Below are 72,089 nucleotides of genomic sequence, written 5' to 3' on the forward strand. Positions count from 1 at the left end.
GAGCACTAGGGTGGCCCCTTGTGTGCCACCTAAGGAGAGGAAATGCATCATCACCCTGAAGAGGACACACATTTGCATAAAACTTGCACATGGTGTGCATAGATACAAATCTAGGAAGAATTACTATATTTTATACATGGTTTTAAGCTTTCATATTTTATATTGTTTTATGCTGCCCTCTATGGTTTTAATTTTTGTGAACCGCCCAGAGAGCTTCAGCTATTGGGCGGTGTAGAAATGAAATAAATAAAATAAGTAAAATAAATACATATCCCCATGGGGGGAAGACTGACACCAAGTGACCTGTGTGCCTGCCTGCCTGTTCAGTCTGCTGTCCAGGTGCTAACTGGTGATGGTCAACGGTTCTTATGGTTCTTTATCTTTAAACCAGACTTTGATTGGACAACCCCTCAAACAGAGGACAACTTCAAATAGATGACTGTTCTTTGACAGCCCTTCAAATAGAGGACTGTCCTCTGCGAAGAATGACATATGACCACCCTAATGAGCAGTAAGACACCATGTAGTGCACAGCTTGGCATATATGTCACGTGCTGCCACAGGTAAAGTTTATTTGGGACTATTAATATATAACCAATATATTGTAGGATCACTTATTTCAGAACAAGTTAAACCATTGGCCCAGTATTGTCAATACTGACTGGTAGCAGCTTTCCAGGGTTTCGGGCAAGATTCTTTTCTAGCCCTCCCTGGAGATGCTGGGGATTGAACCTGGAACCTTCTGCATGCAAAGCAGGTGCTCCTACAACTGCTCTACAGCCCCTGTTTCACTTCTCACTTGGCACTCTGTGTCTCAGGCTTCAGCCCTCATCTGCAGTATTGGGATAATAGAGATTGGCAAAATCTCTTAGGAAAATCTGAGTTTTTTTCTTTTTACTCTACTAGAGAAAGAAGAATTTGCAGAATTTTCTCCCAATGTTCTCTACTATTTTTTGTGGCACTTGCCACGCCCCCCCCCCATGACAACAGTAGGTCTGGAACATTACGGGGAATGCAAAATGGTGGCTAGGCTTGCCAACGCAGTTGCTGTCACTTGCAGAGGCAGCCAAAAAGAAAAAGATCTTAGGGGGAAAAAGTCAGGGTGCTATGGCCACTGTTAATGGTGAACCCCAGTCAGAGAAACTGTTGAAGAATTTCTGCCCCGCGCCTGGAGAAATTGGATAAATCCTCCCTGCCTTCACATTTCTCTGCCCACTAATAGGGTGGAGAATTTTGAGAGGCCATTTCGTAGTTCTAGATAATTCCCACTTACCTGTTGAGGTTATTGCAAGAATCACTGAGATAATGTACGTGAAACACTTTGAACACTGCAAGTGTTATGTAAACATGGGAGCACTGAAACCAAAATGTTAGTTTCCCTCTAATATTATGCATGGAGAACTTTAAATCATAGGCAGTTTAATGTGAAACGGTATATAACCACCGTTTGCAAAAGCATGAAGCAGGCCGTCCTATGGAGGCAAAGGGAAGTTTAAGCAGAAGCAGAGAAGGGAGGAAAGGGTGATCATGGAATGAAAGAAATCAAAAAAGGGAAAGGGAGATGGCAAATGTTTTGTCTGAATGTATGGGAACTGAATGTATGTGATCTGAGAAACAGACTTGTCCAATTCAATATTTTGTCTTACATGTTAAGTATGCAAAACAGAAACCATGTTGAGGCTGTTGCTTATTGCGACTCCCTCCAGCAGCAAAACCATGTCTGTGGAGTAGCTTGCCAAGTGGACTGCTCACATTTCTCCATGCCATCACAATTTTCTACATTTGCTTACATTTGTTTGTTTATTTAAGATATTTATATCCTGCCTTTCCTACACAAAGGAGTGTAAGGTGGCTAAAAAATACCCACTGTATTTAAACCAATCTGAAACATAAAAATATACAGGACACCCAACCCCCCACCCATCAATGTTTTGTGATATCAGTTTTCTCATCATTTTTTTAAGAAAAAGGGAGTCATACAAAGGCATTTTCATGAATTTTAAAATGTATTTATTTGTTACATTCATATCCTGTCTTTCCTCCAAGGAGGCCAGGGTGGCATACATGATCCTTCTCCTCTCCACTTTATCCTCACAACAACCCTGTGAGGTAGGTTAGGCTGACAATCAGTGACTGGCCCAAAGCCACCCACTCTCCCGAGTACCAGTCCAACACTCTAGCCACTACACCATGCAATCCTACATGTCAACTGTTTGTTTGTTTATTTATTTATTTTATTGCATTTATATCCTGCCTTTTTTCCTCTTGCAAGGAACCCAAGGTGGCTTACATCGTCTTCCTCCTCTCCATTTTATCCTCACAACAAGAACCTTGTGAGGTAGGTTGGGCTGAGAGTCTGTGACCGGCCCAAAGTCACCCAGTGAGGTTCCATGACTCCCAGGTAAGTGAACATATGTTTGCAGCTTAAACCTTGTAGTTTAGTATCAGCTTGAGACTTGCTGTTGGCCACTGTCTGGTGATTTATTTGTTTTTTTATTGGTTTTAATTCTGTGGAGGCTCTCTACTTGCTACCATGTGTCAGATAATTTTGAGTGGAAAGTCTCTCAGCTTTTTCCTCTTTTTGCATGTTAATATTTCCTCCCAAACAAAATGTATCTCCTTGGGATACAAGATGTGCATATTGTGGAATCAGCTTGGAATTGCCAAATATGTGAAGAAGCTGCCGGTTTCCACGCTCCCCCCCCCCCATTGTTCGCTGCTGAATCAATTCAGTGTCAGCTGTTGTTATTCCAGAAGAGTATCACTTTTAGCATGCTGTAAGAAAAGCAAGAAAGAATTCTGTGAAATCTTAAAGACTAAAAAAAATGAACGTATTGTGCATGAGCTTTCGAGGCAGGAGCTGGCAGCCATGTGAAATCGACCATACAGGTGTTGGATGTGAATGCATCTTTTGCCTATGAAAGAAGCAGGCTTTTGCCTATGAAAGCTTATGCCAGAATACATCTTTTATTTGATGCATTATTTATTTAGAAAATGGTTTTTACATCACCTTTCAGGGCAAACTGCCTTCACAAGACAGCATACAAGGATTCCGTACAAAAACATGAATACTGTATGGACCCACACAATTAAAAACCCATTATGACCCCTTGAAATAAGCAGTAAAAAGAGCACAGCAAATTAAATAAAAAACAGATTGAAATAAAAACTTCTTAAGAGTTCTCCTAAAAAACAACAATTATGGAATTCCACAAATGTGGGGACATCACTGAAAAGGCCCTGGATCTGGTACCTGTCAATCTAACATCTCTTTTAATCTTTAAGGGCATAATTCTGTGGATGTTTAGACAGATAGAAGTCCTTCGTTTTGGCTGGCTGGGGCATGCTAGGAGCTGCAGGACTTTTTTCTGTCTAAACTTGGACAGGATTGCACCCTAAGGTGCCATAGTGACTTGGGTAGAGCAATCCTAAGGTTGTGGTGTGGGAGAAGAACTGCCACTTCATAAGCCCATCCAGCTGATACTGGCCAGGGCAGACACTGGGGTGCAACTCTTTTTTTCTTCCATAGCTTTTTTTCTTCCACAGGGAAGCCATGCTGGCGGAAAGTGTTGCCACCATCCAGGGAGGGCCTCTGTCATCAGATCTCCCTCTCTGTCCACAGAGGGGAGGTCCCCAGTGTCCTATGGCCTCTGGGGGTACCCACCCAGGAACCATAGGACTGTAGCCTTAGTTATTTGTTTGGCACTGCCCGCAATAACATGAGGTCGATCAGCTGAGTTCCGAGGTGTGTATTCCCTACTGGATATTATCCAGACCAAGGTCCAATAGCGTTTAACCACCTTTTTCTTAATCCCATTCTGTGTGATGAACGCTGTTTGTGATTCTGTACTCTTATATTATTGTATTCGTGTAATGTATATCAATCTAAAGATTTTATATCCCATCTTTCTAAAAACTAGCCAGAAATTTAGGGCACGTGACATAATGTGACATTTGCAATGTGGCTTTGATGTGTGCTTACCATGTCTGTAGTACCATGCCCATAGTTTCAGGTGATGTAAGTTCATCTTCAGAGCTGCCCCTGTTTATCTTCACAATACATTTTGAGGTAGCTCAATATTATTCGAATATCTCAGTCAGACAACTAGGACAAGTAGATTTGCCCAAGGCCACCCGGCTAGCGCACTGCTGCTGAGCTGGAATCTGAATCCATAACAGACACATCCCAAGTTAAACACAGGATGTCTTTGGAACCTAGTGGGACAATTTCCTCTTTCTCTTCATTCGCAGTTTCGCACAAATGCAACCTTCCTTTTTTCTGCAAATTATAGTCTGTTCCCTGCCCCCCCCCCCCCAGGCCTGGAGAGGGTGAGCATTTTGTAACATAGAGTGAAGCATCCAACTCAGCTTTTGATCACAGAAGTGCAAGGGCCTACTGGATTACATTATTTACGGATAAAGTTTTGTAGACATCTGTAGAAAATGCTTCAAATATTAATATTAATTACAGTGATCTAAATAACTTGATGTGGCACATTATGCTATGGTTATGAATATCCTGTGGATTTTATTTCTTTAGGTTTTTAGCCTTCCACATCCAGAAGGCGTATAACAAAAACACCCATTTCCCAGCATAATGGTATGAAATCAGTCAAATTCAACATTCATTGTAATGTCCCATGCTTTCCTGACTTAACCTGGAATCACAAAGACCAGCTCAAACAGATGGGTCATATAGTGCTTCTGAAAGATGCGCAGGCTCTGACTTTGCTGTGTGGTGTAGCAGAAAGGGTTAATCTTCTGTCCAGTTGGATGATATCATCAGGAACAGTGTTCCTGATCTGGAGCCAGGTCTGGCAGTGCAGTAACTTCTTCATTAGTAGAGATGATGGTGTCATCTGCACCCTCAGACTTCCCTGTTCCCTCTGAGCTTAGCTGCAGTCTGCACAGGAGGAGTGGGTGAGAGAGAGATGGATTTTCCATGCACCAATATGTAGTTCTACTAGGCTTCTTGGTGAAATGCAGCGTAGCTTGGGGTGGGGTGGTCTTGATTGGGCAGTTAAGACACATTGACTTTCCAAAAGACTTCCTGATGGAGAGAAAAACTGCTACAACTGGTTTCTTAAGTTTGAGATACAATGTTTCTTCCTACTGCTGGGAAAAGAAACTCCTAGAAAATCTTGAACTGGTGTCTTTTAATGCTTGCGGGAGATGGTTGACCTTCTCTGTTGGTTTCTCATACAATCTTCCTCCCCCAGTGGAGGAGCGGGGAAGTTCTTATATTCAGAGGAGGGCAACAAAGATGATCAGGGGACTGGAAACAAAGCCCTATGAAGAGAGACTGAAAGAACTGGGCATGTTTAGCCTTGAGGAGAGGGGAGATATGATAGCGCTCTTCAAGTACTTGAAAGGTTGTCACAGAGAGGAAGGCCAAGATCTCTTCTCGATCATCCCAGAGTGCAGGACACGGAATAATGGGCTCAAGTTACAGGAAGCCAAATTCCGGCTGAACTTCAGGAGAAACGTCCTGACTGTTAGAGCAATACGGCAATGGAACCAATTACCTAGGGAGGTCGTGGGCTCTCCCACACTGGAGGCATTCAAGACGAGGCTGGACAGCCACCTGTCAGGGATGCTCTGACTTGGATTCCTGCATTGAGCAGGGGGTTGGACTCAGTGGTCTTTTAGGCCCCTTCCAACCCTACTATTCTATGATTCTATGATTCCTCTGTGTATCTGTCTGCTTGCCCACCTGTCCCTCTTACACCCTTTTGGGTTGTACCATCTGAATTAAGCACTGTGTCTGTGTGTCTTTTCTGTCATTGTAGGCGAGTATGAGAGAGTTTCCAGTGCCATTTCTATGCTTCCTTTGTCTGGGTGCTGTCTGCTGCAAAGGAGGAAGTGATAAAAAGGAAGTTGTGCTTATATTTGAGTTCTCCACCATGGATTTTGCTGTATGTTGTATGTCTTTACCTGGCAATAGCCTTTCCTGTGCTTTCTATGTCGTTAAAAGACATGAAGGTGTCTTTTCTTTCTGTTAAAGGTTAGAAAGTAATATAATTATCCCACAGTCTAGTATTAACAGATGAGCCCTGGAAAGGAAAGGTTCCTCCTGTGCAAGCACCGGGTCATTACTGACCCCTAGAGGGATGCCGCTTGCACTAGTGTTTTTGTGGCAGACTGTAGCGGGGTGGTTTGCCATTGCCTTCCCCAGTCGTGACTACCTTTCCCCCAGCAAGCTGCTCTACCAGCATCATAAATGGCAGGGGTGCTTTAATGTCCCTGACATTTGTAGCCCACCCTTCCTCCACTGACCTCATGCCGGCATACATGGGTGTGGGTCCCCCCGCCACATACACACTGTTATGTTCATAAGAGCCCTGTGAGGTAGGCCAGTGACTTAATGGTGGATGTGAACCCAGGTCTCTCCATCCGAAATTCAACGCGCTTACGGCTACATAATCTTTGCCAGCTCAGTATTCTATGACTGTTAGTTGATCTAATAAATTGGGTATTATGCAACATACAGCTGCACACGTTTTCTCTCTCTCCGCGTATGTGCAGATACAATACACTCACACAAAGATATGGATCAGCACAGCTGCCTGCATTTTTTACTCCCCTTGGGGGGGTGGCTATGGGGATTGTCATGATGAGAGCCTGCACTTCACTCCATACAAGACTCAGTGTGTTGTAGTGGTTAGAGTGTCGGACTTGGGACTCGAGAGATCCAGGTTCTAGTCCCCACACAGCCATGACGTTCACTGAGTGACTGTGGGCTAGTCACTGACTCTCAGCCTAACATACTTCACAGGGTTCTTGTGAGGATAAAATGGAGGAGAGGAGGACCATGTAAGCCGCCTTGGGTTCCTTGCAAGAGGAAAAAGGGCAGGATATAAATGAAATAAATAAAATTTACCACTATACCACTGATCAGGAAAAGGCAACTTTGTGGGTTAGTCATAACAATGCACTTGGAAAGGTCAGATCTGTCTCCGCTTTCTTACACGGTGTCAGGATTCTACCACTAGCTACACAACAGGACCAGATTCTGCAAGTTAAAAGAAAGTGCAGTAGATCTTAAAACCCTCAGATGCTCAGAAAATAGAAGGAAGAGCATAATAGCAATTAGTGCAGACTGAGGCCTAGAGAAGGGATGTGTGTGTGTGTGGGTGTGTATTATAAAGTATTTTACAATATTGTAGTATTATAAAGAGACAATACTGGAATGACGGAGCAAGCTTCAGCACGCCCCAGCTCCACATCACAACACGCTTCAGCCCCAGGTAGCATGGATAGGGGTGCACGAAAGCCACTTACCTGGTCTCGCAGCTTGCTTCGCGGTGGGGGGGAGGCGCTTTGCTGCTCCCCCCGAAGTTCAGGCCGGGGGGGGGAGGCTTCCCGCCTCGCCCGGCCGAAATTCAGGCCGGGGAGGAGGTGCCTTGCCTCGCCCGGCCGCGAAGTAAAAAGTAAAAAAAAAAACAAAAAAAACGCCCCCGTGATAGGCTACGTGATGATTAATGTAGCCTATCACGGCTAGATCTGCAAAGTCAGCCGTGATAGGCTACGTAAATCGTCATGTAGCCTATCACGGGTGACTTAAAAAAAAAAAAAAAGCGCGTATGCAAATGGCGGCCCCCATAGGGAGCCGCCATTCGCGTTCCTTATTTGGTCGCTGTAGTCTACGTAAATCTTTACATAGACTACGGCGAAAATGAGGGCAACGCAAATAGCGTTGCCCTTATTTTCGCCGTAGTCTACGTAATCTTTATGTAGACTACAGCGACCGAATAAGGAACGCGAATGGCGGCTCCCTATGGGGGCTGCCATTAGCCGTACGCACTTTTTTTTTTTTTAAGTCACCCGTGATAGGCTACGTGACGATTTACGTAGCCTATCACGGCTGACTTTGCAAATCTAGCCATGATAGGCTACGTTAATCGTCATGTAGCCTATCACGGGGGCGTTTTTTTTTTTTTTTAACTTTTATTGGAATGGCGGCGGTGGCAGCCGGTCGAAAGAACGGCTGCCGCCTCTGCCCCTGTCGAAGACCTGACGAACCGCCGCCGGGACCCGCCGCCGGGAGGGACATTCGGGAAAAGTAAGTCCCGTCCCGGGGTGTGTGTGCGGGGGGCGGGGGGGTGCAGAGAATTTCTCCCCGAAACTTGGCACTCGGCCCCCTGAAGTTTCGGGGAGAAATTCTCCCCCATCCCTAAGCATGGAATCGTTGAAGATTGCTCTGCTACAGCAGTTTTGATTCCCAATCTCCTGGAATGTGGCCAGATTCTCTTTGATTCAGAGAAGGCTTCTGTTAACATATAAAACTTGAAGCTTACCAAGTAGCGCCTTATAATATCTGTTATGGAAAGGTAGGGGGCAGTCACCAAGTGTTCTTCTTCCAAAATTATAGGATGCAACCGCTTTTTAAGAGTGACACAAATATTGTCATAAACCGGTGGTGGTGGTAGTGAAGGACGACTATTTTTCTACCCTAAAAATCAATAAACCTCTTTTATTAAAGCCTCTCAGTCTGTTTTTTTTCTCCCCAAACTGTTGGTGTGCAGTCTCCGTAAGCCAGCTTTGTTTGCATGAGGCCCTGTAGGGAGGGAAGAAGCCGAATCTTAAGGGCAAGTCCAAATTGTGCCAGTGCCATGTGGGCACTGCGGTGTGAATTAGCGGAATGAAAAGTGTCCAAGCGAAATACGCAGTGGAGGCTGGTGGCTCTGATTTCGGTGGGGCTGTAAACCCATTCTGGGTTTCAGTCAGAACCACCCAGAACTCCAAAGGAGCTATCCAAAGCTGAGCTCTATCCCCAAAATGGGTTTGGCACCTTGGATAGCACCTTTAGAGTTCTGGCTGGTTCTGACGGACACCCAGAATGGATTCATGGCCCCACTGAAATTGGAGCCACCAGCCTCCACTGGAAATATGACTACCTTTCTGCATGAAATGGTAAGGCAGCCTTCTCCATTGTGGTGCCCTCCAGATGTGCTGAGCTGCTGGCTGGCCATTAAGGGAGTGTCAGTCCAACACGTTGGGAGGATACCAGGTTGGGGAAAGAAGCCCTGTCCCTTATTTATTTTTTTATTGCATTTATATCCCACCTTTTTTCCTCTTGCAAGGAACCCAAGGCAGCTTACATTATCCTCCTTCTCTCCATTTCATTCTCACAGCAACAACCCTGTGAGGTAGGTTGGGCTGAGAGTCTGTGACTGGCCCAAAGTCACCCAGTGAGCTTCCATGGCTGAGTGGGGACTAGAACCCGGATCTCCCAGCTCCCAGTCCAGCACTCTCGCCACTACGCCACACTGGCTGTCCCTCACCTTTGGCCTGGTGGGATTGGAAGCAGCCAAAACAGTGCTACCAGTTTCCCAAACAAGTGAAGTTTGGGTGCCTCTAAGGTTTTTTTTATCGAGGGAGACAAGGAGGACTAATGTAGATAATTGGCAGGCAGTTTTGCCATTGAAGAAGAAAGTTCTTTCACTAGGTAAAAGGGGAGCTAGGGTCATCGGGCACTTGAATCTCCTGAACATCGGGTTTGTTACAGAAAAAAGATATGTGAACCCTTGTCCTAATCTCCCCATATATGTGACTAAATCTGCTTGAGGAAACTGGTGTATCCCGCCCCCCGTGCCGTGTTTGAAAAGAATTCACATCCTTTCGTTTGATTTTTGTTTCCTTGAATTGTGCTATCACAGCTCTGTGTCTTTATTCATTAACATTAAAAGTGTTGTTCTAACAGTGACCTTGCCTTTAACACTGTTGGTGCCTTTTCTACAAAGGTTAGGAACTTACAGTGGTCTCTAGTGAAGTGGAAAGTGGCCAGACCTGAAGGTTGTTTTTTTTTACATCACTCCACCTGAAACAGTACAATGAGCCAGTATTGTTCTTTGCTTGCTCTGTCATGCACCGCTTCAACTCTTAAGGGAATATGCATATTTGTAGAACTTTTCTCCTCATACTCTTTGTTTTTTTTTGGATTTTGTAATCCAAACTGTTTAATTTCAGGTCAGTCTATTCTTCCTTCTAGCCCAGCATTGTCTAAAACAGGGGTAGGCAATGTGGTGCCCATCGGCACCAGTATGCCCCCAGACACCTTCCTTGTTGCCCACCAAGACACCATGCTCCTTCCAATTGTTATTTGCATAATATTTTTATATTTTCTTTTTGGCAGCTGGGATTGCTTCAAAGTGAAGTAGAAGCCTGTAGCTGGTGCCATCTTAATTTTCCATGAATGCCTCTGGGCAAGTTACCTGTTCTTTGTGACTAGCCATGCCCACTGATCAATGACCCAGAGGACAGAATTGGCTCTGATGGGCTTAAGTTACAGGAGGGTGGATTTTGGTTGAACATGAGGAGACATGTCTTAATGGTAAGAACAAATTACCTGGCACGGGGTGGAGGCTTTCCCTTACTGGAGGTCTTCAAGCAGAAGCTGGACAGCTGTATGTTGGGGATGCTCTAGCAAAGGAATCCTGTGTTAAGTGTGGGATGAACTAGATGGCCTGGAAGTCCCCTTCTGACTCTGTGGCCCTGTTCAGATGCACATTGGGGAAGGGTGGTGTCAGGGTGGAAACTGAGCCGATGGAACCTCCAGAGCAGTTCTGATTTTGAGGAGGGTCAGCAATCCGTGGGAGAGGAGCCAGCTCATCCCTCACAGGCACAGCAGCTGGCAGAGATTCCTCCTGCCAGCATTCCTGAGATAGATAGTGACCCTGGCAGTGAGAAAGTGCAGGAGGGGGGCTTGCTGGATGCTTGACGCAGACACAGGGAGTGACGAGCGATGGAGGGCGCGGAAAGGAGGCGTAGCGCCTGTTTGGCGCGCAAGCAACGGCCACCTCCCATGGACCCAAGGGAAAGAGGGAGGATCTCTCCCTAGCCCATAAGTTCAGGGTCTTCAAGTGACTCTCCTTCAAATGGAGATCAACTGCCTACTCAGCGCATAGGCTACTCTGCTGTTCCTTGCTTAGTCGCTGGTGATTAGCATCTGAAAGAGACATTAAGTTGTAAAAGGATTAAAGCCTTGAAAAGAAACCTTTCGTCTGTGTCTTGAGTTGGCTATTGGAGTCTACTGGAAGAGGCCGCCAGGGCGCTCCTGACAGGTGGTTAGCCTAACCATGTTGCATGGTAGTTACTGCTAATCACTGCTAGCGCTACTGCCACATATGCAGGTATCCATGTTTTGCTAAGTGGTTAGCGTAACCATTCTCTAACCACCCTCCCCCTCACAGAAACCTGCAGTTCTCTGGATGGGCCGCCATGCATCTCAGCAGCCTTTGCACTGTTGGCCATTTTGGTGATTGGTGCTTCTGGCCATTTCGGTGCTCAGCGGCCAGCCACTCCTTCTTTGGCCACTCTTGCCACAGAGCTCTATGGCAGCTGTCAATTAATCACAGAGGCTGTTCAGACATTATGCTAAGCCATGGTAGAGCCCACTAACCATCTTGCAGCAAGTGGTTAGTGAATGTGGTTAATAAACCACCATGGTTTGAACAGATGCCTGTTCAGTTGTTCAGTTGTTAAGTCGTGTCCGACTCTTTGTGACCCCATGGACCAAAGCACACCAGGCCCTCCTGTCCTCCTCTCTCTCCCGGAGTGTGCTCAGGTTCATATTAATTGCATTGGTGATGCTATCTAGCCATCTCATCCTCTGCCATCCCCTTCTCCTTTTGCCTTCAATCTTTCCCAGCATCAGGGTCTTTTCCAGTGAGTTTTCTCTTCGCATTAGGTGGCCAAAATATTTGAGCTTTAGCTTCAGTATCTGTCCTTCCAATGAGCAGTCAGGGTTGATTTCCTTTAGGACTGACTGATTTGACCTCCTTGCAGTCCAGGGGACTCGTAAGAGTCTTCTCCAGCACCACAGTTCGAAGGCATCAATTCTTTGGCGCTCAGCCTTCCTTATAGTCCAGCTCTCACAGCCATACATTACTACTGGGAAAACCATAGCTTTGATTATACGGACCTTTGTCGACAAGGTGATGTCTCTGCTTCTTACTATGCTGTCTAGGTTTGCCATAGCTTTCCTCCCAAGGAGTAAGCGCCTTTTAATTTCATAGCTACAGTCACCATCTGCAGTGATCTTGGAGCCCAAGAAAATAAAATCTGTCACTGCTTCCATTTCTTCCCCTTCCATATGCCAGGAAGTGATGGGGCCAGATGCCATGATCTTAGTTTTTTTAATGCTGAGTTTCAAACCAGCTTTTGCACTTTCCACTTTCACCCTCAACAAGAGGCTCTTTAGATCTTCTTCGCTTTCTGCCATTAGGGTGGTATTGTCTGCATATCTGAGGTTGTTGATAATTCTCCCAGCAATCCTAATTCCGACCTGTGATTCATCCAACCCGGCATTTCTCATGATGTACTCTGCATATAAGTTAAATAAGCAGGGCGACAATATGCAGCCTTGTTGTACTCCTTTCCCAATTTTGAACCAGTCGGTTGTTCCATGTCTGGTTCTTACTGTTGCTTCTTGGCCCTCGTACAGGTTTCTCAGGAGACAGGTAAGGTGGTCTAGTACTCCCATCTCTTTCAGAATTTTCCAGAGTTTGTTGTGATCCACGCAATCAAAGGCTTTAGCATAGTCAATGAAGCAGAAATAGATGTTTTTTTCTGGAATTCTCTTGCTTTCTCCATGATCCAGTGAATGTTGGCGATTTGATCTCTAGTTCCTCTGCCTCTTCGAAACCCAGCTTGTACTTCCAGTAGTTCTCGGTTCGCATACTGCTGAAGCCTAGCTTGTAGGATTTTGAGCATCACCTTGCTGGCATGTGAAATGAGCGCAATTGTACGGTAGTTTGAACACTCTTTGGCATTGCCCTTCTTTGGAATTGGAATGTAAACTGACCTTTTCCAGTCTTGTGGCCACTGTTGAGTGTTCCAAATGTGTTGGCATATTGAGTGCAGTACTTTAACAGCATCATCTTTTAGGATTTTAAATAGCTCAGCTGGAATACTGTCATCTCCGCTAGCTTTGTTGTTAGCAATGCTTCCTAAGGCCCACTTGACTTCACTGTCTAGGATGTCCAGCTCAAGTTCAGTGACCGCACTATCATGGCTATCGGGGACATTAAGATCTTTCCTGTATAGTTCTTCTGTGTATTCTTTCCACCTCTTCTTAATCGCATCTGCTTAATCTCACCTGCCTTTTTTGTCCTTTATCATGCCCATCTTTGCACAAAACGTTCCCTTGATATCTCTGATTTTCTTGAAGAGATCTCTAGTCTTTCCCATTCTGTTGTTTTCCTCGATTTCTTTGCATTGTTCATTTAAGAAGGCCTTCTTGTCTCTCCTTGCTATTCTCTGGAACTCTGCATTCAGTTGGATATATCTTCCCCTTTCTCCCTTGCTTTTCGCTTCCCTTCTTTCCTCAGCTACTTGTAAAGCCTCATCAGACAGCCACTTTGCTTTCTTGCATTTCTTTTTCTTTGGGATGGATTGAGTTGCTGCCTCCTGACCAATGTTATGGACCTCCGTCCATAGTTTCTCAGGCACTCTGTCTATCATGTCTAATCCCTTAAATCTATTCATCACCTCCGCCGTATATTCATAAGGGATATGATTTAGGTCATACCTGAATGGTTTAGTGGTTTTCCCTACGTTCTTCAATTTAAGCCAAAATTTTGCAAGAAGCAGCTCATGATCTGAGCCACAGTCAGCTCCAGGTCTTGTTTTTACTGACTGTATAGAGCTTTTCCATCTTTGGCTGCAAAGTACATAATCAATCTGATTTCGATATTGACCATCTGGTGAGGTCCATATGTAGAGTCCCCTCTTGTGCTGTTGGAAAAGCGTGTTTGCTATGATCAGCGTGTTCTCTTGGCAAAACTCTATTGGCTTTGTCACCACACTAAAGCCAACATGGTTAGCTCAAAACCCCTGACCATCATGGCTTAGCATGATGTCTGAACAGGGCCGCTGATTATATTCTGACTGGTGATGGGTCTCAGGAGGGGCTCTTTCCCATCACCTGTTAAATCAGATTCACAGTTTGGGGATGCTTCTGAAGTTAGTGTTGCACCTGGATGCTCAGGTACCGGCAGTAGGCAGGAGTGCCTTTGCCCAGCTCAGGCTGGTGCGCCAAATGCATGCATTCCTAATAAGGCTAGACGTGGCCATGGCAACACATGACTTAGTAATGCCTAGATGGGATTATTGCAAAGTGCTGTACATGGGGCTACCTTTGAAAAATCTTCAGAAACTGCAGTTGGTCCAGAATGTAGCAATGAGAATGGTGATGACTGACGGGATCATTTATTTATTTATTTATTTATTGCATTTATACCCCGCCTTTCTCCCTCTCGCAAGGAACTCAAGGCGGCTTACATTCTCCTACTCCTCACCGTTGTATCCTCACAACAACAACCCTGTGAGGTAGGTTGGGCTGAGAGTCTGTGACTGGCCCAAAGTCACCCAGTGAGCTTCCATGGCCAAGTGGGGACTAGAACCCGGATCTCCCGGCTCCCAGTCCGTCACTCTCACCACTACACTACACTGGCTCCTACACTACACTGGCTCATATTATACCTGTTCATATTATCATATTATCATATTATACCTGTTCTGCAAGGGCTGCACTGGTTACGATATGTTTCTGGGCATTGTTCAGAATGTTAGTGATGGCCTTTGATACCCTAAATGGCTTAGTTCTGGGATACCTTAAGGACTGCCTCCTCCCATACCAACCTGCCCAAGCCCTTAGATGTGAAGGAGAAGCCCTTCTCTATGTCCTAACTATGGTGGAGGCATGGTTGATGGGGGCAAGAGAACAGTCCTTCTCTGACCTCATTTAAAGTGTGGAATACTTTGCCCCAGGAGACTTGTTTGGCACCCTCTGTTACAGTGTTTCGCTATATGGTAAAACCCCTCTTTGTTTAGGCAGGCATTTCTTTTATCAGATGGATACGTTTCATCCAATGTCTCTGTTTTATCTGCTGCATCTGTCTGCTTTATGATATTGGGTTCTTCTCTTCTTTTGGGAAATTTTATTGTATTTTATGATTGATTTGAATTTTAAGCACCAGAAGGGAAGGATATATATTTTTATATAAAATAAATAAAGGTATTCTCTGAAGTTGGAAGACAGCTTGTCTTTGTATAAAAGCACTGAAAGCTCATGAATAGTAGAACTTCTCTATGGGCTTTATGTATATTTTAATAAGATAATGTAGTGTTTGGATGTACTGTCAAACTATGGTTTAGACTTCAAATCATAATTTGTGATCCAGACATACACGTTTGTGTGGTTTCCCCTCTTCTCTGAGTTTTCCTGGAAGCAGAGCTCAAACAGAGCTTCCAAGGGTGAACCAGTGTCCCAAACATGGTTTATTGTTGCTGATGTAGTGCTAGTCTGTGGTTTGCAAACCAGCTTCAAACCGTGAAGATCCTGATTTGGCAGACACTTGCAAGCCTTGCTTTATTGGATGGTGTTGGTTCACACTTTGTGACAAAGCATGCCTTAGCAATACATCTGAACTATCTCAATAAGTTAATGATTAAAGGGGAAGAAATAATTGAGATTGTTGTATTTCCCTCTTGCAGATTTGTTTCTCCATTTAAGCCTGAGATCTTCCCATCTTTCTGTGCAAAATCCAGGTCCTGTTATCTAATGAACAAGAGTTGATTCAGCCTAAAGCCTGCAGACACTTCCTTTGTTCTAAGAGCAGTGAACCTAGCCAGGTAGCCATCAGGTAACTATGTATTCACAGGAACTATATTTTTTGTAATATCAATAATGCCTAATGGGAAAAAAGTGTTATTGGAATATTGGCTCATTTTCAAATGACTAGTTTCCCCAATATCATTTACCCAATTCTCTCTCTCTTTTATTACCTGTGGAGAAAAATTAATTCCTGACCAGTGCAACAGTGTTTTAAAATCAATAGGCCACATTTTGCACAGGTTACCTACGCTTTAGTCATGTACATGAGAGAGAAGTATGTAGAATAGCTATTTCCTTCTTGGGTAAATTGTCATTGAAGAAAAGCAGTAGGGATAGTTGATAAGGTTGTTTTCTAATGAAGGAAAGTGTGTCTGTATTCATCATATGACACTTGAAGGACTTATCTGGTTCATCCATGTGAAACTGCATCACCCAGAAACCCGTAATCCTGCAATGTCAGTTAGATTTTGTATGATATACTAAATGTCAGACATTGTACACATCTGCTAGCTGGAAATGTTTATGTCCTAGACTTCTCTAATTTAAGACTCAGCTTATTTACCGGAATTATTTCTCTCTTTGAGTGCCTGATGCTTGCCTCATTATGCAAGCATATAACATTTTAGGAGGCAGAACCAAGCTGGATGCTGTTTGAACTGCACAGCAATATTCACTTTACATGAAGTAAACTGGGGCAGGGATATACTTTGCTCCTGTAGGCATTCTGATGCTAGCATTGTTCAAAGAGAAGATCCTAAGTCTCAAGGCAGCTTCTCATATTAAGCCACACCTGTGTCTGCAAAGGCCAACAAATGTCTTGCTCAAACGGGTAACTGCGGGACTGTGATGAACGTTCTTAATTATTTGGATTGGAACTGAGGACCAGAAAGTTCTGTCTCCAGACAGTATAAAATATCAGCGAGTGTAGCGTTGCTGTACCAGGGACAATGTAGAGCTATTGAACCCCTCCATACTTCAGTGGCTGTTCTAGTGGTGTGTGTAGCTTGTAAATTCATGTGATGATGATGGACACAGGAGTGACTTGCAGATATAATTTTAAGTACTACAGAGATCAGGTTTGTTATATCATCTGATAATCAACAAAAATGTACGTGTGTGTGTGTGTGTGTATGCACGCGCACGTGTGTGTGTAACAGTCCCTAGCTTTGCTTTAAGCAGCAAACTAAAAACTTTAAAAACAGGCCTGATCATTCAAAAGACTCTCAATAATTACAAATTATGTTTGAAGTACAAGTTGAGATCATAAAAATGAGGTTGATGAGACAAAGGTTTCTTCTGTTCATTCATTTTTGAACTGTTAAGACTTCATGTATGTCATATTTTCCATGTTTTCTTCTCCTTCATTATAACAGTTAAAAACTTGTTGCTGTAATGAAAACTCAATTTCTAGGCTGATTGGGTTAGCAGCAGAGTGGAGATATGGGCGGCCTCTTCCTAGGGTCTATAATCAGTAATAAGCACCACTGAAGAAGGAAACAGACTTAAGAATGGATGAACCTGTCAAGTTCAGTTTCTCTCCATGGGCTTATTCACACAGAGCTTTTATCCTGCTATTGAGATTGGTTACTCACGGAAGTTTGCGGGTCCTTTAGATGATGTCATCAACCTCCAGGGCATCTCTCGCACTAAATGACCTGTATTCCTTTGTAAAAAGATTGGAGATAATGAGCTGTCACATTACAGCGCTTGAGTTCCCTCCATGAAAAGAGGAAAGCCTGCAATAAGAGGAGCTAGACCACAGGGCCATCTAGCAGCTGTATATGGAAACATATAAAAGATTCAGATGAGGGGGAAAAGGAGGGGGGAAAGAAACACGTGTAAAGGGAGTCTGTTGTGATCCTGCATTTAAAATGGAAGCAGAAAGCCCTGTTTTAAATGCAGGATTTTAGGCCGGTGTAGAGATGCTCCATTCCTCAATTTTCAAAGCTTAGGTTTGGTTCATCTAAAATGTTGAGAATTTTTTCACTCCTAAATTGTTTGTCCTAAATGACTATAATTGAAAACAAAAATGTCCATGTGCATTTCTGAACATTATTTTCACAATTACACACATATTGGGTACACTTTTCCCTAATATAGGCATTTTCAGATATTTTGATTGGAGAGCTCAACTGCAAAATTCGGAGAAGTGTGAATTTCGAAGGACATCTAAGTTTTGGTTCCCGTATTGGTGCAAAAGTACAAGATTAGGTAAGTTCACATTCACATGCAAACTAAAGAAATTTCTTCCCCACCCTAAACAGACTCAAAGCCAGGGCTGAATGAGTAGGGGGGGCATGTCTCTTACTTTACATGGGACAGTCTTCTATTTGAAGGGCTTCCCAAGGACATTTCTCTGTAGAGATTCTCTATTGGAAGGGCTCTTCAGTTTAAGTCCATGGTAAAGCTAAAGAACCCTAAGAAGGGGGAAGAAGGAGCTTGAGCTAGCCTACTAGTTTAAAACGTGGACTCTGGTCACCTGGTCAGAGTTCCCTACTATGGTGACATGTATTTCTATTTAATATCTATTCTAAATTATAGTAATTATGTCTAAATTTGCATCTATACATATAAATTAGTATATACACATTTTATGCAAACCCATGCTGTCCTTTATCCTCTTTTTTTCGGTGATGCATTTCCTTCTTTTTGGTGATGCATAAGTGGCCGTCTTAACAGTCAGTATTATATCATTCAGGTGGAAAGAAACCTGAGTCCAAATCAGGATTTTGGATAGCGGCCATTGCTGAGGAGTCACTTGGGGGGTTGGGAGATACAAGAGTAGGACAGATTTTATAGCAATGGACGAAAATGGGCACATCAGTGACTGGAACAAAGAGAAAAGGAGGAGGTGTTGATGAAATCTTTAAGATGAGCTGCTATACTGTCAAGATGAGAAGTCAGAGCATCCTGCTCCATTGACCAAGCGAAAGCCAAATGTTAGGCTCTTGTTATTTAAACCACATTAGTCAAGAATCATCTTAATAGCAATCTATCAGCATCCAGCACCCACTGAAATGGGAATCCTTCCTCCACACTGGGCCTGAAGATGGCATTTCTGGCCAAACATAGTTCCTTTTAGCTTACACAGTTATGTTCAAGAATGGACTGTTGGTGTTGCCAGTTCTAGGCATTAGTCCACAATTGGATTCCAGGAACGGGAAGATAGTAAAACATGGAAGACGATATTTCCATAGACAAGTATTATTATTGCAAGCAGTTATCCTCTGTACATAGAAAAAGTGGAAAAGTCACTTTTCTGAGGCATGTAGCAAACGTTTATATTCTCTACTCCATTCTGTTTTGATGGGCTAGATAGCGATAAGAAGATAAGATGAGCCAGGCTGGATCAGACCCAAAGCGTGTCTAGCCCAGCAGCCAACTAGATGTCTATGGAAAGGCACTTCTCAGTGTTGTTCCCCAGCAACTGGCATTCAGAGCCATATTGAAATGTGACATAACAGTACACTGTTTTTGACACCTGACCAGGTTTCCTTAGCCACAAATAGGACCAGCATGGGACTCGCTTCAAAGGGGGAATTTTAAATCAGGAAAATGGTGTAAGAGGAAAGGGTTAAGACCTCTCCCCTCAAGAGCTACTGCTCCAGTAAAATTTGGAGCCATCTACAGCTGCTTTTGAAGTAAAAACAAACATTGGGAGATCCAGTATTGAATCTCCTGCATAACATATAGTTTGTCCCTTAACAAGACTATTTTTCTGTTTTTTTGATAGAAAATGTCTTATTTTTGCTGCATTTTCCTGTCTGTTTCCCACCACTCTTCACAAAATAGCAGGAAATGACTATTGTACTGAGGCTAATTAAGACCAGAGGGATTTTAAAAAAAAACATTGAATGCCAGCAGTTTCTTCTTTTTCTTTATGAGGACAGTTTCCAAATTAATTGCAGCAGGAATCCAGCTGTATAGGTTACAGGAAGGTACATTTCAGCTACAGGTATTCACTGTATACAATAAATACAAAGCCAGTGGGAGTTTAAGGGACAAAACTAAAGGACCAGTAACACATATCTAAATGAAGCCAAGGTAGAGTGCTGTCTGATGTAGAACTGTACATTTTACTTGATGCACAGGTAAAATGCCACAGAGGATGATTTTCTTGAATGTGTAAACAAAATAAATATTTACCATTTCAGGATGCTGGCATGTTATTCACGTGTTATGTGTAAGCACTGCAACAGGAATTGTGAATGATTCCTGCTCCCCTTCTTTGTTTCTGGAACTTCTACATGAAATCTGGAACTGTCCTAAGACAGTGATAATATGTTTTCAATGCTCGTGATTTTAAAGTCCATAATATTATCATTTTTCTTAGGGCTGATTCAATAAGGGCTGATTCAATTCTCACATGTAAGAATATAAGAAGAGCCATGTTGGATGCAATCCAAAGGCCTTTCTAGTCCAACATCCTGTTTTCCACAGTGGCCAACCAGATGCCTATGGGAAGTCCACAACCAGGCCATGAGTGCAATAGCACTCTTGAGTCCCACTCATGTTCCTCAGCAAGTGGACATACGTTTCTGATGATTATGCGGCATATAAAATATATATCCTCGGCTCCATAAACACACATGGAACAGAACCAGCTCTTAGATTCCCAGTTCTTCTACAGGTCCTCATCTCTTTATCAGGGCTCCATGTTCTCCCATCCTTTTGATGTACATAAAAGCTACCAAGTATTACTCTGGTATTCAGAGTAATGGTATTTGTTCTTAACAACTTGTTAAATTAGTTTTGAGTTGGATAAGTACAATGTAAAATGTTTACAAGTTCAGCAATTCATGAAAAATATATACACAGCATCTTATGAAGCATCAATATAGGAGTTAGCCATAGCGTTCTGGCTTGTACTATATTTCCAGTGCGGCACTTAGTGCTGAGAGGCCCTTCCTGGAATAATGTAATCAATAATTTCTTAGACATTTGTACAATTCTGTTCATGTTTTATATTGCAATATCTGATAACCACAAGAGCATCACAAGAGCATCACCTTCAAGGGTAAGTCTTAGGCTACACTCACAAAAATCTCCAAATGTTGTGCCAAGAAAATCCAAAATTCTCTGCCAATAATGTCACATTATGCAACCCCAGAGAAAATCAGTATAAAATGTGCAAATGGTTTATGTAACACTTAAAGCCAGGAAAGTTAAAATTATGGGGTGTTGGGTATTGATGTAAAACATTCTATGTCAATACGAGGACTGCCAATATTGTAATGCCTTTATACAAATGTATTCACTAGGAATACTGTGTACAGTATTGGTCGTGACCTCTCAAAAAAGGATACTGTAGAGCTGGAAAAAGTGAAGAAAAGGGCAATCAAAATGATCAGGGGGCTTTTTGTGGCTTTTCAGTTTAGAAAAAAGACAAGGAAGGGGGTACAAGGTAAAGATTTATTTTAAAAAATTATCGTGTGGAGAAGTGAATGGAGAAGTTTTTCTCCGTCTCTCTTGATACTATAGAACAAGGATGGGGAACTGGAGGTTCTCCAGATGTTTTGACCTACATCTCACATCAGCCCCAGTAGTATATACAATGGTGGGGGATGATGGGAGTTGTAGGCCAAAACATCTAGAGGGCTAACACGTTGCCCACTCCTGCTACAGAACCTGGGGTTACCCAGTGAAATTGAATGGTGGGAGATTTAGGACAGACAGGAAGTACTTCTTTATACTTAATAGTGCTAAAACTTCATAGTTCAATCAAACTTCATAGTTCAATCATAATTAAACTATGGAAGTTACTACCAAGACAGATTCCTCTAGGGTTAAGCTGTCCGTGGCTATAGAGGCTGCACTGCCCAAAGTATTGAATGTTTTACACTCACTGCACATTTTCAACCATAAGGGCTAAAAACTTTCTTTTTTAGATGAACAAGTTGTAACTTTAGGATTCTGTGTCAAGTTTCAGTGCGATTCTATGCCAAATTCCAAGAGTATGTGTGTACCAATGTGTGGCCATTGGCAAACTACCAGACTTGATAAGCCCCCTATCAGATTAGCTCACGTTGTCTTTATGATCATGTGCCTCAAGCAGAGAGTAGGATAAAATTAAATATGAATTATTTTGAATTACTGAACTATGAATCTGACAAGGAACAGAGCCAAGTGAAACAGATGAATAGTAGCTCTAGACATTGTCACGCACGCCAAGTACCTAGGCTGCTTTGTGGGCAGCTTTAGGAGATTTCTCTCTCCCCCTTCCCCACTTTAAGTGGTGTGTTTGGGGTGCGGTGGGGTGGGGGAGCTGTCTTTCTCTCCTAGCCAAGCAGAGAAACCAATCAAAGCCTGTTTTTTCATGGTCTGCCTCCTTTGTTTTCACACAAAGCCCCGCCTTCTACCTTTTGTTTTCACCCTGGCTTTCTGCAGTTCTGCTTATGTAAAACAATGAAGATGCATGATAACAGGCACTTGCTCCAAGGTCGTCTTGTTTATCAGGATTAACTGTTACACCAATGAACAAAGCTGGGTGTTTAAGGGGGTTTCTCCTCCTGTCTGCTGGCCACTGGTCTTTGTGGTTCTGGATTCCAGATGGCACTGTATACACGCCCCCCCCCCCCCAATACAACTTAGAATGTTGTCCCGGCCGGGTTACTTCCACCCCATCACCCTGTTTGGAAATGGCTTTGATGCACAGTTTCCCCCCCTCTCAAGATAATGAAATGCAGCGGCAGCTGGCTAATGGCTGGGAAAGTGCAGACCCGGCACTGAACTCTTTCGATTAGACTATTCAGCAGCACCAAGGCACTGTCAGTCTCAAGGAGTGGGCAAAGAAAAGAGGCTGGTTGCCACGCAGCTTTTGGACAGGCTGCTGTAGGTGGGTTTTTCTTTCTGGGCTGAATAGAGGTGAGGTGGAAGAGGCAAAGGGAGGCTGGATTCATCACGTTTCGCTGGCAGAGTGCTTTAGAGGAAGCGAGGCAATGGGGCACTTTGTAAAAAATCAAAAGTAAGAAAAGGTTTGGGCAGACTTTAAAATGGATGGTTTGCCCCCCAAAGCTAAGCACTCATGATGCCCCTCTATTCCTTTTCAGATCTCATTAGCTAGAAAGCAGGAGGTTTGAAATCAGTGGAGGCTGGTGGCTTCGATGTCAGTGAGGCGATGAATCCACTCTGAGTTTCAGTCAGAACCAGTCAGAACTCTAACTGAAGCACCTTGGATATCTCCTTTAGAGTTCTGACTGAAACCCGGAGAAGATTTGCCACCCCACTGACATCAGAGCCACCAGCCTCCACTGTTTGAAATCTCCACCATTTCAGTGTGAATCTAACACAGTACTAAAATATTTTATACTCGTGTTGAACACCAAAACTCTCTTCCTCTGGGTTTATTTTTCATTATTTGTTACATTTATATCCTGCCTTTTCCTCCAAGGAGCCCAAGGTGACGTACATGATCTCCCCACCATGTTATCCTTACAGCAACTCTGTGTGGTAGGCTAGGGTGAGAGTCAGTGACTGGCCCAAAGTCACTCAGTGAGCTTCATGGCTAGGTGGGGACTTGAAGCCCAGAGAGCTTTGGCTATGGGGTGGTATAGAATATAATAAATGAATGAAATGAATCCAGGTCCCCAGTCTTATTTGAACACTCTAACCACTATACCACAGCGGCTCTCAAATATCCAAACTATATTATATATCCTTGGTACGGTTGACCGAGGAGGGCATTTGAGAATTGAGTCTCCTCTGCCAGCTGCAATAAAAAAATGGGAGCCCAAGTGCCTCCTCTCACTTCCCCATCTCCTAATGCAGCCTTGTAAATAAGAACTGGCCTGGTAGCCACAGGTGACAAAGAACTGCATGTAGGCGAGTGCATGGAATTCCATGCTGGTGGAGAGACTGAGCACCCTGTCCCTCCTCTGAGTCCAGGACAGAAACCAAGTGAGCTGGCAGAGGAGGGAGCTCCCTCTTCTGGTAGGGTGGCCATGTGTCCTCTTTTACAGAGGACTGCCCTCTATTTGAAGACTTCCTCTGTTTGAAGGGCTGCCCTGTTGAATTCCAGTTTAAAGATAAGGAGCCATAAGCACTGTTAATCAGCAGTTAGCACCTGGACATCAGGCTGAACAGGCAGTACCGGTCATTTGATCACCGTCTTCTGCACTATGGTGAGATTTACTGTATTTCTATTTAAAGTATTTCTGAATTAGCATCTAGGCATGTACATCAGCTCAAGAAAATTTTATGCAAATTTGTGTCCTCTTTTGTACTGTCTTTTGGTGATGCATGCCCTCTTTTTTTGCCAATTCAAAAGTGGCCACCCTACTTCCATGGCCAGCATAGCAATGCAGCGGACTGCTGCAGGACAGGTGGAGATCTCTATGCCTCTGCCAGTCCCCAGAAAGGCAGTAACTTTGGGGGACTTGTTTACAAGTCTGCCCTAATGAGGGTACTCTCTATAATCAATAAAGAGTGAGGGGGGAGTTAAATTCTGTGGCACCTGAATTCTGGAACAGATTTTTTAAAAAGTACTATATACAGTAGCTGAACTAACCATTGCTAACTGGACAATTTCCAACAATAAATAAATAAACAAACCTACCTACCTACCTACCTACCTACCTTTTGGACTCATTGTTCTGACCTATTAATGCTGTTATTACTTGCGTTTTGGTTTTGTTCTAGTAGAGGTAACAGCTGCAGGAATTTTAGCCTTTAAGATTTCTTTAAAACACTTTCACATAAAATGCCCCAAACACAAAAGAAACTGAAATATAACCTTTTCTAAAACACATTAAATTTAGGTAATTTTCTCCCCTATAATTTCAGGCTGTCTGCTTCCAGCTGGAAGAGAAGCAGATGAAAAGTACTAGCGCACATTAAATAGCTTGCTCTTTGCCACAATAGCGAACATTTCCGGATGGGAAAAAGCTACATTTTTAGACCTTTGTTCTGTAAAGGCTTTTGCTGATCAGAGACAGGGAATGCATTAGGCTAACTTGTGTGCAAGACCCGTGTAGCTCCTTCCCTCCATCTTGAGTTTTTTGGAAACTCACTGAATGCCCATGATTTCTTTTCTACTGTAATAAATATTAGAAATTTTACAGTGAAAAATATTCAGTTTGCATTGTGGGCCATAATTTTACCACAAAATAGGTAAGTTACTTACAATGGGGAAACAGGAAGCACTCTTTAAATGCAAAAATGTTTGCATTGTAAGAGTTTGTATAAAGGATTTCAATATAGTCCTTTGAATTAGAGTAAGCAATGGGATTACATCAAAGATTGGTTTAAGTATGGATTTAACAGCTTGCGCCTAAGATTTGCTGTGCTAGCATGTAATTGCTTATGGTGGGACATAAAACCATTGCACAAGCAGGCATAATGTAACTTAATGCCAGTGTTTCAGAGACATTATGCTGGCATCGTAGGTAGATACACTGGTGTAAATGTTTGCAGCAGCTATGCTGAGATGCTTAGTCTAACCAAACCTTCTGAGTTCCATCCACCGCTAAGTATATCTTGCCATTTTGAGGCTGTTGAGATCACTTTTGTCTTAGACTGAGGTTTAATTGTGGGGCTGGGCTCTCCCTGAATCATCACCAAACCCTTTGCTTTTCAGTTAACTGTGACCGATCAGCCCAGTTCATGGATGGGTTGGGATGGGATCTTGGAGGCATGGCATTTCCCCTTATGACTATACACCTATTGAACACATGAAAACATCAAACATGAACACTTTGAGTAGTGACAAGTTCTGGGGACCTGGCACTTACCCACATTTGGTTTCCTTTGGAAGGAGGTCAGTGGAGGGTTATTGGATCTTTGTAGTGTTTATGTTTGTTTATAAATATACAGGTTGAATATAGGTGGAAGCGCAGCTTAAACACTTCAGTGGACAGCCAATGTCCACTGATTCCACATCAGATCTGCAGGGAGGACCCAGCACTCTAAGATACTTACAGACCCCAAACTTAGCTCTCTGTGGCAGTACTCAACAGGGCACAACTGCAAATGTAAATTGGCACACCAGCTAATGGTAGCAGCATTGCTCTGGAGTACTTTATGCCAGCGCAACATAATTTACATTAGCCATTCTGCCACGTTAGATACTGCTCTTCCTCTGTGTTGGACTCACACTACAGTCAGTTGTGCTTTTCACATGCAGACACCTTGCACCCTCCTCCTGGACTCTGGAGGAGTCGCCTCTTCTGACTATCGCTTAGTAGGGGTGAACGAAAGTCACTTACCTTTTCTCGCAGCTTTTTCGCGGTGGGGGGGAGCGCTTCGCTGCTCCCCCCGCGAAGTTCAGGCCGGGGGGGGGAGGCTTCCCGCCTCGCCCGGCCGAAATTCAGGCCGGGGGGGGGAGGCTTCCCACCTCGCCCGGCCGAAATTCAGGCCGGGGAGGAGGCTTCCCGCCTCGCCCGGCCGCGAACACGAAAGTAAAAAAAAAAAAAAAAAAAAGTCCCCTGATAGGCTACGTGACGATTCACGTAGCCTATCACGGCTAGATCTGGAAAGTCAGCCGTGATAGGCTACGTGAATCGTCACGTAGCCTATCACGGCTGACTTTAAAAAAAAAAAAAAAAAAACGCGTACGTGAATGGCGGCCCCCATAGGGAGCCGCCATTCGCGTTCCTTATTTAGTCGCTGTAGTCTACGTCAATGTTTACGTAGACTACGGCGAAAATAAGGGCAACGCAAATAGCAGGGGACGTTGTTTTTTTTCTTCTTTCATTGCAATGGCGGGGGCGGCAGCCGGTCGAAAGACCGGCTGCCGCTCCCGCCCCGCTCGAACACCGGACGAACCGCCAGCCGGACCCGCCGCCGGGAGGGACATTCAGGGAAGGTAAGTCCCGTCCGGGGGGGGGGGGGCGGGGGGCGGGGGGGCGGAGGATTTCTCCCCGAAACTTGTTCGGGGGGCCGAACACGTTGGCGCTCGGCCCCCCGAAGTTTCGGGGAGAAATTCTCTGCCATCCCTATCGCTTAGCCACCTTAGATCCCATGGAGACACACCACTGGAACATCACAGGCTATCAATGCTCCTCTAAGCCTAAGGGCAACCCGTACTGGCAGCTCTACTCACAGAAATCTGACTGGGAGCCTGTAACAATATATAACTAGTGACTATCCAAGCCCTCGGGCAGAGGTCTTCCTCAGGGCCAAAAGAGACATTACAGTTGCATCTTTTTTTCATTTTTACTCTATAATAGGCACAGGGATCTGGACTGGGACCGTAGCATGGGAGGTAGGGGGATTTTTAAGATCTGGATTGGGGTTCCTACGCTTATGCTAAAATAAAAATGAAAGACGACATAGCTGCTAAATATGGCTTTAAAGTAATGTGTATTTTGGCCCTCAGCTCGGCTACCTGAGATTCCTTTAAGTGGACTTGCAGGGAGCAATATTTTCCTTCAGAGAATATGTTTGAGAGCTAGGATGGCCATGGGTCCTTCTTTACAGGGGACAGTCCTCTATTTAAAGGATTGTCTAGTCCAAAGCCTGTTTAAAGATAAGAACAACAAGAAGGGAGGGAGTGCAGGTGCCTTGAAGTTGCCCATCAGCAGTTAGCATTGGACTGCTGTCCTTGGGGGGGGGGGAATGCCTAAGTGACCATCCTATTGGGAGCTCTAATTTGTTCTAGGGATACTTTCCAATACAATTCCTCTTTTCTTTCCTCATTGAGGTTAAATTTCCTCATTGCAAAGCATAGTAATCATTAATGTTTTGTTTTGATCTGCCTAGCTCACACCACTTAGGAACTAATCAGAAGATAAGAACATAAGAAGAGCTGTGTCAGATTGGACCAAAGGCCCATATAGTCCAACATCCTGTTTTTCACAGGAGTCAACCAGATGCCTATGGGAAGCTCACAGCGGGTCCTGAATGCAATAGCACCCTCTCATTCCTGTTCCTCAGAAACTAGTATTCAGAGGCATATGTTTCTGATGATTATGATTATATCCTTGGCTCCATAAACACACATGGAACAGACACCAACTCTTGGTTTTTAGTTTTTCTAAAGGCCTTCATCTCTTTATTAGGGCTCCACCTTCTCCCACCCTTTTGCTGTGCATATAAAGCCACCAAGCAAGGGTATTTGATATATTCTGCTGCTACATTAAGACCCTTGTGTTGAGTTTCCTTTCCCCTATCATAAACTGTATAAAGTGTTCCTATGTGGATAGTCTTCATCATGTGACCCTCCTGCTGGCAGCTGGTGGGGACATGGAACAGGGCCTGACTCATCCATAACATAATAGAGGTATTCACATTGTAACTTTGTAGTGTGCGCGCGTATGCGCGCATGAGTAAAGCTCGCCATGAAAATGCTTTTTCAGCAGCATCCTTGTGGCAATTGTAACATGTAGCTCTCAGAGGAAGACATAATTCCAAGACCACTAGTGATAGTTTCATTTCTTCCATGAGAGAATGGAGGTAGCTTTTGGAAGTGTTTGTATGGAGCGCAGACAGCAGGATGATATATGTGACCTACACATTGCTTAATGACTACTAAATCCTTGGCGGTAGTTTGAGAAGCAGGCATTGCCACAAAACAGCCTTACTAAAGCTCTTTAATGACCTTGCTGTCACATCTGATTGGCCGTCTGGAGAGCAAAGTGTCACTTGAAACTTTGCCTGCCAGGAAAATTTAAAGGTAACTTGTGAAGCAGACACTAAAGTCTACTTGAGCCTTAAAACAAGGGGAATAGCCTAGTGGTTTAGGCACCATGACCCTCAATTCAATAAAAAAAACTATTTTCCGAAAGATGCTGTATACATACATACAAACACACATGTTGGATACTTTTAGATATTATCCCTAGATGATGCTGTGGCAAAACCACCCCATGGTTTTATTTATTTAAACTCTGTGTTTATGGCTTAATAGCTTCTCCATACATTTGATGGAGTAGCCTATCAATTTGTGTAGCCTATCACGTGAAAAAAAGGCAAACCTACATTTGCGTGGCCTATCGTGTGAAAAAAAAGGCAGGGACGCAAATGGCGTCCGGGACGCAATGGCGTCCAGGATGCCATTTGCAGCCGTAAAGATCTTACTTTACGCTAAATGCAGCCATATACGGCTGCATTTACCTTAAACTAAGACCTTTACGGCTAGGGGTGTACAAAACCCCGCTTACTTGGCTCTGCCCGGTTCCACTGGGGGGGGGAGGCACTCCGTCCCTCCCCCCAGAATCCTGGCCAGCTGGCTCCACTCCGCGGGGATTCTGTGGAGCTGCTGGCCGGCTCCGCCAGCAGCTGGACATCCAGCCGCTGGCTAGCAGGGATGCAAATGGCGGCGGCCATAGCCTATGTATAAAGACTATGTAAAGACTTACGTAGCCTATCACATCTGGGTTAGAAAACAAAACAAAACCGCGCACGCAAATGGCGGTGGCTACGGCCGCCGCCATTTGCATTCCTTATTTTTGGCCGTCTTAGTCTACGTAAATATTTACGTAGATGAAGATGAAGACAAGAAAGGGGAACACAAATAGCATAGCGGATGCTATTTGTGTTCCCCTTTATTTTCACTGTCTTAGTCTACGTAAATATTTGCATTTGCATGCGCGTTTTTTTTTTTAACCTAGATGTGATAGGCTACGTAAGTCTTTACGTAGCCTATCATGAGTGGGGGGGGGAGAACAGACTGCAAATGGCGGCGGCGGCAGCCGGTCGGAAGATCAGCTGCCGCCGCCACCGCCGAAGCCGCCACTAGAGCCGCCGCCATCCGGAACATCCGCCCCAGGTAAGTCTCCTTACGGGGGGATCCGCGGGGGGGTGGGGTGGGGGGTGTCAGGCTGTTCTGCCTAGGGTTGGCGGAGAATTTCTCCCCGAAACTTCGGGGGACCGAGCGCCAACGTGTTCGGCCCCCCGAACAAGTTTCGGGGAGAAATCCTCCGAACCCCCCCTGCCCCCCGCACCCCCCCCGGGACGGGACTTACCTTCGCCGAATGTCTCTCCCGGCGGCGGGTCCGGCCAGCGGTTCGGCGGGTGTTCGAGCGGGGCGGGAGCGGCAGCCGGTCTTTCGACCGGCTGCCGCCGCCGCCATTGCAATGAAAGAAAAAAAAAAATCGCCCCCTGATAGGCTACGTGACGATTCACGTAGCCTATCACGGCTAGATTTGCAAAGTCAGCCGTGATAGGCTACGTCAATCGTCACGTAGCCTATCACGGGTGACTTAAAAAAAAAAAAGTGTGTACGGATAATGGCGGCCCCCATAGGGAGCCGCCATTCCCGTTCCTTATTTGGTCGCTGTAGTCTACGTAAAGATTTACGTAGACTACAGCGACTAAATAAGGAACGCGAATGGCGGCTCCCTATGGGGGCCGCCATTAGCGTACGCGCTTTTTTTTTTTTTTAAAGTCACCCGTGATAGGCTACATGACGATTGACGTAGCCTATCACGGCTGACTTTGCAGATCTAGCCGTGATAGGCTACGTGAATCGTAGCCTATCGGGGGGCGTTTTTTTTTTTTTTTAACTTTCGCGTTCGCGGCCGGGGCGAGGCGGGAAGCCTCCCCCCCAGCCTGAACTTCACGGGGGGACCAGCGAAGCGCCTCCCCCCCACCGCGAATGTCCTTCGAGGACAGGTAAGTGACTTTCGTCCACCCCTAGTTCCGCCACGGAGTTCGGGGGGCTGAGTGCACTGGCATTCGGCCTCACCAAGATCCGTGGCAGAATTCTCTGACATCACTATTTACAGAGCCATCTTGGACGCCATTTATGTCCGCAGTCAATCCCCCTTAGTCAGCGATACGGCATGGCGGCTGTATTGCTGGCGCTTTGGAGCCTGCTGGTGGCTCCGCGGAACTGAAGAGGATTCTGGAGGAAGGAATGGATCGCCTCCCCCAAAGGGCGGATTCCCAGCTGGACCAGCAGGTAGGGAATCCACTCATCCCTAGTGCAGACATGAATGAGGGGCCACAAGAGTATTCTAGCAAATGGCTGTGTTTTATGCTGCGATGATGATGATGATGATGATGTATTAGCTGCCCATCTGCCCAGCTACTCAGCCACTCTAGGTGGCGTACAGTACAAATAACAACACAAAATACAACAAATTTACCTAATCAACTGAACAAAACAACATTGCTCTAAAAAACCCTAACCCACCCCAAATGCCCACCCGTACAGCCAGGTTTTCAAAGCCTGGTGGAAGCTCATCAAAGAGGAGGTCACTAGGGAGGCAATTCCACAGAGTGGGGGCCACCACAGAAAAGGCCCTCTCCCTAATCCTCACCAGCCTAGCTGTCCTGGCTAATGGGACAGATAGAAGGCCTTCGTTGAACAGTATCCCCCGTGTTGTTGGAGGCACTCCTTAAGATAGACTGGGCAGGAACCATATAGGGTTTTAAAGGTCAATGCCAACACCCTGAATTGGGCCCGGAAACCAACTAGTAACCAGTGCAACTCCTTCAGCACTGGAGTGATGTGGTCTCACCAATGGCTGTCTTTAATCAGGCGGGCCGTGTTCTGCACCAGCTGCAACTTCCGAACCATCTTCAAGGGTAACCCCACGTAGAGTGCATAACAGTAGTCTAGGTGAGAGGAGACCAGGGCATGATCTACTGATGAGAGCAGATGGGTAGGGAGGTAGGGGCGTAGCCGCCATATCAGATGGAGTTGGTACAGTGCTGCCCAGCTCATGGCTGACACCTGAGCCTCCATGGACAGCTGTTAGTCTAAGATGACTCACAGACTGAGGACCTGGTCCTTCCTGCGCAGCTGCACTTCATTGAACCCCAACTGCCCCTTGTCTCCCAGAAAAAGTACTTCAGTTTTGTTGGGGTTCAGTTTCAGCATAGCCCTTTCCATCAAGCCACTCACTGACTCCAGACACTTGGACAGGGTTTCTACAGCCAACCTTGGCGAGGATTTAAATAAGAGGTAGAGTTGCATGTCATCTGCGTATTGGTGACACTGCACCTCAAGCCGCCTCCAAATAAAACATATATACAGAGACATGTTTGTTAAAACAGGTCTCAAAGCAAAATAAAAATAAAAACTTATGGTGTCAGATCTTGGATTCAAAAAGGTTTATTTTCACAGGGATGGTGGTGGGGTGGGTGGGAGGAAAACATTTTACTATTGAGATCTAAGAGTCTAATTCCAGCTAGTGGGGGAAAATAATAGAAATATTTGTTCTAGTTTACTGTAATCTATGTTTAGCTGTCTGGAGGCCAACTTCTACAACTGAATCAACATACTCTGATGTTATATGGATTTTATATCATATTTCCTAGCGTAAATAGTTATGGTTTCTATCTACTCTGAATCTCTGCAGTGCTCTTATAAACACTCCCCATTAACAATTTGGTGTGATCGAGTGAATTTATTTCCTACAGATCAACAACTTGAGAAAAAGTGCATTGAACTTGCTTGGGAGAGGACAAGGGTGAGTTGTGTTGACGGCCCTTTCAAGCAGTTTTATAGATGCAAGAAATACACATCAAAGTAGTCTAATCTGGAGGTGGTTGAGGGGAATGTCAATATACGACATACAGCACGAAATTCTACATTCTACCTTGGACAGCCTTCAAGGGGTCTGTCATTAAAAATAGCATTAAGAGGCTTTCTATACCCATTTTATGTTGTTTGGAAAACTGTCAAGCTACAGCTTTTTCTGAACTATTAGCTTTTAGCAATAAAGCTGAAAGAAGAGGGGGAAATGGACCACATGACTGAGGCCTACTTTATATGTTACCAAACACATTTTTGTGGAGGAATTTGCCCATTTATCTTGTGTAGATCATTATACCATTTGACAAACATGGAAAGGGAGTAAATTTGCAATGTCAACTCATGTAGGATTGTCACATGACACAATCTATATGAAGGAATTGTTCAGGTTTCTTCTGGACGCAACTGACTTTTGAGTAGGAATTTGATCATGTATACAATGGCCCTGAGTGTTGGCACTTTCCCAAGGCATGTTTAAATTGCCTTTTGAATTTCCTGCATCTCTATAATGACAGCACATCGGTCTGCTGCGACATGCCTGTTCAAACCTTAGCGATGTTGTGCCCATAGAAAAGGGTGGGAATTGTATTTTTAACACAGAGCGGTCTGGACATACTGGGAGATTACCACCTGGTTATGCTCTTCCTTGAGTCAGCATCTGTTTGTAGGAATAGGACAATGCAGACCAGAACCAAAGTCATGTGAAAGCTTTCCAGACCTTTGTATTATAAGCACTCTTTGCCTCCATAGAAGTCTCTCAAGCTAGGTCCCATGATAGGTTCTTTGAAAGCAGCAACACCTCTGGAACAGATATTTCCAATAGCATTATTACAGTCCAACCTTCCTACCCACCATAAAGAAGCTGACCAATGTATCTAAAACAAAAACAGCGTATGCAATACAAAAAACCATGCACCTACTAATCATGCATTTTTTTCCTCACACAAAATGACTTGGCTAGTTTCCCTTCAAGTATTGTTGGGTCTTCAGTTATTTTGTCCACAAACAAGTCATTTCCTCTTTCTCTGAAGCAATCAAATTGGCTCCCCTACAGGCATTTTCCACCGCAGGCCCCACATGACTGAGGCCAACTTTAAAACTGTTCTTTTTGCATTTGCCTTTATAGTTGCGTTTTATAAAGGGTGTTGTTGGCAGGTGGGACTTTTTGGCTGTTGGTATCATACTGTGAGAGACACTGCTTCTTGCTAGAACTTTATATTATACATTCATATATTAAACATTCATTTCTTCAGTTACTGCAATCGGTCCAAAGAGCTGCTGCCAGACTGTTGACTGGGGCTGGCTACAGGGAGCATACAACTCCCTTGTTAAAACAGCTTCACTGGCTTCCAGTCTGTTTCCGGGCACAATTCAAAGTGCTGGCTATGACCTATAAAGCCCTATACTGCTCCAGTCCAGGTTATCTGAAAGACCGTATCCTCCCTTATGAACCTGCCCGTGTCCTGAGATCAGCTGGGGAGGCCCTTCTCTCAGTCCCACCACTGTCACTGGCACGTTTGGTGGGAACCTGGGAGAGGGCCTTCTCAGTGGCTGCCCCACGGCTGTGGAATGCCCTTCCCAGGGAGGCTAAGATAGCTCCCTCCTTGATGTGTTTCTGCAGGCAGGCTAAAACATTCTTGTTCCAGCAGGCCTTTGGGACATAGTTGGAACTTGGAACCTGGGAGTAAGCTGCTAAAATGCTGTTTTAATCTTTTAATATAATTTTAATTGTATTGTTAAATTATATTTTAATTTTTGTATATTTTCATATGTTTTAATTGTATATCTTTTAATATTTGTAAGCTGCCTCTTGTCCCAGTACTGGGAAAAAGGTGGGGTATAAAAATAGTAGTAATAATAATAATAACAACAACAACAACAACAATAACAATAATAATAATAAATAATTGTAAACTGTTGTCTTCATTTTTATTTTTTTTTAGAAAGAATGACATATTTGCGGTGTGTGTCTTTGTGACACATACTTTAAAATGTATTTTCTTCTCTGAAGATATGAAGTATGTTTCTATTTTTACTTTAACAGTCCAATCTCATCTGTTCTAACTCTTAAAGTATGTATTTGCTTTCTTTTGAAAGCTGGCTGTAAAATATGGATGGCTGGTAATATATTTTTCTTATAAACCTCCATCAAAATATATTATTGCTTTATGTTGCAACTTCTATGGCCAAGATGAGAATAGAAATCTGAAAGGCTAAGGGTACAATCCTATGCATATTTAGACAGGAAAAAATCCCCCCACCATATCCCAGCCAGCATGGCTGGTTGGGGAATGCTGGGAGCTGTAGGACTATATTTTCTGTCAAAATGCGCATAGGATTGCACCTTAAGAGTATGAAATAAAAAGCTAATGGTGTTAGGTGTCCCCAGAATGAATATTTTGATCCAGATGACAACAACATATCCACTTATGGGGCTTTCAGTGGGGCTTGGCCAGGAAAGGTTGTATATGGATTGTGCTCTCTCCCCAGAGCAGTATAGATGTTTGGCCATATTGAGTGCTATAGATGTTCACACCCAACAAGGTCATGTTTGATTTTGATTCCAGGCTACAGGCTGGCGCCATCCTCGAAATCATCTTGAGCTCTGATGATGACAGTATCATTTTAATGCATAACTCAACTGGCATCATTCCAAATATAGCCTTGGCAAAGGATCAGTCAGCATGGATATGGTTAGCCATGTTGCTTTTTGAACCGGCCACAAAGCTGACATAAGAAATGAATTAACTTACCTCTCAGTCCTAGGCATATTTACTTAGAAGTAAGTCCCACCAAGTTTAATTGGTCTTACTCCTGAGTAAGTGTGAATAAACTTGCAGCAGTGCAGCCTGAGCCTGTGTATGTTTACTCAGTCAGAAATAAGTTTGACTATATTAAAATGGGGCTTTATTCCCAAGTAGGTGTGTGGAAGATTATGGTCTTAATCATAAAAAATACATTTAAAAAAAACCTTCCTAGCTTTACTGTGAATTCACAATTTGATGACTCCTTGTGTTAAATCCTCATATAATTCCCTTAAGGCATAACAGATTGCCAAATTTGGCCTGAGGGGAAATCCTCTTCCAAGTGCAAATAAAGGCTCCATCAACACTTTAAACTGATATAAGTGGACTGAAATTTACTCTCATGTTTACTTCTGTGTTAAAAAAAAAGCATCACTATTGTCATCGCGCACATTATTATTATTATTATTATTATTAATTCTGCAACAGCAGTATCTTAACTCATGTTGTCTGCAGACTCATGTCTAACCTTACACACAATCTGAAGTACAGGGCTTTGAACTTGATGTGAGGTGTATCACAACTGATTCCTTTCCCTTAGTCAAGGCACACGCATGCACACTTCAATAGTAATAGTAATTTAAACGATCAGAAAATACAGAAAGAGAGAGACCGGGGAATAGCACCATATAGAGCCATTTAGGGCTTCTCCCCACAGGGCTTATATTGTGTGATCAAGTTTGGTTACTCATGAAAGTTTACGGGTCCTTTACATGACATTGTCATTTTAATCCCGCCTTTGTAAAAGAAGGGGAAAGTCCAATTTTTCTCTAGGAAGCATAATGAAGCGCTTTACTTGCTGTGTACTTCCTTAGTGGCACTATAACAGCATCACCACCTAGTGGCTGTAAAATGAAACACATAGAACTTCCTGAGAAATATGTGTCAGCCTGTGTAAAGGAGACGATCTTAATCCCGCAAAGAATTCATAAGTGGAAGTCCCAGAAAGGATGAGGGATTTTAGCCTCATGTGGTGAAGGCCTAAGTTACAAGAGTGAATCAGGTAAGGTGAATGGAAAGCATAATGCCTAGCTGTGAGTACACCGAAGGAAGCTCTAATTCTAATTGGGAAAGTGGCAGCGGTAGGGCAGAGAGAGAGAGAGAGTGGGGTTGAACAAGGGATAGGCTTAGGCCAGTAGAGAGCCTGAAGGCTGTTGGGAGTGCTGTACAGAGGAACTATGAGAGAAGAAGCTAGCAGCGAAGAGGCTACTGGTACAAGCAGAAATGGGAACAACACGGGGTTTCCTGTTCCCAGAGACAAGAAGATGGACCCAGTTTGTAGTAGCTTAGGTGCTGGTGAAAATAGAGAGTAGAAAGCTTTTGGTGAGAAAGGGTATCTAGTCCATCTCTTGACCATTCATAATATCACTCAGTCCCTAAATGGGGTCTGCTTGGACAGAAATGTACAGGGTGCCTTATGGAGCTACACAGGTGGGTCCCTGCTCCCTAAGAGACAATGGGGAAATAACAAGAAGGGAGATACAGACAGACAGAGAGGGAGGGAGGGTTGAGAAGAATGTGGACAAATGCCATTACACATATTTAATGCTTGGTGGAGTCTTTTAAGATAACAGAAGAGCTTTGATCAGCTGAGGGTGGTAGGGTTGGAGGACTTGAGCCGAAAGGTAGGTTTAACTGCCATAGCTTTTCCATTTTGCCCTTTTGGTTTTGTTGCAAACGTACCAAGAAACAAAATACTGTCCTGCCAGTAGAATATATTTTTTCTTTAATCACAAACATAACTATGAATAAAAATAAAAGGAAATGTTGCTTCATGGTTTTTTTATTGAATGAGGCACACAACAATATATGAATAAGTTGGGACTTACCTTAGGGCCAGCCAGTCATTTAAGAGTGTCGTGACAGTTTGCAGGCTTGGGTGTTCTTAGCACAAGTAAATGAAAGAAGATGGAATACATTCTTATATGTCCTCTTTAGTCTTTTGGTAACTGGGATGCCCTGGAGATTGTCTGAGTGGTTGATTTAATGACATGTACCTTTGTTTTACTCCAGAAGAGATGGGTAGTTCTCAGACTGAATGGCTTTAAAAATTGGAAATGTAAAAGGAATAAGCAACTCATATTTGGCTAGACATTTCTCCATCTCCAGAGAACAGTACGCTGACTATAAAGAATTACCCATTCTTCAGAGTTATCTTGTTGCTAGGCTTGATTTGCACTTGACAGTAAGTGGAAAAACAAGCTTTATCACTGGAATTCTGTTAATGTTCATTGCTGTTATGAAATGTAGGCTCAAGAGAAAGGTAACAAATTTTGTTACCAGCTGGAACTGTGGGGTAACAGGCTCTCGTTGATTTTCCCCACAGAGAATGCTGAAGAACTCATTTTGTGTCAAAGTAATTGCACTAGCAGGTGCAGTTAAGCAACTGTGTTTTGGTTGCGACACTGATGTGTCCCACTGCTTGCCACAAATGTTGATTTTATATATATATGAATGAGTCAGTTCTGCTTTTATAATCTCGTCCAAACTGCCTGGAAGAACTGTATAAACAAGGGTAAAGCAATAGCTAGAGATTACAAAAAACAAGATGCCCACTTGTGTAGCTGTCTAGAGGATGAATCTATCTAATAACAAATTGCATTTTAGATGATTGCTTGGAAGGAGTCCTAGATTAAGCACTGAACAATTAAGAACTGTTGTGAGCTGGGCTAGGCCTTTTACATAGAAACGGATATCAAATATCCTCGTTGTGCAGGACATAAGTTACACGTTGCTGTTCTTATGCTATCACCCTAAGGATAATATTTGTGAAGTCTCAGGCAGGTAGGAAAAGGAGGAGGTTTACTGAGCCCCAGGTGGGACTTCATACATGGCTGGTGGGCAGTGTTCAGTTCTGTGAGTCACAGGCTGTGCAGGCCTGTGCTATTTCCTCCAGTGCTGTAGAACCTATCCAGACCCTTCATCTGGATCAGATCACCACCAGCCATGTAAGATGTCCCACCGGGGGCTCAATAAACCTCCTAGTTTTGTTACTTGCCTGAGACGTCAGGTGAGTAACAAGTTATACAGGCCTGAAGTAAAATATGCTGCAGTTCGCTGACGTTATTGCCAGCGGCTCACCCAAATTTGTTCCAATTCCAACTTGATTGCTTTCTGCTTGACCTAGAATGCCCCTGGTCCATTTAGCTGGAGTGCTGGGGGTGGGGTAGGGGTCACGAACATAGTCAGCTTATTCTACAGCAGCTGCATTGGCTGTTCACTTCCAGGAATAATTTAAGATGGAATGAAAACGTCTTACCTTTAAAGCCTAACATAGCTAGTATTGCACTCATTTCTGAGAAGCTACCTATTTGCCACTCATCAAGATAATCTTGGGGGGTTTAGTTTAAGGTGCCTTTTATGAAGGAAGTAAAATCTATAAAATGTTGGAAGCAAGCTCTTTTTCAATGGTGGGCAGTATGAGACTCTGGAACTTTCTATTTCTTACCATCTCCCAATGACCTGCATTGCTGGATTGTAGGAAACTGCTCAGAAAACTTTATGATGAAATCTATGATGTCTGCTGTTTATATACTGGTGGTTTAATTAATGGGTATTGTAATTGTTTACTTCTGAATTTTTGGATTAATTATACTTGATATGATAATGTTCAGTGTACTTTGATACTTTTTCAGCTGTTTTGAATAATATCGATAAGGCAGGATGTAAATGTTACAAAGAAAGCAATGAATCAGATTGCAATGCTATGCACACTTGGGATGGGTCTGGATGAAGCTTTTATTGTACAATCACCCTGACTCGTTCACATAATTTTATGAGGTGGGGTCCAGATGATGTTGTCTTCCATTTTTAATCCTCCTGTGTTTTCCCAACCACTTATTCCATCTTTTTTTCCCTTACAGCAGAACATCTGTTAAGGAGGGAAAGACAGAATTGCTAATGACTTTAGACTGGTAGTACAAAGAGCCATCTGCCTGGAAGCACCCTTACTTAGGAGCAAGGCCCACTGACTTTAGTGGGACTTACTTCTGAATTACTTGGCTTAGAACCTTCCTCATTCCGTGGAAGAAGTGACTAATCGCTTTTTGAGGTTACAGTGGCCATCAATAGAATAATGGGTCTATGAAAGTCTGATTAGACACACTGTTGTTGTTGTTGTTCAGTCGTTCAGTCGTGTCCGACTCTTCGTGACCCCATGGACCATAGCATGCCAGGCCTTCCTGTCCTGCGCTCTCTCCCGGAGCGTGCTCAAGTTCATATTCATTGCATCCGTGATGCTATCTAGCCATCTCATCCTCTGTCGTCCCCTTCTCCTTTTGCCTTCAGTCTTTCCCAGCATCAGGGTCTTTTCCAGGGAGTTTTCTCTTCGCATTAGGTGGCCAAAATATTGGAGCTTCAGCTTCATTATCTGTCCTTCCAATGAGCACTCAGGGTTGATTTCCTTTAGGATGGACTGATTTGACCTCCTTGCAGTCCAGGGGACTCGTAAGAGTCTTCTCCAGCACCACAGTTCGAAAGCATCAATTCTTCGGCGCTCAGCCTTCCTTATAGTCCAGCTCTCACAGCCATACATTACTACTGGGAAAACCATAGCTTTGATTAGACGGACCTTTGTTGGCAAGGTGATGTCTCTGCTTCTTACTATGCTGTCTAGGTTGGCCATAGCTTTCCTCCCAAGGAGCAAGCGTCTTTTAATTTCATGGCTACAGTCACCGTCTGCGGTGATCTTGGAGCCCAAGAAAGTAAAATCTGTCACTGCTTCCATTTCTTCCCCTTCTATATGCCAGGAAGTGATGGGGCCAGATGCCATGATCTTCGTTTTTTTAATGTTGAGTTTCAAACCAGCTTTTGCACTCTCCTCTTTCACCCTCAACAAGAGGCTCTTGAGATCCTCTTCGCTTTCTGCCATTAGGGTGGTATCGTCTGCATATCGGAGGTTGTTGATAATTCTCCCAGCAATCTTAATTCCGACCTCTGATTCATCCAACCCGGCATTTCTCATGATGTACTCTGCATATAAGTTAAATAAGCAGGGTGACAATATGCAGCCTTGTCGTACTCCTTTCCCAATTTTGAACCAATCGGTTGTTCCATGTCTGGTTCTTACTGTTGCTTCTTGACCCTCGTACAGGTTTCTCAGGAGACAGGTAAGGTGGTCTGGTACTCCCATCACTTTCAGAATTTGCCACAGTTTGTTGTGATCCACACAATCAAAGGCTTTAGCGTAGTCAATGAAGCAGAAATAAACGTTTTTCTGGAATTCTCTTGCTTTCTCCATGATGCAGCGAATGTTGGCGATTTGATCTCTAGTTCCTCTGCCTCTTCTAAACCCAGCTTGTACTTCTGGTAGTTCTCGGTTCGCATACTGCTGAAGCCTAGCTTGTAGGATTTTGAGCATCACCTTGCTGGCATTTGAAATGAGCGCAATTGTGCGGTAGTTTGAACACTCTTTGGCGTTGCCCTTCTTTGGAATTGGAATGTAAACTGACCTTTTCCAGTCTTGCGGCCACTGTTGAGTGTTCCAGATTTGTTGGCATATTGAATGCAGCACTTTAACAGCATCATCTTTTAGGATTTTAAATAGCTCAGCTGGAATACTGTCATCTCCACTAGCTTTGTTGTTACTAATGCTTCCTAAGGCCCACTTGACTTCACTCTCCAGGATGTCCGGCTCAAGTTCAGTGACCGCACTATCATGGCTATCAGGGACATTCAGATCTTTCCTGTATAGTTCTTCTGTGTATTCTTGCCACCTCTTCTTAATCGCATCGGCTTCTGTTAGGTCCCTGCCTTCTTTGTCCTTTATCATGCCCGTCTTTGCACAAAACGTTCCCTTGAGATCTCCAATTTTCTTGAAGAGATCTCTAGTCTTTCCCATTCTGTTGTTTTCCTCGATTTCTTTGCATTGTTCATTTAAGAAGGCCTTCTTGTCTCTCCTTGCTATTCTCTGGAACTCTGCATTCAGTTGGGTATATCTTCCCCTTTCTCCCTTGCTTTTCGCTTCTCTTCTTTCCTCAGCTACTTGTAAAGCCTCATCAGACAGCCACTTGGCTTTCTTGCATTTCTTTTTCTTTGGGATGGATTTCGTTGCTGCCTCCTGAACAATGTTACGGACCTCCGTCCATAGTTCCTCAGGCACTCTGTCTATCAGGTCTAATCCCTGAAATCTATTCCTCACCTCCACTGTATATTCATCAGGGATATGATTTAGGTCATACCTGAACGGTTTAGTGGTTTTCCCTACGTTCTTCAATTTAAGCCGAAATTTTGCAAGAAGCAGCTCATGATCTGAGCCACAGTGAGCTCCAGGTCTTGTTTTTACTGACTGTATGGAGCTTCTCCATCTTTGGCTGCAAAGGACATAATCAATCTGATTTCGATATTGACCATCTGGTGACGTCCATGTGTAGAGTCGCCTCTTGTGCTGTTGGAAAAGAGTGTTTGCTATGATCAGCATGTTCTCTTGGCAAAACTCTATTAGCTTTTGTCCTGCTTCATTTTGTACACCAAGGCCATGCCTGCCTGTTATCCCGGTGATTTCTTGACTTCCTACTTTAGCATTCCAATCCCCTATGATGAAGAGGGCATCTTTTTTTGGTGTTAGTTCTAGAAGGTGTTGTAGGTCTTCATAGAACCGATCAACCTCAGCTTCTTCGGCCTCCGTGGTTGGGGCATAGACTTGAATTACTGTGATGTTGAATGGTTTGCCTTGGATTCGTACTGAGATCATTCTATCATTTTTAAGATTGTACCCCAGTACTGCTTTTCCCACCCTTTTGTTGACTATGAGTGCTACTCCATTTCTTCTAAGGGATTCTTGCCCACAATAGTAGATATGATGGTCACCTGAATTAAATTCGCCCATGCCTGTCCATTTTAGTTCGCTGATTCCCAAGATGTCGATGTTCAATCTTGCCATCTCATGTTTGACCACCTCCAGCTTACCTTGATTCATTGATCTGACATTCCAGGTTCCTAAACAATATTGTTCTTTACAGCATCGGATTTTCTTTTCACCACCAGACACATCCACAGCTGAGTGTCCTTTCGGGTTTGGCCCAGCCGCTTCACTCTTTCTGGCGCTACTTGGAAATACCCTCTGCTCTTCCCCAGTAGCATATTGGACACCTTCCGACCTGAGGGGCTCATCTTCCGGCGTCATCTCTTTTAGCCTTGTGATACGTTCCATGGGGTTTTCTTGGCAAGAATACTGGAGTGGGTTGCCATTTCCTTCTCCAGTGGACCACATTTTGTCAGAACTCTCTGCCATGACCTGTCCGTCTTGGGTGGCCCTGCACGGCATAGCTTATGGCTTCACTGAGTTACGCAAGCCCCTTCGCCACAACAAGGCAGTGATCCATGAAGGGGTAGACACACTGTATTTTAGATTAAAAGGTTGAAAAAATGTCTCCTTGCTAAGGTGGCCACTTATGAATTGTCAAAAGAACATGCATCATTAAAAAAAGAGGACAAGAAGGGACAATGATTTGCATAAAATTTGCATATGCTGATTTATAGGTAAAGATGCAAATTTGCAAACTCCTGTTATAATTTAAATAGAAATAGGGTACAGCTCACCATAGTGTGGAAGACTGTGACCTTTGTGCCTGCCTGTTCATTCTGTTGTCCAGCTGTTAACTGGTGATAGGCAACTGTTCTTATTGTTCTTTATCTTTAAACAGCAAACGATCAGGATAGCTTCAAACAGAGCACAGTCCTCTGGCAGCCCTTCAAGTAGAGGACTGCCCTCTGTAAAAGAGGACAAATAACCACTCTGCTCCTTGGAAGACAAAGGAAATTAACTGTGAAGAGAGATGGAAGAGATTGTGATTAACTTTGAGGAGAGACTGAAGAAATTATGATTTCAGCAAAACAAGCCATGTTGCTAAGAGTATATTGTTCAGTGGATGACTTGAAGCAGATTGTTCAACATATGCAACATCTTTCAAGCAGCTCTATTTTTTGTTGTATTTATTTCGTCACTGTTTTTCTTAAAAAAAAACAAAAAACTTGTGAAATGTTTTGTTGCTGCTTTCCCATGTCTTGTGTATTTACTGTCAGGGGAGCTTTTTTTCCTTCTCTGAACAAGCAGCACAAGGATAGGATCATTATCAAATCGCCTTGTACTGGTGGGACAAAATATTGTGCTGGAATAGGAGATTTATGCCAGGTAGCAATACATTTGTGCTGGCAGAATGCTGCACAAGGGGTGGAAATGAGGGCTGGAGGGGGATCCATGCTGGGAAATGCAGTTTATCATACTCCTACCCTCACTCCCTCCAAGATAGTTCCTTCCACCAACAATAATGCAATGTTCTATCTGCAAAATGGGTGGTATAAGTAAAAACATCCCCATTGGAGTCAATGGACAGCCCCCCCAGACAACTGTTCCATCACCACCTCCTGCAGGCAGCCTTGTCAGAGGTTTCCAACTAACTCAGGAGCCAATCAAGGCAGAGTACCAGGATGATAAAGGGCCTAGGCAGAGGACATAAAGGGCCTGGGCAGAGGATGCGTACAGCATAGGGCTACGTCACTGCACCCTCATGCCTGGAGAATGCTGAACACACAAGCAGGACCATTGGGGATGGAGAACTTTAGTGAAAGAGTACTTTGCACAAAGGCAGCACTTGGCGCAACAACAAACAGCCAAGTCTAACGACACATAAAGGAAAGATAGGTGTGAAAATCACCTCTGTTCTTAGATCTCTTATTAGTGCTTTCCTTCAAACATCCATCAGGTCTCTTTACTTCACTCCGGCAATTGGGGTGCCAAGGGCAAGATGTCCCACATAGAACAGGGGGCAAGGCTCACAAATATCCTTCATTCCTCCCTCCAGCACCCTAAGGTGTGCAGAGCCCTCAAACAGCCATACCCAAAGAGAGTGCGTTCCCCTTGCAATATGGAGAAACCATACATTGGCTTAACACTCATCCCTTACTGCAGCAGTGTTTTCCACACAGAAGACGCTGGGCAAGGATGCACTTTGCATGAAGGGTGGCCTTGCTGACCACAATATCCAAAATGTAGGTGAGTCTCTACCATCTACAGTGAAAGCACAGCCACCTATGTTGGTGAACATTAAGCGCTCTGCTCAGTCCTAGTGCTGCCCAAACATCATGATGCGTTCTTCCCTGCAGGATCAGAACCAAGGTGTATATGACAGCAGAAAAGCACAGTCCAGCAGTAGGGTGGCCACGTGTGAATTGCCCCCAAAGACAAAAAGCAACAGCAAAAAAGGAACCAATTTGCATAAAATTTGCATATGCTAAATGATACGTATAGATACAAATTTAGAAATTATTATTGTAATTCAAATAGAAATATGGTACATCTCACCGTAGTGTGGAAAGCTGTGACCAGGCAACCTGTGTGCCTTGCTCAGTCTACTGTCCAGGTGCGGTTGATGGGCAACTTCAAAGCCCAGCTCTCCCTTCTGATGGTTCTTTATCTTTACACTGAACTTGGACCACACAGCCCTTCAAACAGAGGATGCCTTCAAAATAGAGGCAGTCCTTTGGTAGCCTTTCAAATAGAGGGCTGCCCTCTATAAAAGAGGCCACACGGCCACCCTAATCGAGCTGTCAATCACTCTGATCAGCTGAATTGTCTTGGGTGTAGATGGGTCTGGTTCTGCCCAACTTATTCTCCAGAGAGTCCATAGACAAGGAACAAACCTAGGGCCTCTTGTCCAATATGAAAACGATCTAGTGGTCATGGACTGTTCGGATATTTACCAAAATATTAAAATTAAGCAATAAGAATATAAATCAAACATATAAATAAAAACTGTAGATTGTCTTGAAACTCTATTCAAGAGCAAAAGTTTAGAAACAAATTGTTTACTAAAAACCTTGTTGATATACAATCTTACATATTCTAAATGCAGTCACAAAGCGGCTTGCCTTGAAGCAAGGAACACAAGGTCTAATAGCCAAATGCATGTTGACTTTAGTGTCTTAAAAGTTAGGTAACTAACTTCTCCAAAGTTCAAATTCAGGCTTGCTTGAAGTCACATGGGTGGGTATACTTTGGGAGAACCCACTCTCCTGCCCACCCCCCCACCCCCCCACACTTTTCAGTTTTAGCTCATGTAAATTGCCACCCCCCCAAAAAAAAACATACTGCAGCAGGATGTGAACTGTTGTCTTTGTGGGGGTCTGTCACCTATGGGTCCTACATGTAGACCTTCTCACCAAGGGGCTCTCACAGGGGAGGTGTTGTGTGCTGTTACAGAAGACCACCTGTGCACTGTGTAGGGAAGCATGTGGAATGGATTCCTGCAATTCTTCTGGCATTCTTTTCACCATTGTGTGTTGATTGGTGCTTCTGTGCATGGCTCATATGGGTGTGTCACCTGCTAGCATCATTCTGTTTGGTGGGTGGTTGTAGAATTGCCAGGGATGCTGTTGGAGTGGCTGTTGGTATGGCTACAGTGGTTTTTCTTTCTGCTGCTGCTCTTGAACTATTGACTGTGCTGCTGAGAAGCATAGGATTGTGATGCTGTTATGTAGGGGGCCTATACGACTGGCTTGTCCACCCCTCATAATACAAGGGTTTATAGTCTGTAGAAGATGACTGCATATTTTTCAAACCAGAACAGCTGGTAGTCCTTCAGTTACTGGTGTTTGTTTATTAAATCACATGGGTTGTGGGGGCTGGTGAGCAGGATGGTTCTGTCTTTTTTTTTAAAAAAAAAAATTTCTCAAGAGATCAGCTACTACATATGTTCAGATAAGATGTTTCTTCTGCAGAGTTGTATTGCGAGGGAGAAAAATACCCAGGTCTAGTTAAACTGAAAATCTCTGTCTGGAAAATGCATGCTTGCTACTTGTGTTGGATAAGTCTCTATTTGAAGAGGTTGTTCAAGAAATGACTAATGGTTAATAATCATTCTCTAGGGTGTGTCAGCCAACAACAGCACATTTCTATGGGCAGTTCTCGGTTTGTCTGAAATCAGTAGCAGCACTTCTGTTGATTTCAATGCTTGCTCAGAAGCAGTGGAGGCGGGTGGCTCTGATGTCAGTGGGGCTGTGAATTTACTCTGGGTTTCAGTCAGAACCAGCCAGAACTCTAAAGATGCTATCTAAGGTGCTGAATTTTGGGGACTTAGGCGCCAGGCCACAAGAGCCCTCAAAAGGGAACACAGTTCCTGTGACCAAGAAACATGGGCATGAGGTTACATCAGTAGAGTGGAGGTTGGTAGCTCCTATTTCAGTGGAGCACTGAATCCGCTCTGGGTTTAGTCAGAACCAGTCAGAACTCTAAACGCTCTTTAGAGTTCTGATTGAAATCCAGAGTGGATTCAATGCCCACTGAAATAGGAGCCACCAGCCTCCACTGCATCAATACGCACCCATATCTAAAGAACTATGATGACAGAAACGGGGACTTCGGTGAAAGGGCATTTTGCACCAAGGGGTGCACTTTCTAAAGACAGTCAAAAAAAGCGTTCCCCAACCTGAGGCCCTCCAGATGCTTTGGATTACAACTCCCAGCATCCTTGACTATTGGCTATGCTGGTTGGGGTTGAAGGGAGTTGAAGTCCAAAACATCCAGGTTGGGGAAGAATGCAGGAAGGGCAACTGTTGTTCTTATATGCATTGCAAGGATCATTCTCCAGGACTCCAGGCACAAACCAAACACCCACCAGAAACCGTTCCAGATGTTCACATCTCTCCCCAGCCCCCTTTCCTGGAGATCATAGCAGGGGCTCCAACCTGGGTCCTCTTCTGTGCTCTTCCACAGAGCTATAGCTCTTTTTTTTCTAGGGAGCCTGTGGCTGATCTGCTCCACACGTGGGCCTCCTCTTATCCACTGGGCTATGGAGTAAACTAGAGTGACTTGAGCCACCCTATCTTGTCTGGTTCTAGCCATTTTCCCTGGGGAAAGGGTTGTTTGTAAGCTATTACTGGCTTTCTTGCTGCTCCCCCATATCATCTCTCAGAACAAGGCTACATCATGAAGTAGGACTCTGAGGTGGGGTGGTGGTGGTGAGGAAATGACAGCCACCAGCTGCTGGCTGTCAGGGGCAGGCAGCACTGGCATCAGCACTGGGGAGATTCATGCCCCCCCCCGAACAAAATGCACCCTCCATTGTTATTGCCTGTGAATGGTGCAGTAAACATGGGCTGGGGTAGTGGTGGTTGGCTTATTCCTGGTGCAGTGTCCATCAGCATAGGAGGACCAAACGATTAATCTCCCCATGGGATTGCATGAGTAGAATGGATTTACCCCCACCGCCCTGCCTCAATGGCAATGCATAGCAAGATGCTTTTAGTCAGTGGCTCTGGATCCCTTTTCTACACAAATGCAATTCCTTTGTAGGGCTCAGGGCAATGCACCCTCTGAGGTGGTAGCCCAGCTTTGAAATGGCTTTCCGGGGAGGCCCACAAGTACCTTACTATTAGAGTAAGGCACAAGAGTAAAGCCATTTAAAGAAGCCTTATAATATGTGGTGTTTATTATTGATTAATTAATTAAAATATTTCTATCCTGCCCTATATCATTAAGATCTCAGGGCGGCATACAGATAAAATCAATTTAGGCGGTATAAAACAATAAATAATGTAAACACCTAAAAACATATTAAACTATTAAATAAGGCAATACCAGTTAAAATCTAAAACAATAAAACACTTAAAACAATGTGCTAGGGAATGCATTTAGCCCTCAAAGGCTTTGGTAAAAAGCCATGTTTTGGCACCAAAAAGAGACCAATGTCTGTGCCAATTGGGCCTCCAAGGGGAGGGCATTCCACAACCGGGGGTGCCACAGCAGAGAAGGCCCTCTCCCATGTCCCACCATAATGCATGTCTTGTACTGGTGGGATGCAGGGGAGGGCCCCTCCAACAGATCTCAGTGCTCGGGCAGGCATATATAGGGAGAGGTGCTCCCTCAAATATCGAGGTCCCAAACCGCTTAGGGCTTTTAATGTTGTTCTGTATAGGTTTTAGCTGTTTGCACTTAGTGTTTAATGATTTATCATGCAATTAATTCACTTTATAAAAGTGTATGGAACAGAAATCCTGGATTAGGCTACCTATTCGGTAATGATGTTCAGTAAGGTGGATAGCCATGTGAATATAGGATATAATCCAGCCAAAGTCAAACATTTTTAAGCCCCATTGATTCCAATGAGATAGATTTAAGCACATGCTTCCCTTTAAAATCAATGGAACTTAAACGTGCTTCACTTTGGCTGGATTGTGCCCATATTGTACTATTCAGTCAGTGGTCTTTAATAAATATAATCTCATTTTACCTGCTCCAGGTCAATTTTCCATACACATGGCTGAGCTTAAAAGCTCTAGAGGAGCTTTTATGAACCACAAGAATACAATAGTAATCTCCAATTTCATAGCATGGTTATTATCAGATGGTTTTGCCAAAACTGCACATGAATTCATATCTCAGAGGTCCTGGAAATTATTTTGCCTGATCAATTTTAGGTTGGCATGTCAGAAAACATCAAGGAACACTCCATCTGCCTCTTACGATTTTTGTTTCCAGTGCTTGTGGGAGCGGGGAAATGACATCCTTGAGTTTGAGGATATGTTTTTGCAGGCTTGAAAGAGTTACATTTTCTACAAAGCTCAGTGCCAACCAGTTAAAGGTGGGCAAGAGGGCTCTGCCTTACCTATTGCCTATTTGCCTTGTAAGAATTCTGCCATCATTTAAAAAATGCTAGAATGGTGCCCCTTCATCACATAGACCCAGTTCGCATGATCAAAACAAGCCACAGTTGCAAATTTGTGCAAAGGAGAGTGTGTAGTTCAGGTGAAGTTGCCTTCCCTCTTCTCATTCCATCCGCAGAGGAAGAACTCTGTGTTATTCTGGCATTGTTTACTTCCCAAGAGCTGAATTTTGCCATATTCTCTTTCTTGGAAGAAGGATTAAAATATAATCTCCTTCTTAGGGTCAAATGAGATGTGACGTCAGCAGTCAGTGAAAGGCACTCCTTATGTTTATTTCTTTTACAAAAAGTAACTGTGGGGATCCTTGTTATGGATCAGGACTATTTTCAGTGGGGAAATTATGCAGGGGATAGGGTTAATCCCCAATGACTGAGGGCCCCTTTGTAACATAAAAATACATTGGAAGTACCCATCATAGAGCTCTAACATCAGTTTCATCTAGTTTAACCCTACATGGTGGAAGAGAAGAGGCAGAGGGAATCTATAGCCTGACCTGTATTTCTGATCTTCTCACATAATATTTGTGAAGGGAGAAAGAGGTGGTGGCGCTGCCCTAACTCCTGACAGTGTAGGTAGGGATAACAGGTTGTTGGATTGAACACCAGCCCAGCAAGGTAGGCTGCCACCACCTCTTATGGCCAGCTCAGCCTGAGCCAGGGGACTCTCTGACCTTACAGGACACTCTTAAGGTGTATGCAACAAGGGCCCAAGCTGGCATCCTCTGTTTCAAGGCCCTAAGCCCGAAAGCTTAAACAGTAGCAATAAACAAGATGAAAGCTCTGGACTTTGCGCTAAAGCTTAATTGGAATGAAACACACACTTCTAATTATGATAGGTAGTAAGGTTATTTCCAAAAAAAGGGAAAGGGAATAAAATAAGAGCCAAATAGCATAAAAGAGACATTTGGAAACATTTGGAAACAGTACTTACAGGACAAAACTACAAAGCTGACTAAACCTGTCTATCAGCAGCATGGGTCTTCCATAGAACAGGACCTCAGGAAGCAAAACCAAACCAAATTAAGACAAAAGCCCCCTGCCCCCCCGCACCCAGTTTTATACCCAAAAGCCTTTAGCAATGCTAAGGCGATTCTTATTAGCCAACCACGAGCTCGCTAAAACAGTCTTTCCAGGCTTGGTGGGGGTGCAGAATGTTCTCACAAACGCTCAGCTGAACTCATTCAGCTCAGTTAATGAGGGGGCTGCTGTAGCCTTGAAGCTCTGGACAGTATGAGATAACACACAGAGATAGCTTAATGAATATGTGCAGGCTCAGCCTCATGGAACAGACATTTTCAGGCTGCTGAGACACAGAATGAAAATGGATTTCTTGACAATATTCACAGAGTTCTGTTTAAAAATGGCATCTTGATGTCCTCATGAAATGTCCAGGCCCCTCGCCTCATCATCTTTCTTCTGTTTTACACACATCCTTCGGGATGTTTTGCAGCTTAGCTCAAGCTGAGGGCAATTCTGTAGGGTCTGTGTGGAAATCTGCTGGCGCTACTCACATACTCTTTGTGTCATGGCGAGATACCAAGAGATGCTTAACCATATGTATAATTGGGGAAAGACAAATGGAAAAGCTGTATCCTGCAATATTGGTTGGAAAGCAGGATTTTGCCCATGGCAGTTATTTGCTGTTTAGTTTTAACATAAACATTTTAGGATGACATCTGTTCTGGGTTATATTTTGGAAATTGCAAATAGCTACTTAACCAGCATGGCACAGTTTTGTCACAGTCAACCAGCAAATCTGTATTTTGATAGCTATACCCATTATAGATTTTTTAGGGAAACTTGTGTCCCAGACTAGTCTATGCCCTCCAGATGGGTTGGACTGCCATTGGCCATGCTGGCTGGGAATTTTGGGAATTGCAGTCCAACACATCTGGAGGGCACCAGGTTGGGGAAGGATGGACTAGAAGATGTTGTCAAATATGCTAGATGTCAACCAGCTTTGCTAGGGCCGTAGAGAGGATTTCCTCCCAATCAGTTGGGAGGTGCACCTACTGAGAGCACAAGCTAAGCCACTTGGTCATCTGGTAAAATGGGCTACTTCTTGTGTTTCCCAGCTTCCTGTCTACCATGATGAGTCTAAAAACTGAACGTTTTTTTTCCAGGCATAAGTGGCAAGACTCCCTGGGATGTATTTCTGCATCTCCCCCCACCCTCTTTAAAAAAAAAAACACGACTTGTAATTTTCTCCTTCTGCTGTGGCTGCATGTTATGTTTGTGGAACTGAGCAAATTATGGGAAGCATCCTTCTATCAGAAAAGCAAATGCTACCAAGACAAAGGAGGCAACATGTTCCTAATCTGAAATTCATTTTGTGCTTGGGTTATTCATTTATTTGGAACATTTTTACCCCACTTTTCTCACAGAGACTCAAAACAGGTTTACTATCAAGAACGCACTGCAGTGCAAGTAGAATATCTCTGCTGTAAACGCAGCTCTTCATAGCAGTCTCCAAATGCTTGACTGCCTCTTCTCCCAGTGATTCTGTGGCCAGCTTTGTTTGCTGTTGGTTGCCTGCCTTAGGCTCTGGCAGGCAGCTAGTAGTGGCGCTTAAGATGGATGTTCCACTGTTTAGTAGGAACAGAATAGTAGGGGCACTTGCTGAATCCCTGGTGGGTGGGTCTAATCGCTCTTAAGGACATAAGAGGAGCCATGCTGGATCAAGCCAATGGTCCAGCTAGTCCAGCATTCTGTTCACACAGTGGCCAACCAGCTGCCCTCAGGAAACCACAAGCAGGACATGAGTGCAAGAGCATCCTCCCACCCATATTCCCTAGCAATTCCTCTAGCCTCAGGGCTGGAGACATTCAGATGGACATTTTGCTCACTGGAAAGAGAGGGCACAGCATCAGGAAAGGTGTTCAATCTCTTGGTCAAGGCAGTTACTGAAGCTCTGGCAGGTGAGTAGAACTAGCCTGAGTTCCTTTATTTCTCTGGACCAGGGGTACAGAAACTCTTGGGAATACTGCAACCTCGCCTGCAAGTTACAGGAAGAGGGCTGTGTTGCAATTAGCTAGTTAATGCATGGGAATTTGGGGCGTAGCTAGCCTTAGGATCTCTATAGCCTACAGTTTCCGGTTCCTCCCCTTCCTTCCCCCCTCTCTCTCCGTGACCTTCCTCTATTGCTAGGAGCACATGGCTTGGTCCCTCACTCCTGCCTGTGTAAGGGAACACAAAGGGGACTGAGCAAACTCTCTTGAAATCTTATGCAGAGCCTGCATTTGTATACACAAGAATACTTGTGAGTAAAGCTGTTTTTCTTTCTTCACTAAAGAAAGGTGTGGTTGGTCTCTCTCTCTCTCTCTCTCTCTCCCCCCCCCCTCCCCCTCCCTCTCTCTCTTTTAGCCTTTTGTGTGTATGTGGGATTGGTAAACGCTCATTCTGTTCTGACTTTTTCTTTTTCTCTGCTAACTGCCTTTCTAACAGGAGGCAGCAATACCAAATAATCCCATCAGAAACTCAGGCCCAAATCCAGCTCACATGCAGTCCCAATCTGGCACTGCAGGGATCCCCAGCTAGCCACGTCCCTTTCCCCCTCCTTATCATTTGGTGGTTTTCCAACTTCTGTGCAGTTTTTCCACATTCTAGAAGCTTGAGATACCTATTCCTAGCATTGGATTACTGGAAGTAAGAGGTTTAAGATACAATTTGTTATTTTGGTCCTGGCCCTTTTATCTTGGTCTGCCCCCTTTTGCCTTTGGTCCTGCCCACCACTGGAATGCAGCTCCCTAAGCTTCTCTGAAATGGAGTTTGTCCTTCAGGCTAAAAGCATTTCTACACCCCTGCTCTAGACCCTGTGCCCAGTTGTTAAGATGGATAAAAAGATAAGAGCGAGTGAAGGCAGTATGGAGTTGGTTAGATCTTGGGCTAAGAAACTAGAAATCAGTCCAGTGCTAAACTGTGGTTTGGCTGGGACAGTTGTGAAGGACACAGAATTCTGTTAGCAGTGGACAAGGAAGCAAAAGGAGAAGCAGCCCTTGGGAATTCTCCTTTCTAGAACACTTTGAAAGTAAAGGAATAAAAAATTACTGCAGAAATCTTTCATGTCCTTATGTTAACTTTAACTGTGTTTCTTTAAATTGTGTAATGAAGAGCCATTGCATTGTTGATAGGATGTACTGAAGGAAGAAGTGCAAGAGAACCATGGCTACAGTTCCTCTTTTTGTGGTCTCCAGAGTAAAGTTCAAAGGAATGACGCATCCCTGTATTAGGAGTGTTCATATTTCTTTGTGGAATTCTAGGGAAATTACATGATTCATACCTCTTATATCAGTCCTTCTGAGAACACATGAAAGCATGCTAATTTGCATCTTTCAACAATTTACTGAAAGTGAACATATTCATTAATACCCCCATAAAAATAGATCCATTTGTACTGGGCAATCTCTTCCAAAATTGTAGTTTCTTTCCTTTCTTTCTTTCTTTCTTTCTTTCTTCATGCCTGTTGGCAAAACGAGACATGTATCTCAGGCAAAGACGTAAAAATATTTATGTTTTATTCTGCTCTGCTCCCTTCCCCTCCCTCCAGTGTTACCAAATGGTCTCTTTTTAGTGTTCTCACTGGAAAATGGCAAATGACCCCTTCACACAGCACAGTTTTCCTTGAAATAGAAATTCTGTTGAACAAGAGTCTGCCAGTGACGGTGCCATTTGATTGTGCTGCATGAGTTTGCAACAGAAATGCCACAATGGAGATCACAGAGGGGAAAATGCAGCGTGTGGATGTGCCCTCTGACACTTCCCATCACTACACTGATATTTAGCTGTTTGGTATTACTGGGACATCATTTGTGGGAGGGAATTAGACTTTTTCTTGCCATCCTTAAGGACATAGCTGGCTCCCTACAGCCTTCAGGCACTAACTTACCACCATTACCACCAGGAGAAGGTCTTCAGGATAGTGCTTGGATGACTCAGCAAGTCTTACTAAGGAGTTTGACTGTCTCTCAAGCCCTGCATATGTCCTGCTTTTGGTTCCACTTCTAGGCCTTTTCCATGGGCATGACAACGGTTACTAAGACATATACCTTAGTTTTTCTAGATAATTCCAGTTAATGTTGAATACTTCTGCCTCACCTGAAACAGGTGTTGTCACTCAGAAGAAATGTATAATGGGAATGATGTAGTGGGTTTGGCAACAACTAGCAAGAGACACCATTGCTGGTCACTCTGGTACCAGCAGGAATTAAAACTTTGACAGGAGAAGAAGAGAAGCCAAAGGAACAGCAGAGCACAGCAAGAAATTGTGAAGTATGAAGATGGGTACAGAGGATGAGCTGGAACACCCTTTTTATATTGATCAGAGATGGGACCGTATCATTTTTCATCGTTTATGTCACTCGGATAATGGAGCACAGAGGCGGACATGTAGATCATGCCACCTTACAAGCCCATAACCTTTCAAGGAGAGAAGTCACCACACCAGCACTTCTTTCATTGTTTTCCATTGTTTTGTAAGCACATTCCATATCAGCATCATCTTCCAAAACAGCCCAAGTATTTCATCACCTGCCATGATGCCTGTTGCTGCTCCTTCGTTGGTACAAAACCTTCTTTGTTCTTACCATCAGTCACACACTGGCTGCCTCTATGATTCAGCAAAATTCAGCAAAAAGCAGCCTGCACAGAACCGCATTTTCCCACTGTTTTCACCCATCTTATTCCATCATGGCAGCTCAAGAGTTTGTAGAATCCAGTGGCCCCTTAGACCAGGGGTAGGGGCCACATTGCCCCCTCCCAGACCCCAGTGGGAGCTGCCCTCAGCCCCATTTTCCTTGATGCCACCATAGCGACAAAATCTGGCACCACTGCAGCATGAAAAAAAGCCCCTTTTAAAAGGAAAATCACCAGTTTGCTGCCAAATCTCAGAGGTGCAGCAGCTTCAAAAAGGAGCTATTTTGCTTTAAAATTGCCCATTTTTGTTGCAGCCACCATACTTCCAAAACTGGGTGGCAATTGGCAAACCACTGATTTTCCTTTTAAAGGAGGATTTCCCCCTTTGCTGCCGCATTTCAGTGGTGGGGCAAGTAGGGGTCTCTGAAAAGACTGCATGTTGTTCACCCCTGCCTTAGGCCTAGCAGGGCCAGACTTGCAAGGAGAACAGGGAAAGTCTCTGGGAGCTGACCCTCTTTGAAGCAAGCATCAAGGTATGGAGGCTTCAGAGAATTGCTGAGGCATGGTTCTCCCTTACTTCCTCATCAGGAACAGCCCCCACCCTTTGGGAGGAAGGGATGGAACAGGTGCAGCCAACACGGTTAGATAGTTATCAATAGGCTGCCATTTAATCTCCTTGTCTATTGCCCTGAAGGAAAACAGAAGACTGAGTAAGGACAGATTTAGCAAAGAAGGTGTGATTACGTAAGCCATAAACAACAATTTGAGAGAAGTATTTCTGCTGGATTTGCTTCTATAACAACAGTAATAATGCTTAAACCTGTCACTGGAGGTGCCATTTAGTCCGGATCAGCTCTCAACTGCTATCCTCCTAATTATCTGCTTGAACCTCAGATCTCATTTTAAATTGTTTTTGGACCAGTTGTGGCCAGCTACCATCGACAGATGACATCATGCAACCAATATTCCTAACAAAGGTAATTGCCCCCAAACCAGAATCCAACCGAGAGTACCCTAAAAAGTTCTGAAAGGTTGGTGCTTTGAACATTGGAGGCCTGTATGCACCATTTCACTTTCAGTGATCCAACTGGGCAATGTTGCTTTTACCTTGCATGGGCAAACAGTGGGATAAAGTGCAAGGATCTGAGCCAACCACTTTCATGGCAGATGGGCTGGCGCCAGCCAGGAAACTGGTACAGTGGAAGTTTGGGAACATGAACCAAAATCATCACATACAGCAGTGGGCTGAGCATGCATTATGATCTGTATGCAGAATGTTTTTATTTTGAAGTAAAGGATGCAGTCTGGATCAAGTTGTTACATCCCGTAAACTGGTAACTGAGGAGGTCAAAGCAAGACATGACAGCCATCTGTTAGATCAGGGGTAGGCAATGGGGTGCCCATGGGTTCCAGTGCACCCTTGGACCAGTTTTTTTGGTGCCCTGTGTCAAAGTGCCCTACCCCTCCCACTTTTTTATTAACACATTTCTTTACCTGCAGCTGGGATTGCTTCAAAGCCAAGTGAAAGCCTCCAGCCACTGCCACCTTCATTCCCATTAATGCCTCTGGGCCACAAGTAGGGCACAAAGACATTTTAAGAAATAAGGATGGCAGGTGGCTGGGGGCCGATGCTCTCTTCTGCAACATGGCCAGTCACCAAGAAAAACAAGGGGGGAGAAAAGAAAACGAGAGTTCTGTCACTTCTGTCTGGTAAGCTGCGTCTCCCAGGGCAGTCATTTTGTGGTGGTTCCCAGGACAGTTTCTCAAATTGCCAAATGTGCCCACAGGCCCAAAATGGTTCCCTACCTCTCTCTTAGATGGTGGACACAAAGGTCCACTCTTATACCAGTTTCTATGGTAGGGTTTTTACTTGTGCAAAACCCTTTTTGCATGCAAAACCCAGTTCTGCAAGGGGATCCATGTGCTGAAGTCTGCTTCTTCACGTGGGTTGTTCATGCTGGATTGAGGAACTTCAATCAAAATGTACAGTTCCCTATTGTTTAGACAATTAAAAAAGCAACATTAAGATCCCATCAAGAATGACCCGAAAGCAAAACTGAACAATTCCAGCAGCATCAAAAAGTGTCCTCTGTTTTGGTGATTTTTTTTTTCAAGAATTGAGTAATGGAGCAAAAGTGTAGGGTGAGGACAATGCTTTGTGGAGACTGATTTGTTTGCCCTCAGGGATATTAGCATATACACAAATCTGGCTGACTACATTTTATTCCACTGACTGCAAACCTTGATGGGATGGGATCACCACAGCATTGCTAATCCATAATCACTGAATTCTTGGGAAGAAAAAGACCCGGTAACGATCATGAATAAATGGAGCTGAAACAGCAGCAGACTGGGGGAACCACGGCCACCAACAAGCTAATATACACATTTTTTTGCAAGCAGATTTCCTAATATCATGCATTTTTGATGTTATACTCATGACTACATTCGTTTTTGTGTGCACTTCCCCATTATATACACATTTTTAATGTATTTTTAGTTGCAGAACTCCACTGCAAAATTTGGATAAGTGCAAATTTCGAAGGATAACAGAGTTTGGGTTCGCATATTGTTTTGAGAGTGAGAAACTAGGCACAGTTGCATTAAAATGCAAACTGAACAAATTTCTCCCCCATCTCTGGTTTTCACAAGCCATTTTGCGAGCCATTTTAAAATTTTGCACAGACACAAAAAGCCCCATTTGCTAAGTAATGGTTAATCATCCTAGAATTCCATCCTCCTAGCTCACCAATAAATAATACATGATAAACAAAGCTATGTGAAGCTGAGCATGAAGGATGTTGTTGATTAGTCATTTTTGTTTTAAGCAGGAGACACAGCTTTCCTGCCAACAGCCTGGCTAACTCTATGAGTTGTCTTACTAAATGTTTACCCTAGGTGAGTGTAAAACGTTGTTGTTAAAGGAGATCCATTTCCGTAAGGCAGGGATGGGTAACCTTCAGACCTAGGGCCGTATCCAGACTAATTTTATGTGGCCCTTTTCCTAATTTCAAAAGTCCTATGCAAGCAAGCAATTCTGACTTCTGGCAAGAGCAATTTGTCCCTCCCCCAGCAGCCTGTTGGGCAGAGAGAGAGAGAAAGAGACAAGGGGCTCACAGAAAGAGGGCAAAGGGGTGACTTTTAGTCCTCCCCAGTACTGGCTTTGGCCCGCCCAGTGCTGCCATGCTGATCTTGGCAGCAAAAAGGTTCCCCACCCCTGTTGTAGGTTCTTGTGATCCACCAAATCAAATGCAATTGTACTTGCCATGCATCAGGTTGTTGGCAAATATCTTGTTTTCACAGTCCCAGGGAGGCAGCAAAAACCATTTTTTTTTGAACCACCGACTGCCACACGCAGCTGGTGTGTGTTTGGCTTGTTCGTTTGTGTTTGGCTTGTTGGTTCACAACTTGTGTAGATTTGTTCCAGGACAATGGTTTCAAAGCTGTGTTCTCTTGGTTCCTCAGACATTCATGAGTTCTCCACTGAGAAAATGCGTATCCCTGGACTAGGGATACCGGAGAAATCCACAACAGATCAAAATGACACTGGATTTCTTTGAATGCATCCTGCAGAATCCACACAGGACCAGTTTTCCAGAGGTGCGTGGATTATTGTGGCATTATGGACCAGTTTTTAAAGCTTCCAGAATTGTACACAACTTTGGTTGTACAAAACTACAGAAGTTGCATAAACATACCATAATGTATATGCCATTTAAAACAACAACAACAGCAACAATGTTTTACATGTCTCTGATCAATCTTCAGTCTCTGCAATGTTGCAATCTTTTTCTGTGTGCTCTGCCCATTGATTTTATGCTGACCTAAGGAAAGTATGCAAAATGTTACATACCAGCGAAAGCTCCATAAATTGTGGTGGATATTTTTGTGTAATTTTCCTAAGGGAGAGGGAAAAAAATCTACAACCATCAGTGCATGGATGGAGTGTATGATGCCTGACAATGTGCAAAACAGAGATGGAGCAAAGGAAACAAGATCTGTAGATCTCTACTCTGGACAAACCTGCTTGAAAGACATATTGTTTGCTGTTAGTGCTCTTTCCCTGTGATACACAGCCCAAGAACAGTGTCAAGCCACAGGTGCCATTAATAGGGTGTTTCATTTCATATGGGGTGATAGCTAGACCCAGTAGGCCTAGTCAGTGCTCTGCACAAACTATTGGAATTAGTATTTACGGAATTGATTGTGTCTCTCATATGCAAGTACTGCTTTCCTATTAGTCCATCTTCATACTAGGGAAAGCTGCACCTGTTGAATTTTTGCCTGCCACACAATGGTTAAAGGCACAGGAGCCCTGCCAGGCAAAAGGTGGCAGCCCTACTATTCATCTGTAAGAACGTCTACAGGGTTTTGCTATGCTTCTTCCAATCTCTCATCCTAACCCATGGCACGTTTATAAAAACAGCACTCATGTGTTCCTGCTTGCACTATCTCCCATTTTCTTGGAGACACAGATAGAGCCACCAAAATGCAATATTCTATTGTCCTGGTGCATTCCAATTCCTCCCTCCCTCCCTCTCTGGTTCCTATTGAAATATTGTTAGATATGAAAGTTCTATCTGTGGTTATTAATCTGGGGTGACTAATCTGGGTAGTCCCTCAATACTATAGTCCAGCCTTCTCTAACCTGGTGTCCGCCAGGTGTGCTGGACTACAACTCCCATCATCCCTAGGTTGGGTAATGGGAGATGTAGTTCAACACATCTGGAGGGCACCAGGTTGGGGAAGGCTGCTGTAGTCATAAAGTGATGAGCATAGAGTGTGTGAACTGGCTGTGAGTGATTCGCCATTGGTCTCTTTCCTGCTACTCTAATGCTGCGACTTTGCAGCCTTCTTTGGATTGCTTCCCTTTTATGGATAGATCTCTTATGTATGGGACTCTATATTACATATGTCTTGATGCCAGGTATTGCTTTCTACCCAGACTTTGGGCTGTCACACAGCCTTTCCTACTGCTGTCTTATCAGAGGGCTGTTTTGCTGCCCCCCCTTGTTCTGAGAGAGAGAGAGAGAGAGAAAAAAAGCATTCCCTAGCTGTGACCGATGCTGGGGCATCTGTGAATGCCTGGTAAGCTAAATTTGGACTGTGGCTGCTGACTGAAAACCCTTGCATAAAAGTATTCCTCCATTTTCCGTAGAACTAAAGGGAAGTGGTACAAAACTATGGTTGTGGAGGATAAAGCTGAAGGGTTTTGAAGAATGCCAGATAGTTGCTATGAAAGAGTAATTGCACAAATGAATGTAATCCAGTTTGCAAGGCGAAAAGGACACTTGTATACTCAGTGCACTGAGTTCTGCTAGGATTATATAAATAACCTGTCAGCAAGCACACAATGTGGCTTACCGACAGCTGGGTAAAGGTTCATCATGTACTCATAACATCCTCTGCCTCTGTGGTTGCGATGCAGTGTGCTCACACACGCTCTTTTTAGTGTCAATAACATCTCGTTATTTTCACAGTGGCTAATTTTGCTACTGCTTATCAAACATGTCTCACAGGACTTGTTTGCTTTGTTTCTTTGATTTGATGTGAGATGAGACATGAGAGCTTCCACACGGGATGAGGCATTGCCATACTGTTTGCACCACTGGTTCGCTGCAAAGTGGGCCCTGCAGAGTGCACAGAGAGGAAGGAGAGAGGAGGGAAAGACAGGCATGCACAACGGAAAATTAGGATTGATTTTCATATCGAAGACTGGGTTAACAGGTGAACCTTGGTTTTTGAAACATTAAAATAACTGTTCTACATGATTCCTATGGATGTTGTGCCAACCCCTGCACTGATTGTTGCCGTTTGAAATAGACCAGCAAGATTGACATGAGTGCCACATTGACTGTAGCGATGAGAGTACCAACTCCTCATGGGAGAGGCTCCTGTTGTTGGGACAGAACCTTAGGGACTTCATGGGGTACCTGTGCTATTTATAGAGGAAATGTTTATGATTGCGATCCAACAAAATAACTTTTGTCAAACGTTTCCCACATATCTCCTTTCTGCACATCATTACTGCTCTGCTGAAAAGTGATATAAATCTTTGTGGAGTGTTTTAAAATCCAGGGTATTCCTGTGTTGCATTATATTGATATATACAATGCGTTCTAAACCTGGCCTGGAGTGTGTATATAGCCATGTTTTATTTATAGATGTTTGTGTGACCTAGAACTGTGAGCCTTGTAAGGTAACTCATTCTGGCAGATAACACGTATACCAGATAACAAGTAAAAATGTGGGTGTGTCTCAATGGGAAAAAGCTAAATGCTGAACTTTTCATATGGAAAAATGTCTCAGACTTGAGATGTGGTCCCAGATGACCTATAAACAAGACTGCGATCAAGAAAACCCAGATTCTTTGGTTATGTTATGCAAATATAACATAATACACTGTATTATAACTGAGTAAACTCAGTTATACACTGAGAGCCAGCGTGGCGTAGTGGTGAGAGTGTTGGACTGGGAGCCGGGAGATCCGGGTTCTAGTCCCCACTTGGCCATGGAAGCTCACTGGATGTCTCTGGGCCAGTCACACACTCTCTGCCCAGCCCACCTCACAGGGTTGTTGTTGTGAGGATAAAATGGAGAGGAGGAGGATAATGTAAAAGCTGCCTTGGGTTCCTTGCAAGAGGACAAAGGCAGGATATAAATGCAATAAATAAATAAATAAATAAGTGCTGTTCTTTCTAGTTGTCTGTACTTCATACGTTGCTTAGACTTTCAAAAACAGTCAACTGAAGAGCATTAGTAAGTCATGCTTTATGAGTATTGAAGCCAAATGCTGCACTGAAGAAGATCTTTAAAGTGACGTTTTTATGTAGCTTACATTCTATCAGAAGAACTCTGGCAGAAGCTGATTTCTACCTTTTGTATTTCTGCACCTAAGCAGAGAGACTGTTGTGATAAGGATACCAAATTCTTTACTAAGTAAGCCCGGTGGATGGAACAAATTATATGACTCTGCATGTGTGTGCGTGCGCGCGTGTGTGTGCGTGTGTGTACAGTTATATACAGAGAAGGAGAGAGAGAAATAAGGAGGTCACAAAGAAGATACAGCAGAGGATTCATACTATTGAAGACAATTGAACAGGATTGTGCATATGTGGTCAAGGCTCCTTTCTGCTTAGAGGGGATGGACAGACCACTCTGTTTGCAGTCCATGTCATTTTCACATGAGTTCATCCATTTGTCCATTCTGTCCAATTTCCACATTAATCTGCAATTTTTAAAAAAATCTGCACAGATCTTCCGATTTAAATGCATACTTAAAGACATATTTTAAGTCTGTTTTCCTAAACATATGAATTTCTAAATGTATTTTCTCTCAAAATACATATTTAAAAATTTGTTTTGATAGCTTTTTGAGCCATTGCAACCTTCAGAGAAGTGAAATGCAAGGGATGCCTACATCCCGACCCACATGTTCATCCAGGAGGTGTGGATCAGGTCAGTCCATAATGGAATTTACAAAGATCAAATTCCTCCAGCATCCCTAAGGAACTCATGTGTAGCACCTATTTATATGTACATTCCCCTCCTGCTGGATCAAATACTTTGTACCTGGAAAACACATTGCTTCCCTCATAGAGCAGATACTTGGCTATTGATACTTGGCACTTTTCACTGGTCCACCGCCCCCCCCCCCCAACATACACAATTAGAATCTCATAGGGATGTCAGAGAAGTCCGCCACGGAACTCGGTGAGGCCGAATGCCAGTGCATTCGGCCCCCCGAACTCCGTGGCAGAACGGCCTGCCCCCCCGCTCCCCCCGCGGATCCCTCCTGGGACGAGACTTACCTGGGGCGGATGTTCCGGGCAGTGGCAGCTCCGGTGGCGACTGTGGTGGCCGCGGCTGCGGCGGCAAGTCTTCCGACCGGCTGCCACTGCCGCCATTTGCAGTCTTGTAGTTTTTTGGTTTTTTTACAAGATGTGATAGGCTATGTAAAGATTTACGTAGCCTATCATGGCTGGGTAAAAAACAAACAAACCCGCATACACAAATGGCGGCGGCTATGGCCGCCGCCATTTGCGTTCCTTATTTTTGGCCGTCTTAGTCTACGTAAATATTTATGCAGACTATGACGGCAAAAATAAAGGGGAACGCAAATAGCGTAGCGGGTGCTATTTGCATCCCTTTTTGATTCACCATTTTAGCCTACGTAAATATTTACGTAGGCTAAAATGGTGAATCAAAAAGGGACACAGATAGCGCCTGCTACGCTATTTGCATTCCCCTTTATTTTCGCCATCATAGTCTACATAAATATTTACGTAGATTAAGACAGCCAAAAATAAGGAATGCAAATGGCGGCGGTCATAGCTGCCGCCATTTGCGTACGCATTTTTTTTCCCCAGAGCCCTTCGTGGCCGGAAATCCGGCTGCGGATGGCTCTGGCCTGGGCTGGGCCTGGCCGGCTGCTCTGCGGAGCTGCTGCGGAGCACAGCCGGCCATGGAGGATTCCAGGGGGGAGGAATGAATCGCCTCCCCCCCGTCGAGGATTCTGGGGGGAGGGACAGAACGCCTCCCCCCCACCATCAACATAATCCACAGAAAGGTAAGTGACTTTCGTACATCCCCAGAATCACCTGAGCAGGCGATTGGCAGCTGTAATTTGCATAAATTAAAAATACCAGAAATCTGCTAGCTGGCCTGCCTCACTGTAGGCCAAGTTGGTTCACCTAGCAGAAGATGAATCAAAGTCTGGGGGGGGGGCTGAGGTCATGAAAGCTCATTGAACGCCACCCCCCAAGTAGACTCCTCTGACATCCCTAGCTAAGTTTCCATGTGATGAAATAAACTAGGGATGTACGAAACCTCCGCCATGGATCTCGGGGAGGCCGAATGCCAGCACATTCGGCCCCCCGAAATTGGTGGCGGAACGGCCCCCCCGCCCCCCCAGGACGAGACTTACCTTGGGCGGATCTTCCTGGTGGCGGCGGCTGTGGCGGCGGTTCGGTGGTGGCCGGTCTTCCGACCGGCTGCCACCGCTGCCATTTCCAGTTAAAAAAACAAAAACAAAATGTGATAGGCTACGTAAAGATTTACGTAGCCTATCACAGATAGGTTTTTTTTTAAAAAAGTGATAGGCTACGTAAATGTTTACGTAGTCTATCACAGCTGACTTTAAAAACAAAAAACGCGCGTACGCAAATGGCGGCACCCACGGCCGCTGCCATTTGCATTCCTTATTTTGGAATGTCTTAGTCTACGTAAACATTTACGTAGACTAAGACGGCGAAAATAAGGGGAACGCAAATAGCGTAGCATCTATTTGCCTCCCTGCTAGCCAGCGGCCGGCTGTCCGGCTGCTGGCGGAGCCGGCTGGCGGCTCTGCAGAATCGCTGTGGAGCACAGCTGGCTGGCCAGGATTCTGGGGGGGGGGGAGGAACGGAGCGCCTCCCCCCCGGCGAGGATTCCGGGGGGAGGGACGGAACGCCTCTCCCCCAACCAATCATAATTCGCGAAAGGTAAGTACCTTTCGTACAACTCTAAAATAAACACATGAAACCACTTCATATGTTTTGGCGAATGTGATGTATACCCATTAAACCTGCAGCATTTGAAGCAGTTCTCTTTCTAAGATATGGATATACAGTTTAGTAACCACCTGCATCCATCTCACGCACTGCAGGGTGCAGCCACTAATCTGTAACATGAAGTCGCCCTAAGTTGTTTCCATTGGGAGAGCAAGAAGTCCAGTTGACTTCAAAAGAGGAAACTACATATAATACATAAATATGTGTAACAAGGAAAAGCCGCTTTATGGAAGGTGGGATTTTGAACCATTTTCCTGTCCTACCCCTTCCCTGTTCCAGATGTATGTTTACCAAGGAAACACAAATCTGGGATACCCATGAGTGTGTGTGACTGTGTGGAAGGAGCAGTTTGAGGAGGATTTGAAATGTGAAAAGTCTGGCAGGGGAAAGGGTTAGGCACCTCCTCTCGTCACCATTTCTCTCTTCTAAATCATTTAACACCACCTCCCCTGAAGCTGTTTTTTTTTTTTTGAAGGAACATTTCATTGGGAGTTTGCTTCAAGTATTTGCATGGGATGTGCAGTGTGCCCCCAAAGTAATATGGTTTAACCATATTTTTGCTGCAGATCAGATCCTCCTCTCGTCAGGGAAACCAAAATGTCTTAGTTCAGTGAAAGCAAGATGTGCCATTCGAGCACTAAATGCAGCAATAAGGAGTCTCCCTTTTAATATGGAGCTTTCAGAGTTTTCATCTTGCTTTAGCAGTCTCTAATACATTGACTCTTCTCACATGAAACCCCGCTGGATGGTGTAATTAAGTGACTTTCCGTTCTAATCATAGCGTAGCTCTGACTTCCAATTTCTGTGGATTATGCAAGGATAGAAATGATGCGTACACCAATCAGGCTGATGCTGGGTGAGGTTTCTTTTTCTTTTTTTAAGCTTCATTTATTGATTCATGCACAGTTTGCCATCATGCTTTATGAGGCGGGGGGGAAACCGATCTGTTTCACAGTCTATGGTGCAAACTGTAAAGAAGGAATAGAAGCTGAAAATGGTAAGCTAGCCAGAGCAATGTGGATTTGTCTGGCTTTTCAATGCAACGTTTCCATTGTGTGTTAACACAATATGAAATGAATACCCACACACTGTGTGTGTGTGTGTGTGTGTGTGTGTATGAGAGAGAGGAACATATGTATGTGTTGTGAATACAGACGTGAATATTGAAAGCAAGGGATCAAGCTGCTGGAGTCTGTGCTTTTTGTATGCTTGTGTGAAATCCCAGAATATGCAAAGGCCTGTCTATGCCTTCCTCCATTATTGTGTCAGAAACCAACAACTTGTGAGCACAGCACACCCATTGATTAGCTAGTCCCCTCTTGACCATATGCGTTTACATGTTATCAAACATCATAGATGTCTTGGCAGCACAAATAATAGAAGAAACCAAAGAAACAAGATATTCATATCTACTCAACATAAAGGGAATTGAGAAATTCCACCAGTGTCTTATAATCAGGCTACGGACTGACGGTAAGTGGGGCTATAATTTTCTTTCGTGAATGGGCAAGTAAACAGTAATTCTGCACTCCAATTATCTTTGATGATGATATGTTTACGTATACATTTTAGGGTCAATTATTCTCCCCCACCCACATGTCCATGAACTAACATATTGACTAAATATCTGCAAGACCACAGGCAGGGCTAGTTTCTTTTTCCATTAACTCTTTTATTGCTCATATTGATATATGGGTGAAATGTGCTGTACAAGAAAGTCATCATCATCAGATTCAGTCCACTAATCAGATTGGAAGTTTTCCCCATTTGTTTTTGGCACTTGGATTGGTTACTGATGAAGCATAGCTGGCCCAGTCAAGCATCATGTATCGCTCATTAGGTTAAAGGTTCTGCTTCAGGTAATGAATTTGGTGTACCATTTGTAGTAGTTACATTTCCCCCTCAAAATATATTGCCCTTGAGCTCTAATCTCCCGGTTCCAGCTTCCTGTGGCAATGGCTGCAGAAGAAGGACTCCCGCCTCCCAGGGTGGTGCTGAGCAATATGCAAGCCTGGGACCCTCTTGGACAGCTTTTCCCAACCCACAGCGTCCCTGGGTTGTAAACCTGTTTAAAATAATCCAACCTGTCAAGGATTACAGTTTCATTTCCTCCTCCACCCATTTTGCTACCTCTTGATAATTAAGTTGCAAGTTCTTGACTTTTTCAAGAGCTTTTTGAAACCATTGAAGACAGTGCGGAAACTTCACAAGTACAAAATAGGGCTGCAAAGGTTGTAACTGGGACCAGGCATTACAGTCATATTGCATTAGTCCTCTCTCACCTATATTATCTTTCAGTTCATTTCTGTGCCCAATTCAAAGTGCTAGTTTTGACCTATAAATCTCTACATAGCTTGGGATCTTGGAGCACCTCATGCCCTATATACCTACCCACGCCTTAAAGTCATCCACAAGAGGAAAGAGGTACTAAGAGAAAGAGGCCTTTCTCTTAGTACCTCCTCATTCTGAGGCTCGGGGCATGGCAACAAGAGGGAGGGCTTGTTTGGTGGTGGCCTCGAGCTCTGGAATGCCCTCCTAAGGAAAGCTCATCTGGCACACATCTTGCTATTCCCCCAGATTTTGAAGGTATTTTTGTATGTTTAGTGTTTAAGACTTACTATTTTTGTTCCTGTGGTGCAGCTTTAACTCTTATACCTTAGGGTGATTGTAGTTTTTGCATCCGTATTATATTTTATGCTGTGTCGGTATGTCTGCTGTTTTATATTATTGTGATTTCACAAGTTTTATTGTGATTTTATTGTATTGGTTCCATTTATATACCTTAAAGATTGGGAAGTTTATTGTGGAATTAACTTTTGTAGCCTACAGTCCATTTGGCTCATTCTGCTTCTTCTTACAGTTGAATCTAAAGAATCTCAAATGGATAAATAAGAGATCTGTTATTACCATGTTTGAAATTATACTGTACGATACCTAGGGAAGTCTATTTTAGGGGGCACTTAATCTATCAAGTAAATAAATAAAATAAAACCCATGAAGCTGTCAGCTACAGAGCCAGACCATAGGCCAATCCAGTCCAATTTTGGCCACTGTGTTGTCTGGCAGTAGCGGTCAAGTAGAGGTCTTTCCAAGTCCTGCTGCTTGGTAGCTGTTTGACTGGAGCTACTGTGGATTGAACTCAGACCTTCTGAGAGCAGCATAGGTGCTCTGCCACTGTGCTACTACGGCCTCTTTCCAAGTACAAAAGCAGCCTTGCTTTAGTTCTGTTGATAATGCAGCAGCAGAGAAATTTGAGGTGGCATATCAGAGGATTTGAAAAACTACACAATTTTTGAAAGCATGCTGACATCATCCAGTGTTTCATTGCCAAGTATAGTTAGTTTGTTGAAAGGGCTCCCCCCGCCCAGTATCGTTACTATTGACTTTAAAAAAAAATCTTTAAAGAATTCTACATTTCTTTCAGACTAGAATCAGTAGCATATGGCCCATGAGCCACACGTAGCTCCTGACCTATCCAAGGTGCTTTTGCATGGATCCAAAAAGCACTTATTTGTCCATTTGGGATTCTCTAGATTTAACTGTGAGAGAGGAATAATGAGCCAAATGGACTGTAGCCTACAAAAGTTAAAGCCACAATACATTTCCCAATCTTTAAGGCATATAAATAGAACCAAGCTAAAGGCTTTGATTGAGACTCTTTATGATGTATGTAAAGCTGATGTATGTATGATGATTTCAGTAATGTGTATTATCCCAGGACATATCTTTTAAGCAGCCGACAGTAGCTTGTGAGGGGTGTGCCACCACCACTATGGCTGCAATCGTACGCACACTTACTAGGGAGTGAGCCTGACTGAACACACATGGTTGCACTGTATGGCTGCACACTGACCTGGGAGTAAGTCCCATTGAACTTAGAAGGACTTACTTCAGGGTAGACATGTATAAGATTGTGTGGATAGCAGGGATGGTTCCCTGCCCCGCACGTCCAGTTTGGGAGGGGTCCGCCACAGGTAAATCCAGGCAGCTTAGGGCCCTGCAGATTGCCCACGAGCCCTGGCACATCCGCTGTAGTTTGTGGGGTGGCTCTCCAGCTGTTCAAAAGGCCTGTCGTGGGGAAATTATGGTCATAAATTGAGCAGTTTATAATATTTGTGGCCGTAAAGCACCTCCTTCTAGGTAAATTGTGGCCTTTTATGCCACAATTTACATAGAAGGAAGTGCTTTATATCCTGCCAACTATGGCGGATGTGTCAGGTAAGGGTGTGCCAGGCCACCATGGAATCCGGTGGTCAGATTCCTTGGAATTTGGCCTCATTTGGGTCTGCAGTGGATTTCTCCAGCATCCCTACTTGTTAGTCTTTCAGTCTCCACAGCCCCAGTGCCTTCAATTCTCCATGCCACTTCTGCATCTGATTCCCACTCCCTAAATCACTAAGGTAGGGATGGTGCGAGTGCCCATTTCAGTCCGCAAGTCTGTCGGACCGCTGGCGCCTACACCCCTAAGGTCTGCCTGTCAAGCCCTCCCTCCCACTCACCGGTCCCCCACCCACCCTCCTGTGTTTGGTAAGCAACCTGCAACTTACCTGGGCCCATCCATCTCTGTCCCAGTCTCTATGTTTTTAAAAAACATGGTGATCGGCAGCCTGTGCCCATAGACTTATACTCAACATAGTGTTGTGAATCTAGAGTATATGGGTAATTCACAGCACTATTTGTGTATAAGTCTATATGCCCACATAGACTTATACGCAAAAAGTGCTGTGAATCGCCCATATACTCTACTTTCACAGCACTATGTTGCATATAAGTCTATGGGCACGGGCTGCCGATCGCCATGTTTTTTTAAAACATGGCAATTGGGACAGAGATGGATGGGCCTGGGTAAGTTGTGGGCTGCTTACCAAGAGTGGAGGGGGCCTAAGTGCAGCCCCGAGGACCAGCAAGCAGGGGCAGGGGCTGGGTGGACACCGGAGTACCCTGCTGTTCCTGAACTCCTGTGAGACCATGTGAGGTCGTGCTGTCTCATAAGCATTCAGGAAGAGCTGCTGGGCTGCAGAAGCCTCTGTGCAAAGAGCCCGATGTCAGGGTGGACACTGAGCCCATAGAATCCCAGAGTAGTTCTGATTCTGAGGAAGAGCAGTCGCTCCTGGGAGAGGAGCGTGCTCCTTTTTCCCAGGGCCAACAGCTGATGGAGATTCCTCCCACCATGCAGCTGGGAGCTACCCGAGCCTCACTGCTGCCAGAGGAACTTGAGTGCCGGTGTGCTGAGCGCTGATGTTTTCGATGTGGAAAGCTGGGGCATTTCGCCAAGACCTGCCGAGTTAAATCCACAGCTCCACTGCTTCCTCCTCCTCTCCTTCCCCCTCCTCCTCCTCCTCGTCCCCAGGCCTGACTAGACTGCCCCCCAAGCTTGTTGGGGGCCTCCAGTGTGGGGGTCAGTTCCCCACCCGGTGGGTGCTTTCCCCCACCCCCCCACCCTCCCATCTGCTGTTGCATGTTCACCTCCGCTCCTCCCAGTGGACTCGGGGGCTACAACCAGTTTCATGGATGAGACCTTCGCCCTTTTCCACAAGATTCCTACCCTGCCCCTTCCTGCCCCCTTGGCAGTGCAGACCATTGATGGGCGTCCTCTCTCTTCGGGCGCGGTGACCCGTATTACAGTTCTGCTCACTCTGCGCACCCAGTCCCACATTGAGCAGATTCAGTTTCACTTGGCCAAGGTTCCCCAATACCCAATCGTGCTGGGTGTTTCCTGGCTCTCTAAGCACAACCCTCAGATTTCTTGGGGGCTTCAGCAAGTGGAGTTTGTGTCTCCCTACTGCCGGGAGCATTGCCTCCCAGAGGAGGCGCCAGTCCCAGCCCAGGCCTTAACCCTTTCCTCCCCCTCCTTGTCTGCTTCTGGCAGTCCTTCAGCTACCGTCATCCTCCCAGAGAAGTATGCAGCTTTTCGGGATGTGTTTGACAAGAAGGAGGCTGACCGGCTTCCCCCACACCGCCCTTTTGACTGTGCCATTAACCTCATTCCGGGGGCGACCATCCCCGCTGGCTGGCTGTATTCGATGTCAGAGCTGGAACTTCGAGCTCTGCGGGAATTTTTGGACACCAATCTCAAACACGGCTTCATTCGCCCCTCCTCCTCCCCCTCCTGCGCTCCTACCTTCTTTGTGGCCAAGAGGTCTGGAGATCTCCGCCTGGTGCACCATTTCAGAAATCTAAATTCGGTCTCCATCCCTGATGAGTACCCCCTCCCCCTCATACCTGAGATACTGGAGCGCCTGGGGCGAGCCAAGATTTTCACAAAGTTGGACCTGCGTAATGCATACAATCTCATTCACATCCGGGAGGGGGATAAGTGGAAGACCTGTTTCGGGACCCGGTATGGAGCGTATGAATACCTAGTAATGCCTTTTGGGCTTGCCTGAACCCCTCCCACTTTTTCACGTTTTATGAATGCCATCTTCCGGGACTACTTGGACACTTTCCTCATTGTATATCTCGATGATTTACTTATATTTTCTGAGGACACCCATGCCCATCAGCTTCATGTCTCCGCTGTCCTCCAGCGCGTTCGCGAGAACCATCTTTATGCCAAGCTGGAGAAATATGCGTTTGACCTAATCTCTTTGGACTTTCTTGGCTACATTATTTCGCCTGACGGTATCAGGATGGATCCTGCAAAGGTCCAGGCTGTCCTCTCCTGGCAGGCTCCATCCACCAAGAAGGACTTGCAACGTTTTCTGGGCTTTGCTAATTTTTACAGAAAGTTCCTGCCCAGTTTTGCTCGGCTGACTTCTCCTCTCACGGACCTCCTTAAGGGCAAGAAATCTCCTTTTCATTGGACAGCATCTGCCCAACAGGCATTCGAGGAACTTAAGAGGCTTTTCAGTTCTGAGCCGATCCTGTTACATCCCGACCCGAGGAAACCTTTTGTAATGCAGACCGATGCCTCTGATTTTGCGGTGGGGGCGGTGCTCTTTCAGCCAGATCGGGCGGGCAGCGGGCTGCAACCCTGCGCCTACCACTCCAGGAAGCTGACCATGTCTGAGAGGAATTATACCATCTGGGAGAAGGAACTGTTGGCCATCAAGTCTGCTTTGGAGACCTGGCATCATCTCCTGGAGGGGGCGCAGCACCCAGTCGAAGTTAGAACCGACCATCGCAACCTCGAACATCTTCAGACAGCCCGTGCCTTAAACCAGCGGCAGATTAGGTGGTCACTTTTGTTTTCTCGGTTCCACCTTAAGATTTGCCATGTGAAAGCCTCAGACAACCTACAAGCGGATGCTCTTTCTCGTAAGCCTGACCTCCAGCCAGGGAGTGAGGAAAATCCCCCCCCTCTCTGATTCTTCCCCCCCAAGCCCTGGCGGCAACTGCGGTGCCTCATTCTTGGGAGGAGCTCCTTCTCTCTGCACAGGCTCAGGATGCTTTTGTTCGCACAAAGGTGGAGGAATTGGGGCTAGCCTCTGCCCCCCCCCACTCTACCCCCTTCTCTTTGTGAGGTGGCCTGCTTTACCATTCCGGCCGGGTCTATGTGCCTTCTAGACCCCTCCTCGGGAAGGTCCTCCATCAGTGCCATGACTCTCCCACAGCTGGGCATTTTGGCGTCGCCAAGACCCTGCATGGAGTGACGAGGGATTTTTGGTGGCCTCGTGTGTGTCAGGACGTCAAGTCCTATGTCGCCTCCTGCCCAACCTGCCAGTGGGTGAAGGCCCCCTCAGGCAAGCCCACAGGCTTGCTTCACCCCCTGCCTACCCCCTCAGGACCTTGGAAACTGTTCTCCCTTGACTTCATCACTGACTTGCCTCGCTCACACGGTAAGACCACTATTCTGGTGGTGGTGGATTTGTTTTCTAAGATGGCCCATTTCATCCCCTGCTCTGGGTTGCCCACAGCCAGGGAGATGGTAGAGCTGTTCGTGGCGCATGTTTTCCGCCTCCACGGATGGCCCGAGGGTCTCATTTCGGATAGGGGGCCCCAATTCACTGCCCATTTCTGGAGGGAGCTACTTGCATTGCTCCATGTGACGCTCCGTCTTTCCTCCGCCCACCATCCACAGACGGATGGTCAGACCGAGCGCATAAATGCGACTCTGGAGCAATATCTGTGCTGTTATGTAAATTACCAGCAGGATGACTGGTTTTCCTTGCTGCCTCTCGCAGAATTTGCTTATAACAATGCCTGCCATGCTTCCACCCGCCAAACTCCATTTTTTGCCAATTTTGGTTACCACCCCAAGGCCTTCCCGTCCACCCTAGCTCCCTCTTCGGTGCCAGCGGCCCAGGACTTTTTAGAGGAGTTGCGAGCGGTACACCACCTCTTACGGGACTCCCTCGAGCAAGCCAAGACAGCCTACAAGGCCTCTGCAGACCAGCGGCGCCAGCTGGGTCCGTCTCTGCAACCGGGGGACTGGGTTTGGTTGTCGACCCAATACCTCCCCTCTCA

General features: G+C 44.6%; 1 long non-coding RNA gene across 2 annotated transcripts; it reads left to right on the top strand.

Annotated features, from left to right (window-relative positions):
- Nucleotides 1-2,272: 2,272 nt before the first annotated feature.
- LOC146339819 (uncharacterized) lies at nucleotides 2,273-42,797 on the top strand. Of its 2 annotated transcripts, none has more exons than XR_014784373.1 (4): nucleotides 2,273-2,401; nucleotides 15,499-15,636; nucleotides 17,720-17,830; nucleotides 42,487-42,797. It is a non-coding gene; the product is annotated as an uncharacterized LOC146339819 (long non-coding RNA). The 2 variants fall into 2 exon arrangements; XR_014784374.1 differs by having other exon boundaries at nucleotides 15,553-15,647.
- The last annotated feature ends 29,292 nt before the right edge of the window (nucleotides 42,798-72,089 follow it).

This window comes from Heloderma suspectum, chromosome 7 (genome assembly GCF_057233095.1).
Source record: "Heloderma suspectum isolate Gila_16-S chromosome 7, 16-S_ref, whole genome shotgun sequence".
Taxonomy (NCBI): Eukaryota; Metazoa; Chordata; class Lepidosauria; order Squamata; family Helodermatidae; genus Heloderma; species Heloderma suspectum.